Source organism: Acomys minous (genome assembly GCF_964271855.1).
Source record: "Acomys minous genome assembly, chromosome: 7".
Classification (NCBI taxonomy): Eukaryota; Metazoa; Chordata; class Mammalia; order Rodentia; family Muridae; genus Acomys; species Acomys minous.
The window spans coordinates 36,207,717-36,279,805 of NC_140488.1; positions in this window are offsets into that span (position 1 = coordinate 36,207,717).

Consider the following 72,089-nt stretch of genomic DNA (forward strand, 5'->3'; position numbering starts at 1 on the left):
CTTATTTTAGTGCAGGAAGCCATGAAAACTTTTTAATCTAGAAGGAATAATGTGTTGAAAATAAAGGCTGTAACAATTTAAATATGAGGTCCACCCTTTGATGTGAAGATAATTCCTTGCTGGAATGATAGAATCTCAATGTCTGAGTAAAGAAAGCCAAGCATCATGCCTTGTACAGTCAGCATACAACTTCTGAGAAATTTCAGCTTGTACCATCCCTCCGTTTCCTTCTTTAGTCACAACAAAATATTTTTCTCTAGCCTCCAGAAGTATCTGCTTAATTGATCTAGTTTTTTTCATAAGCTTTCCTAGCAAGTAGCGCAGAGAGCAGTTACCAGGGCACTGAAGCAGTAGGCACTAACTCGATCATTTTATACAACTTCTCTGCTGGCTATTTTATGTCAACTTGACACTAGCTAGAGTCCTTTAGGAAGAGGGACTCTTAATTGAGGAAATGCCTCCATAAAAGTAGCCTGCAGGCAAGTCTTTGGTGCACTGTTTTGGTTAGTGTTTGATGGGGGGAGGGCTCAACCCACTATAGGTGGTACTCTCACTGAGTTGATGGTCCTGGGTTGTATAAGAAAACAGGCCAGCATCTGTTTTGAGGTGCTGCTAAGTGAAGTCTCTCAAAGGACAACTCTTTTATGCTTCTGTCTGCAATCACAGAAGGGTATTATTAATCGTGTCAGAGGTTGGCTGTCTTCCATGGGGTGGGCCTTGGTTTGGGGCAGGCATTGGTTGTCATTCCCTCCATCTCTGCGCTATCTGCTCTATCTTTATCCCTGCACATCTTGTAGGCAGGGTGAATTTTGAGTCAAAGATTTTGTGGGTGGGTTGGTTCTCCCTCCCTCCGTGGGTGTCTTTTCTAGTTAGAGGGTGTCCTCTTCAGTCTCTATGGCCCCTGATACTAGGAGTCTCTGCTAGAGTCCTCTTCATATCCCCTTCTGGAGCCTACACTGACTTAGGTCTCCAGATTGTCACGGTGATGCCCCCACCCACAGTTCTCTCCAGGCCTTTTGTCCTCTTGCCCTTGCTCTCCCCAAGTTTGATCTCTACCCTCATATATCTTTGTGTTTCCTCTCCTACTTTGTTTACTTTCTTAAACCACTACCTCTGTCTATTCTATTTCCCTTTCTGAGTGAGATTTAAGCATGTTTGTTATTTATTTTCTCTGGTTCTGTGTACTGTAGCATGTTTATCCTGTATTATGTGACTGAGACTAAGAGCCAAATAGTGGGTGATGCACAGGGAACCTTGTGGAAAAGTGAGAGAAAGGAAGAAAGGCCCTGGAGGTGACAGGAGCTTCATAAGAAGACCAGCAGAGACAACTAACCAGTGCCCAGAGGGGCCTGCTGAGAATGAAACACCAACCAAGGACCTTATACGCACTGGACCTAGGCCCCTTACAAAATGTAGCCTAAAGACAGATGAGGCTTCATGTGGGTCCTCTAGTAAAAGGAGCAGGGACTGTCTGACGTGAACTTTCTTTCCAGCTTTTCCATCACTTCCCCCTGGTGGGACTGCCTTCCCAGGCCACAGGTGAATAGGACACTCAGTCCTAATGTGATTTGATGAGCTGGGGTGGATAGACAGTAGGCTTCCCTTTTCTGAGGATTAGGAGAGTGGGGAGGGAGGAAAGGGAATGAAGTTTGGATTGGGAACTGAGGAGGGATGGAGCTGTGACCACGATACCGTGATGTAAAATAAATTTTAAAAAAACAGGAGAGACTGAGAGAGAGAGACAGAGACAGAGAGAGAGAGACAGAGAGACAGAGACAGGGAGACAGAGAGAGACACAGAGAGAGAGAGATGCAGCACTCCACCATGGCCTCTGCTATCAGCTCCTACTTCCAAGATCCTGCCCTGTTTGAGTTCCTGTCCTGACTTCCTCTGGTGGTAAACAGCAATGGGGAAGTGTATACGGAATAAAAACTTTCCTCTCTAAGTTGCTTTTGGTCATGGTGCCTATCATAGCAAAAGAAACACCTAAAAATGTTCCAAAAGAGGGCATGAATTATTATCAATAGCATAATAATATTTTTCCTTTATGCATAGCTCAGTCTGTACTCAAAATTGCCAGACACACATAAAAAAGATATTGTAAAAATACATTAAATAGATTTTAAACAAATACTCTTGTTTCTCACCTTATTCCAATATTTATAGCTCTTCAAATGTTTGTAAAATAATGGGTGCATCTATGGATTTAGTTTCCCCACAAAGAAATGTTAGCTCAATTCCAGCAATATTTATCCCTTTTAAATGATGTTTACTTCTTGTGTGTTACTTTTATATACAGAATACTACAAAAATAATCTACATCAATTTAATATACTCAGTAACAGGAACAATATAGAAGGAGAAATCGCACCTTTCAACCCCTACCAAGACATTGTTATATAGATTGAAAAAAAAAAGAAAGAAAAGGAGACAAGTTACAAACCTGTCTTTTAAGTAAAGCAAAAATTTGGGAGGAGAGATGGGAGGAACTGGCAAGAGTGAAGGAATGGAAAACCATAAAACGGATATATTATGTCAGAGAAAAAAGTTATTTTAATAAAAGGAAAGAACAAAGCAAACAAGAAACCGCAACAACAAAACAGAAAAAGAGCTTCTCCTCTCATCTGGATTTCTCTCTCATTAAAAAACAGTCTTTGAAGGGATAATAAAATAAAATATAACAAATTTCTTTAATTAAAGAGAATACCCTATTCATATATTTAGGAATATGTGTAACAGTAATTAAAGCAAAAGAAGCCAGAAGCCGTGAATTTGAGAGAATGACCTGGGGCATATTGGAAAAGTTAGAAAGAAGAAAGGGAAATGGGAAATGCAGTAATTATATTTTAATTTTAAAAGGTAAAAATATATAACAACTACATTAAATAAGTCAATTCATCTCGTTTTTAAGAGATGAGGCAAATAGGGGAAGGAAGATAAAACCATTTCCATACAGAACAGTGAGTGCAAGCAAAAGGCTTTAAAACGCTGGAGGCTCTAAGTAGAGAGAAGTTAGCAGACTAGGAATCAGTAAAAGACTAAAAGGTCGGCTGGCAGAGTGTAGACAACTCAGGACCTATCCATGACCAGGAGAAGAAAGTATTTTAAGAGAGAGGAAAAAGAAATGGTGACTCCTCTTAATCGGACCGGTGTCAGCCTAAATAGCACATTCATTGATGATGTACGTGCATGGATACATCAGCCAACTGCATTTTCTTTGGTACCAATTAGTCTGAAAGGTCACTTCCATTTTATTTTCCATCTCCAACTGTGCTCAGTTAAATTAGCCAATCAAGCTCACCAGACAAAGTGTTAAGAAAATGTTGAAAAACTAAAATCACAAGCCACTGTAAAAACCACAAAATGAACAAGCACTTAGCTCTCTAGGAAACGGAGCACTACAGAGTCTAATGGATTTCCATCTTTTTTCCAAGAGCTACATGACATTTCAGATTAGGCACATATTTATCCCATTGCTTCCAGCATGTTAGGAAAATGTCTTGCTTTATGTAAAAAAAAAAAAATCTCTCCCATCCTTTTTTTCTTATTCATCTCAGACCCAGGAGGAAAAATATCTGGTTAGAATATGTGGCCCTCAGCTCTTCAGCATTGCCATGACAGCTGCTGTAAACTACAACCCAGACTACCATTTAGAACAATAACAGAGGACTGTCAGCATTTTCCAGAATGTGGGAAAAATAAACATTCTCATAATGCACTATTTTTGAAAATGAAAGTGGATACTCTGCCTTGTTGGGGATTGAGTAACAGCTATAAAAATTATGAATGCTTTGACCTTTGACCCAAGAATCCAATTTCATGGAACTTATCTCACAGATGAACCTGTACATATAAGAAATGTTTTATGCATAGGGTTATGTAATGAAATAATCAAACATCATAATCAAAAATAAACATTGTTCTGGAAACAATTGGTTTGGATCAATACAAAGGCACCAGTGAAATATTTTTGCAGGGTAGTGAGAAAGATTGTTTTAGTCATGTAGAAGGATCCCAATTACCAATGAAAAGAGACAACAAAGAATAGCTTAGATCATATAGAAAGTGTTGTATGTAAGAAATGGTGGAAATAATATACTTGTGTGAGTGTATTTAGATGAAGAATAATGAAGAATTTACAAACTTCAAATATGGATGTCTAACTGTAGGGAAGGAAGGAATACTCAGAGACAGTGTGAAAACTAGACTTCATTGAAAGATAATATTTTAATTCTTTGAGGGTTTCCTTTTATTTTAATTGGTGCTTAAATTTAAAGTTTATTTCCTATATGATTTTGTTTCCAGAATAAATGAACAAACGGGGTGCACTGTAACCCCTATTTAAGAATACATCTATGACACAATTTCTAAAACCCAATTAGTTTTCACATATAAATGTATAAAATTTCTGTTTTCTGGGTTGATCTCCAATCATGGGGGCAGAGGGGGTGTGGTGGTGGAAACAAACTACTTTGTAACTCAGAAGTTTACAATGACTTTGATAAAACACTCAGTCAGGCCAGGCAGGATTCATTCTCCATCACCCTTAAGAGCACAAGGTAGGAGCTGATCTTCAATAAGTGCCCCTGGATGTCAGGCACTACATAACTAACTGAAGAAGCAGTAGTGTTGGTCTATAGGAAGCTTCACATACAAAGGGAACAGAGACATCCTGTTTATGTTTCGCTTGTGCAGCTAAAACTGCCCTGACCCCCCCCCCTTAATGTTTCTCTTTTTTTTTTTCCTTTTGAGCTGATCTTTCAAAATACAATAAACTCGCATGTCCCAGTATGTCTTAAGATTTTATTTTTAGGTATAAAAATCTTCCTATGTAAAAATCATTTTGTTAATGACAGTGCATATGGGTCATCTCCCACTCCTGAGGACCTATGGCTTTTCTTGTCCTTCTTTCTTTCTTCCTTCCTTCCTTTCTTTCTTTATTTACTTTTGGTTTTTCAAGACAGGGTCTCTCTGTGTAGCCTTGGCTGTACTGGACTCACTTTGTAGACAAGGGTGGCCTCGAACTCACAGCATTCTACCTACCTCTGTCTCCTGAACGCTGTGATTAAAGACATGTGCTTTTCAATGAGAGCCTTTCCGCAGCCCAGCTCTGTGAAAGTGCAAGATCTGTTAACTGAGACTATTTTTTTTTAACCAATGGGAGATGCAGTTTATTTATACCAGCAGCCATGGGGCCAGAGGGGATTACACAGCCAGCATTTATAAAGTTAGCTACCTGTATAGGATGGATTCCATATGCAAAAATAAAAATCTCAAGACCACAGGACAGCGTGAACCCCACCCTCCTTCCCCGATGACCCCAGACTGAGGAGACTTTTACTACAAAGGACATCAATAGCAGAATGACAGGCAAGAGTTAACTGCTAACCTGGCCAATGCTGAAAATCCATCCTTAGTTCCCAGGACAAAACAAAAAAACACAACGTGTTTTCAGCTCACCTAGAGACAGTGACATCAGTCCATTCAGTTCAAATACCAGCTGCTCAATTTTAAATTTTTAAATTCTTCATGACTTTTTAACTTTTTTCATTAAAATATTATTTATTTATTCATTCATTCACTTTCTATCCCAGTCTTAGCCCCTCCGTCTTCTCCTCCTCGTCTCCCCTCCCTCCCCCTTCCCTATTCCTCAGAAAATGGGGTCCTTCCTACCCACCTACCCCAGCTCATCAAGTCTCATCAAGACTGATTATGTCCTCTTCTCCTATGGCCTGGCAAGACAGTCCTGTCAGAGGGAAGTAATCAAAAAGCAGGCAACAGAGTCCATGTCAGAGGCAGCACCCATTCCCCTTACTAGTGGACCCACAGGAAGCCTGAGCTGGCCCTCAGCTACATCTGTGTTGTGGGCCCAGGTCCAGCCTATGTATGATCCATTTTTGATGCTTCCGCCTCGGCAGGCTCCTCTGGGCACTGGATAGTGGACTCTCTTGGTCTTCTTGTGAAGCTCCTGTCACCTCCTAGTACTTTTCTCCTTCCTCCCACTTTCCTACATGGCTCTCTACACTTGGCCCAGTGTTTGGCTGGGAGTCTCAGCATCTGTTTCAATCCACTGCTTGGGTGGAACCTCTCAGAAGACAGCTATGCTGGGTTCCTGTCTGCAAGTATAGCAGAGTGTCCTTAATAGTGTCTGGGGTTAGCTCTCTCCATACGGGGTGGGTCTCAAGTTGGGCCAGTCAGTGGTTAGCCATCTCCTCTGTCTCTGTTCTATCTGTTCCATCTTTTCTGTTTTGATTATAGTCTTGCCCCTCTTCCCCTAACTCCTCCAACATACACTACCACCTCCACACCCATCCAAGTTTCTTTTTGTCTTTTACTTTATTACGCATAGAATCTAATTTGTGCTACCCAAAATATTCTTGTGTGTGTGTGTGGCCATCCGATGGAACAGTGGACCTACCATGTGTTGCAGTCTTAAAAAACAATAAACAAAACAAAGCAAAACAAAACAAAACCCAACTTTCTCACTCCTACAAGCTATTAGTTACCAATAACGCCTTTATAAGGGTGGGACTTCACTCCCACCCTATTTCATTTTGCCTGACTTGAGCTTGCACAGGTGTTTGTATGGTTAATAACCACTGTGACTTCCTAAGTGCGGCTTACCTGTTATGTCCAGAAAACAGCTTCATTTACTGCTTCTGACTTTTTTTTCTCCTTGATTAATTTTATTAATTTATTCAGATTACAACTCAATTGTTATCCTGTCCCTCGTATCCTCCCATTCCTCTCTCCCTCCCACTTTGAGCCTTTTCCCCTCCCCTAGGTCTATGACTGAGGAAGACCTCCTCCCCCTCTCAATAAAATATTTGCAAAACGAATACAAGAACATATCAAAGATATCATTCACCATGGCCAGGTAGGCTTCATTCCAGGCATGCAGGGATGGTTTAATGTACAGAAACCCGTCAATGTAATCCACCATATAAACAAAGGGTTGGATCAGGGCCCAGGAGGGGTCTGCTCAAACTATTGCACTAACCAAGGACAATACAAGTAGTAAATATCGAACCCCTACTCTGATCTAGCCAATGGACAGGACATTCTCCACATAACTGCGGAGAGCAAGGACTGACTCTGACATGAACACGGGTGCCCCATATGACCACCTGCTTCTGACTTTTACACTCTTTCCACCCTCTCTTCTATGATAATACCTGAGCCTTAAGTGGATGGCAGTGTGGTGCAGATGTTTCCTTTGGGAGTGAGCATTCCACAGTCACTTAGTCTCTGTACCTGGAGCAGGTTGGGGCCTGTGTTGTCATCTATTGCAAAAAGAACCTTTTCCCATAAGGGTAAAGGCACTTGGTACCAAGCCTGAAAACCTACGTTTGAGTTCCAGAACCCACACTGGAATAAGAAAACTGAGTCCTTGAAAGTTATCTTCTGAGCTCCATGGTGTGCAGTCCTCTCACACTGCACACCGCATTACATCTCCACTCACACCCCTATTCAGTAATAAGCAATTTTTTTCAAGACAGGGTTTCTCTGTGTAGCCTTGGCTGTCCTGGACTTTCTCTGTAGATCAGGCTGGCCTCAAACTCACAGTTATCTGCCTGCCTCTGCCTCCCCCGAGTGCTGGGATTAAAGGTGTGCACCACCACACCCGGTATAAGTAAAATGTTTGAAAATCTGAATATTCTGTCGCTGAAACTCTTTCCAGGGTGAGGAAGAAGTATCTACCCCTCCTCCTAGGATGCTGAAACAAGCTCAGGTAAAATTCCACTGAAGTTCTGTCTGGGGAACCAATTAGTTCCTTTGGCTTCCTTACAGAGCAAAAGTTAGGGGTCACATACTGGAATGTGAGTACTTTCCCAACAAAAGCCACACTGGAAAGTCTTTACCCAGTAGGAATGATAGCTTTCCCACAGTCAAACAGATGAAGTCCCCTCCCATAGTTCTTTCCCATCTACACCCTCTAGCCCCACCCCCAATCCAAGAAGTCCTGTATAATTAGGGCAGAATTGCATAAAGCTAGTTGGGAGGGGTAGGTGGATACTCAGGTCCCGTGACTCCATCTGTATGCCCTCCTATGAAGATAAGGAAACAGTCAGCAGGCTATGATAAAAAATAAATTGTCAGTCAGGCTATGACTTTTTGTGTGCAGGCCCAGCAAAACTAAAAATGGTGGCAGTTTCACTCAGAGCATAGTTCTGTACAACACATTACTTTTTCTTTTCTTTTTTTTTTAAACTTTTTAAACATTTATATATTCACTTTACACTCATATCATAGCCCCCTCCCTCCTCTTCTCCCAGTCCCTTGCTCTCTCCCACTCTCTTCCCAAATAACCCCTCCCCTTGTCCTCAGAAAATGGGAGCCCCCATCACCAACCCACCCCAGGACATCAAGTCGCATCAGGACTGAGCTCCTTCTCATCCACTGAGGCCAGGCAAGGGAGCCCCCTTAGAGTGAAGTGATCAAAAGCTAGCAACAGTGTCTATGTCATAGGCAGCACCCACTCAACTTACCAGGGGACCCACAAACATCAAACTAACCATCAGTTACATATGTGTAGAGGACCTATGTCCAGTCCATGCACACTCTTTGATTGGTCTGTCTGTCTCTTTAAGAGCCAATGATTCTGTTGGTCCTCTAGTTGTATCCTTGTCCCCTCCAGGTCCTTCTAGCCTCCACTCCAACTGTTCCACAGGGCTTCCTAAGCTCCTCCTAATGCTGGGCTGTCTCTGCATATGATTGGGTAAGCTGCTGGGTTGCACATGGCGATAGCAAATAGGACGCATGATGCAATGTGACTTCATTGTTTATTTTGTTTATTTATGCTAGTTTTGATCACCCAGTTACAAGAACACCACAAAAGAACATTGTAGTCACCCAAGCAGTCCACTTTCAATATACAGAAATAATAGTGGAAACAATGCCTTCTTTGTTGTAGTTCCATAGATTTTCTATGACTATAAAATTCTGTTAGCTCCATAAATTTGTAACAGTTTTCTCTGCACAACAGAAAATATATTTGAAAGCCATAACAAACACTCTAATCCAATACATCTCAAATTTCAAGTCATTACATTTTTTCCCCGGGAGTATTTCTTTTACAGGTAGCTTTATGTCTTTTCATATTCAATATCTTACAAAAACATCACCCCTGCCTTCCTTCCAATTTTTTCTCTCTCCTACTTTAAACTAATATCTTCTTTTATGTTGGTCCACCCTGAAGTTCCTATGTCTATTTGTGTCAATTTCAGTAATGGCAAAAGAGCTGAATATAGGAGTAACATAAATTGGGTCAGACAATATATATCATTTTAATAAAAACATTAGAAATACTGGTGTGTATTACATGCACCCTGTAGCATGCTTTATATCACACTATTGTAGCATGATGGGCACATTTTAGTAGACTTCAGTATTGGCAATGGCTATAATCATTGCTCATTAGCATGCCCCATTTCCACTCTTTGCCCAGTAAGTGTGAGCCTCATAAATGCTCAGTCTGTTGCTTTTGCTCTAAGACAGTCTTTTTAAAGCCCATCTGTCCTTTGCAGCATCAGTTGGCACTCTCACTTTCTGTAAGTGGCAAGATGTCCCAGACTCATCTTACCTTCTCTAGCCCCAAGACTTGGTACCAGCTACCCTCCAAGGAGCCCTGGTTCCTATTCACGAGAGAATAGCTTAAGGAGCCAACACTTAGGCGCCAGGTAGAGTACAGATTTTTTTTCTTCACAGTGCAACTGGTTTTGGGTCAAGTGACTATAGAGACCACTTAGGCTATTTCAGCAACAGAGCAAGAAATTCCAGGGCAAAAGCCTACCTTTTTCCAAATTGTATTTTACCAACTGTAATATTCTACATTATATTATATATTATCAATCCCCAATTCAGGAACTCAGATTTCAGTTTTGATAGTTGCTTAGAAGTTTCTATTTTGTTCTTCATTTTGGGCCTTCATCCATGAATCCCAAATCGTGTTGTAAATTGTAAAAGTTCAAAATGTGCCAGGCCCAGAATGTCCATGTATATGTGTAACCTTAAATAGCCAAACACACAGAAATAGAGTATAGTGGTGCTTGCCGCAAACTAGGGGTGAAAGAAAAGGGGAAATTTTGGTCAAAAAGCAAATAGCAGTTCCCTTAGAAAACAGAAATGGAGCTTTAGGATTCATCTCAAGGCACTAGGGTTAAAATTATGTGATCGTACAATCCTTTAATCTCAGCATTCACAAGGCAGGGGCAGGTGGACCTCTGTGAATGAAGGCCAGTGAGTTTCAGGATATCCAGGGGATACATAAAGAGACACTGTCTCAAAACAACAGCAAAAATTATATATTATATGTTGCAAAAGATTGATGGTCTTAACAGAATTAAAATCAAATGTAAGTATTTAAATATATGGAAACAATCACATTGGACAAATAATAATGGAGGCTTGAGAGATGGATCAGCACTTAAGTGTACTTGCTTCTCTTCTAGTGGAACAGGGTTGCCAATATCCACTCCATAAGGTTCATGAAGGCACGTAACTCTAGCTTCATGGGATATAGCATCATCTTCTAGCCTCTGTAGGCACTGCAGCCACATGAACAAACCCATACATAAGCATGTGTGTGTGTGTGTGTGTGTGTGTGTGAGTGTCACACACACACACACACACACACACACACACACACACACTTAAAATTTTTAATTAAAAAGCCAAAATTCAAATGTTCTTTGGTTACAAAATTATCTGCTTTTACTTGGATTTTGAAAGGAGAATTAGTGTGATTATGTATTTAAATAATTTTCCAATAAACTTAAAATAATACAAGATTTAGAATATATTCATAACACACACACATGCACACACACAAAGGGGGTAGGGAGAAAGAGACAAGGAAAAAAGTTCACAGCTTACTTCAAAATTCAGATTTAAATAATATACCTTGGACCACATCAGGAAATCTTTATCTCCAGAGAAATAATGAAAAATCTACAAGCAGGCCACACAATACCACCAATACAGCACTGCTTAACAGATATGAATTGAAAGCAAAATATGAAAAACACTGGTTTCTAAGGCTTTTTCAAATGGTCTTAATTTGCATTTTCATAGGTCCAAATAGAGTCTTCTATTACTTCACGTAAGCTCTTGCACAGAGGTATTTTTCTATCATAACTGCTTTACTGGTGCTATTGATTTATTTCACCCCTGGGCAGCATTGAGCAGTGAACATCCATTTTTTGCAGACTCTTAGATACATACAGACCAGCTCTGTTGCCAGGGTGTTCTACTATTTCAAAAATCCATCAAAGCAGTAAAAAAAAGAAGAGAAAACTAATAAAACTTGTATCAAGAATCAACATGAGGTAAGGCATGGTGGCGCAGGCCTGTAATTCCAGCATGCAGGAGGCAGAAGCAGGTGGATCGCTTTGAACTTGAGGCCAACCCTCTACAAACCGAGTCCAGGAGATCCAAGGCTACAGAGTAAAACCCTGTCTCAAAAAAGTAAATAAATAAAATAAAGGAAAAACAAACAAATGAACTGGGTATAGTGGTGCACGCCTTTAATCCCAGCACTTGGGAGGCAGAGGCAGGTGGGTCTCTGTGAGTTCAAGGCCAGCCTGGTCTACATACCGAGTCCAGGACAGCCAGGGCTGCACAGAGAAACCTTGTTTCAAATAAATAAATAAATAAATAAATAAATATGCAACATATTATTGTGAATTCTACCTGTTCATATTCATTGTCTTATATTACACGGTCCACAAAACCATATAATTGAAATTATTTGCATATCACACAAATATTTTCCTGAAAAAAATAAATACAAAATATCCAGACATGCATCAGCAAAAAATTCTATGGCAACTGCCCAGATCTTTGCCTAGATTAAAATATACCATGCCTGACCCCCAAATTTTCCATTCTCTGTTAGCTGCACAGCTGCCCTCATCACAGCATAATTGTGCTTCAAAATGTAACTCAAAGTATAGTTTAAAGTTTTAACCAAGAAAGCCCTCGCCAAATTAGTAGCATCTTAGTTTAGAATTCCAGATAAAAATCCAATCCGTGAGTGGAGAAAATCATATTTGTATGGGTTAAAGAAAAGACACACTTGTGTTAGAGAGATGGTTAAGCCAGTAAAGGCTAGGCTCACAACCAAAAGAAAAAAGCATGGAAAACTCTCCCCTTTCAGCATCACACACAGACATGCACAAAGTGAATGCCATGTAAAAGGAGTAACTTTGAATACAAAATTATAGTAATAAAGCAAATCCTCAGAGGACACAGAATGGGAAACAAATGGGTAAATTTAAAACTACAATAAGCGATAACAATGTCAAAGAAAAGCAGGTGTTAGGGATAATAACAAAAGCAAAATAAAATCTCTGAAAAAAACAAACAAAAATAAATAAACAGGCTCAGGGCTAATTTCAATAGTAGAATACTTAGCATGTACTGGGCCTTGTGTTCAATGCCTGAATCACAAAAGTAAATACATAAATAAAAGAATTATGGCTAGATAATGAAATCAGCACATGATATCAATGAAAGATTTGGAAGAAAATAGCTGTATGGTGTAAATATATATTTTATAAAATATAGATATAAGTGAGGGGAAAATAATGGAGATATAATCTGAATAAATTATAATAAACTAAGTCAAGAAACATTCTCAGTCTCTTCAGTTAAAAAAAAAAAAAACCAGAGCATAAATTCCTTAAATCATAGAGTTTCTCCAACGGTGTAAAAAGTCTTCAATTACCTTTGTTTCCTTGAACTGCTTACATTTGAAACATACATTTCTCCAGGAGAAATTCATCACATTACACTTATCACAGTACCAATCCCCAGTCATGCAAGTGATGCTACGCTTTTTGTTCTCACCACCGGTGTTCTCCCTTGGCTTGACTTTCTCAGGATGGATCTTCCTGGGCGGGGACTGCCTACCTCTCTTGCTAGGTCTACAACGGGTGTGAGGAGGAACTACGTGCATTCGTTTGACTGCTGCTGCTTCTGCTGCTGCTGCTGCTGCTGCTGCTACTGTCGCTGCTGCCGCCACTTGGGAACCAAAGTGAGGTGGGACTGAGCTAGAGGACGAAAACGCACAAGGCTGAGCCCAAGCCCTTTGGATTTCGCGGTGAGAATAACTGTGTGCCTCGTTTCTGTTTGCTCTTCCAGAAAACCTGGTTTCCTGTACACAAGGAACTGCAGCAGCAGCAGCAGCCCCGTGGCCACCCCTCACAGGCTGTCTCACAGTCCAGTCATAGAACTCTTCTGCACGGAACACACTACCTAATCCATACGTCCCAGTTCCCAGGCCCTCACCTCTCCTTCCTTCCTGATTTTGATACTGAGTCCTCATCACACTAAGGGGCATATTTGTGGCAAACCTCAGCCCCCCTTCTACTCTACCAAGGCCCGTGAGTCCCTGTTGGAACTGGGACTCGGCGATGGCCCTTTCATCTTGAGGTTTATCCCTCTGTCTTTGTACCATCCCCAACAAGGCGTTAATGAACATCCTCTGCTCGGTCAGCTGATCCTGCAGCAGCCTTACCTTTTCTCTGAACTCCTGCCTCTGCATCTCACCTATGCCAACTGCCAGGGCCAGGGCGCTCCACGCGCATGATTTCTTCAGGGTCCTTGGTATCGCCGAGTCCGTCAAGATGGCCTGTAGCTCCTCTTCCAGATCGCTCCAAGAGTTACACAACTGCAACCTACTGAATAATCTACTGTGCCCATTTTTAACTATTTGTTCATTTAGGAAAGCTACCACTTCCCTGCGGCTGAAACCCCAGGTGGGATCAGTTAAATTTATAGCCATCCTAAAACTCTGGCGCCCGGCTTATGACGGCTTCCGGCCTCAGAGCACGAACCATAGAGTATGAACTTTGAACTCTTCAGGGCCTCTCTCTACCCTAACAGTAGTCACGCCCCTCCTATTGCTCTGACCGTTTAGCCCAGAACACGCCCCTCCTATTGGTCCGACCGTTTAGCTGAGAACACGCCCCTCCTATTGGTCCGACCGTTTAACCGAGAACACGCCCCTCCTATTGGTCCGACCGTTTAACCGAGAACACGCCCCTCCTATTGGTCCGACCGTTTAACTGAGAACACGCCCCTCCTATTGGTCCGACCGTTTAACCGAGAACACGCCCCTCCTATTGGTCCGACCGTTTAACCGAGAACACGCCCCTCCTATTGGTCCGACCGTTTAACTGAGAACACGCCCCTCCTATTGGTCCGACCGTTTAACCCAGAACACGCCCCTCCTATTGGTCCGACCGTTTAACCGAGAACACGCCCCTCCTATTGGTCCGACCGTTTAACTGAGAACACGCCCCTCCTATTGGTCCGACCGTTTAACCGAGAACACGCCCCTCCTATTGGTCCGACCGTTTAACTGAGAACACGCCCCTCCTATTGGTCCGACCGTTTAACCCAGAACACGCCCCTCCTATTGGTCCGACCGTTTAACTGAGAACACGCCCCTCCTATTGGTCCGACCGTTTAACCCAGAACACGCCCCTCCTATTGGTCCGACCGTTTAACCGAGAACACGCCCCTCCTATTGGTCCGACCGTTTAACCGAGAACACGCCCCTCCTATTGGTCCGACCGTTTAACCGAGAACACGCCCCTCCTATTGGTCCGACCGTTTAACCGAGAACACGCCCCTCCTATTGGTCCGACCGTTTAACCGAGAACACGCCCCTCCTATTGGTCCGACCGTTTAACCGAGAACACGCCCCTCCTATTGGTCCGACCGTTTAACCGAGAACACGCCCCTCCTATTGGTCCTACCGTTTAACTGAGAACACGCCCCTCCTATTGGTCCGACCGTTTAACCGAGAACACGCCCCTCCTATTGGTCCTACCGTTTAACTGAGAACACGCCCCTCCTATTGGTCCGACCGTTTAACCGAGAACACGCCCCTCCTATTGGTGTGACGGGTTAACTGACAATCCCATCTTAGCTACTTACAGCTTTTGTGTTTGTTTTGTTTTGTTTTGTTTTTAACCCTAAACTTTAAGGTCAATTAGCTCAGCCAATAGAGGGCACACAACACAGAATTTAAAGCTAAAACAAGCCAATATAGAGCTGAGCGCAGTGGCGCACACCTATAATACCAGTCCTCTGTGAGGGAGAGGCCTGCCAGTCACTCTGAGTTCACAGCTAACCTCGTCTGCAAACCAAGTCCAGGACAGCCAGAACTACACAGAGCAACCTTGTCTCTAAAGAAAACAAAAAACCGAATGGAGACCCTTATGTTACCTAATACTCACCCTAGTAATAAATATAGATGATATACATTTAGTAAATATTTATTAAATTGAACTAGGCAACATTTCTTTGCTACTATTAATCATATAACTTAATATTAATTTGGTAAATAGTCTTTATGATGGCTAAAAATAGTTTATACTTTGTATAAGCATACTTGGATTAAAACACCTATATTTTATGACTAAGGTTTAACTGTGGGATCCTGGTGTCAGGCGGCCAGTATTGTGCCAGACCAACAGGGGGCAGTAGCTGGCTTAACACAAGAAGTACAAGAGGTAGTCTAGGCACCATTAAGCACTCAGTAGCTGCTTGGAATTTCTGCCTAGACCCTGGCTGAGAACATTCTAGAAACGACAGGGGGGAGTGAACACAAAAGTATGTTAACTCCCATAGAGTTAGCCTGCTGACTGCCTAGAGCCCTCATCCAAATGCTTGAAGGCTTCCATGGCTGTGTGAGTGCGTGAGTGCCACAGTGGCACCTACAGGACAGTAATTAGGGAGAGCTATCTAATGATAATGCTAGTTTTTGCCAGTAAAGCCATGGCACCAGTGAAGCATAGTGATGCAGAATTTCTTATAAATTGTGGTGGCATGAAACATATGTCCACAAAAGTCCAAAATATATTGTTATAAATAATTATTATAAATACATTAGTATATATAATAAAATTTTGTATTTATATTATCATAATATATTTTATCTTTTATAATAGTATTTATATATAATTATCAGACATATAATATATAATATAAATTAATAATATAAAATATATGTGCATAACAACAATAAAAGGAGCCACAAATTTGAGAGACAGCAAAGTAGATTACATGGGAGGGGCTGAAGGAGGGAAACAATAGGGAAAATTATGTAATTATAATTTCAAAAAATGTTCTAAAATAAAAACAAAGAGGAGGAGAAGGAATCGACAGAAAACCTCTTAGCTAGTTGTTTTAGCTATCCCTTTTATTATATGTCATTGCACTGTAACTGAAGGTATTGTGTGTGTGTTTGTGTGTGTGAATGCATTTCCATAATGTTTTTTCATAATGTTTTTTTTTAGAAACTATTTATTTATTTCTGGTTTCTTTTCCACACCCTGCCCCACTTCTTCTGTCCCTCTTTATTTGCCCTACCTTTTGGTTATGTTGAATATCTTTAAAGTCAAACTTGGAGGAGGAAAAGGAGGAAGAAATGATGTAGTTATGTTAGAATCTCAAAATTCAAAATAAATACCTTTTAAAAGTTCAACATAAACATATAGACAGCTACTAGAGTAAACATGACAAAAGAAGCGTGCATGTTTTTATACTTAAAGTTTGATTTAAAAAATACCTTTTCATGGGCCAATGGGTCTGCTGATTAGCTATGTTTATTCCAATATGTTTTTATTAAAATAGCAACTTTTTTGTTTTGTTTTGTTTTTCTGTTTTGTTTTGTTTTGCTTTTTTGTTTTTGTTTTTGTTTTTTTAAGACAAGGTCTCTCTGGGTAGCCTCATCTGCCCTGGACTCTCTTTGTAGACCAGGCTGGCCTCAAACTCACAGCAATCTGCCTGCCTCTGCCTCCCGAGTGCTGGGATTAAAGGCGTGCGCCATCACGCCCAGCTCTAAAATGGCAACTTTTAATCTGTTTGTGATATATTGACATTATTTTGCTTAGACACTGAAATATTTTAAAACTTTAAATTCTCATGTTATTCAGAATAACCACAACTGTATATCTGCATATCTTTTTCCCGAATGCTGTGTTTAAAGACATGGACACTACACCAGGCCAGATGTAACCTTATCTTTAAGTATGATAGTTGCTATTATTTTTTTAAATAAATTGTTACCAAAAAAAAAGACAAACATGTATGGTAATGCTTATGGCAGTCATATTGACTATATTGAGTTCTGGGATTTAAGGTGTCCACCACTATGCCCTGCTAAAACTATAACCTCATTAAAATTCATATTGTTATATTGGCTATTAATTTATAGTAATATACCATTATTTTATCACATATCCATAAGCAAAATAAACTAGCAGTGAATGCCATTTTCTAGAAAATACAGTTCCATGCCAAATATGTTATAATACAGACAAATGTGCACTTCCTTTTTTTTTTTTTTTTTTTTTGCTATGTGCCAGGCCTGTGATAATTGTTTTACTAATCAACATATTTTACCCCTACTTAAAAATTATTTTAATATCATTTTAAAATTTCTGTGTGTATGAATGTGAGTGCCCCCAGAAGACATAAGAAGGTATTTGATCCCCTAGGTTATACATTACCATATAGGTGTTCCAAACTGCTGGGCAATCTCTCTAGCCTTTTACCCCCACTTTATAGAAGCAGTGTCTGAGGGTTACACAAAAACTTAAATTCTCTGCAAACAGCATGAAGCTAATGGACAGCACAAGCACACAGCAAAGTTAAGGAACAAACCTAGACCCCACTGAATCTGACCCTGCAACTCTACTTAGAATTGCTGTTTTATTTATCAGCCTTTCTTGCTTTGGTCATAAGACTCCCACTTCTTATGGTTTTTTATTGTTAGAATAACATGCAACAATTTGAACAATCTTCTGCAGATGATTTCTCTTTGTCATTTTCTAAGTAATTTGTAACATCTAAATTAATGTCCTAGTTAATAGTCCATCTGAAAATTGTTTTTCTTGCTTCTTAGAAGTCTTCATGGAAGAAGGAAAATTTTTTGAGGTTTTATAATATAATACCATCAAAACATAACTCACATTAACAGTGGTAATTTACAATGCAAATTTTCAATACAGAGTATTTGTATACAATATACTAGTATGACACAGCCTTATATACCCATCTTTCACCTTGAACACCTCCAACAGCTGTCTTATGATTAGTAAATACTTTACCTGTGTCTCCATATACTTTCCCTTGAGTGCATTAAAGGCATAATAGTTTATGATTGCATAATTCAAATATACAAACGATGGGGTACTTTTAAGGCCAGAAGCATGATACTCTTGTCTTTTTTAAATAGATGTTTTCATTTTATCTTCTGAACATGATTACTTGACCTGCCTATCTAGAAGTGCACCATGTATATGTCTCATGCTCATAGAGGTCGGAAGAAGGTGTAATTGTAATTATGAATTGTAATTATGGATGGTTGTGAACCATCTCTCCAGGCTTGATACCATTGTCTTCTAAGACAGGTGGAAAGTTTCTTTGTGTCAAATACCTGTCAGCATTCACATTTTATTTTCTCAAAAGTTTTGTATAATTCGATTGTTTGAATTATGTCCCAAATAGAACTGATATTTTGTTGGCATTTCGAGTCTTGTTTTAATCTGAGTCTCTCTTTTATATTTTTTCATGTAATTTTTATTTTGAAGACAGTGAGTTGTTTGTTCAGCCGGCTTGTTGCTCATTAAGGATCTGGCTGCATGAAGCCTATGGTGGATTGAAAAAGAATGCCCCTCACATATATATTTAAATGCTTAGTCACCAGGAAGCAGCACTCTTTGAAAGCATTAAAAGAATTAGGAACTTGAAGGAATTGTATCACTGGGGGGGGGGACAGCTTTGAGCTTTCAAAAGCCCATGGTAAGCCCACAGTCTCTCTCTTGGCCTATGGATTAGGATGTAGCTCGTAGCTCGTAGCTCTTTCTCCAGCAGCACACCTGGCTGCTAAGAGCCAAGCTTGCTGTCCACCATCCTCTCTGCCATTATGATAATGGATGACACCTCTGAGAGTGTAAGCCAGGCCCAGTGAAATGTTTTCTAAGACTTGCTTTGATTGCTGTGTCTCTTCACAGCAATAGAACAGCAACTAAGGCAGAAGTTGGTGCCAGGGACTTGGGTATTGCTATGATAGGCATGTGACCATGTTTCTCTTTGGAGGAATAGGGGACATTTTGGAACTTTGGACTAGAAAATTGCCTGGACACTTTAAGTGGGGTTTAATGGGCCATCCTAGTAGGAGCATGGAAGACAGTGGTACAGAGAACAATGTAGATTCAAAGAAGACCATGAGTAAATTGCCTAGAGACTGCTCTTGGGATATTTTGGCAAAGAATGTGGCAGGGTTTTGCCCTTGTTCTAAAAATCTACCCGGGGCTAAACTGAAGTGTTGGACTAATAACATTGACAGAGCAGATTTTTAAGACAGCTTAGTATTGACTGGGTCACTTGGTTATTAGTGGCCACTCTTATGATGCAGTTTTGTAATGAAAAGGAGCAAGCCAGTAAGCAGCATCCCCTTCGTGGCCTCTGCATCAGCTCCTATTTTCAAGTTCCTGCATTCAGTGCTTTTAATGATGAACTGATATATGCAACAGTGAGTGGAAGAAAATCTTCCCCCCCCACCCCCAAGTTGCTTTTGGTTACAATGTTTCATCACAGCAATGATAACCCTAGTTATGACAAAGCCTAGAGGTACTATGTCTTTTATTAACTGCCAGTGGGACTGAGAAGGCCTTTGATCTGTTAAGATTGATGGTGAGAGGTGGCTCCTGTGGGGCTAGCACATTCAGTCAATTCATAAATAATATTGAACTCTGAGTTATGATTTTCACTCAGAGGTTATAAGACTTGTCTAAAAAGCCTAGTGCATTAGTTCATGCCACTAATCACAGCACAGCGTTCAGGATGTTGAGGAGGATGACAAGATTGAAGCCAGGCTGGGCTTCACAGCAAGATCGTTACATTGTCTGTTAATTATTCTCTTAACGGTGGCATGTCAATCTTTCTATCTGCTGGATCAAGCTGGAGAAAGAAGTTTTGAATATTGATTTATAAGGCAGATCAAATAGAAATTAGACATTTTTGTGTAATTCTGTGGGCACACATTTTGAAGTTTCTCTTTTGAGAGTCAGGTTTCCATTTTTTTGGTGTGAGGTTTTAAATTTTTTAGCAATAAAACTAGCAATAGAAAGCAGAGTGAACTCAGATTTCTCTTTGGCTTAATCACATGCATGAGAACATTTTCGATTTTCTTTTTAAATTTGTTTACTATGACATTTTTATCATATTATTTCTCTTCCTCCAACTGCTCTTAGATTTTCTCCACTTCCATACCTATAAAGTTTCAGGCCCCAAACTCAGACCTCCCCAAACAAAACAAAACAAAATTAATAAGAATACAAAACAAAATAAAAGAAGGTGGAGTCTGTTTTGTGTCAGCTAACTACTCCTGGGCCTGGGATGTGCCCCGGAATGTAGTTGATATAATTAGAGATACTCCACTGAAGAAAACCGACTTTCCCCCTCCCAACAGATGAACAATATTTAACTAGAGTTTTTTTTTTCTTTTCTCTTTTTACTATTTCTTTTAAATACTTTTATTGTGGTCATACAGTTATTGCGTCCCAAGGGATGTGTCGTTTGTTGGCTTGATGTTTACAGTGCTGGGTATTGAACTTAAGGCTTTTTGCATGTTAAATAAGTACTCTAGCACCAAGGTGTATCCCTGGCACTTAAAAAGAAAACATTATTTTAAATTCTGAGACAGGTCTTGCTGAGTTGCTCTGGCTGCTCTTCAGCTTCTTCTGTAGCCCAAGGCAGGCCTTGAACTTGACATCCTTCCTCATACCGCAGCTTCCTGAGAAGCTGAGATGATGATGGGGGGGCATTACCAGACCCAGCTGTTTGTTTTGATTTCTAATAGAAAGCATAACGTGGAGGTAGAATGAAGGGCTAGAGATGTACCTCAGCGGCATAATAGTTGCCTGAAATGCATGAGGCCTGGGTTAAACCCTTAGCACCACAAAAAAAAGTGGAGTGTTTAGGCCTTCCATGGACTCTGTGGTAGCCATACTTCACACCTTTCTTCCACCAAATCATTTAAAAAATATTCCCAACTATCATGACATGTCATGTATAACAATACACATATCCAAGGGACAGATTTTGGTTTTGGACACACATTAGTACCAGCAGAGTGTTTTTGTTTTGTTTTGTTTTGTTTTGTTTTTTCAGAAGCAGAAAGCAGAACTTGAAATAGCTAAGAAAAGGGGTTGCTTTGGGAAAGAATCCTTTAGCAAAATAACATAAATCAGGCCGTGGATATGAGAAATAGGTAAAGTATTTGCTTTGTAGGCCTAAGGTTGGGAGTTTGGATCCCAACAACTGCACAAAAGACAGGCATAGTGGAACATGCTTTTTTTAATTTAAAATATATTTACATACTTTCCCTCCTTCCCTTTCCTCCTTCAAACAACCCCCATGCCCCTCCTTGCTTCTTCTTGAATCCATTGCCCCTTTTTCTTTAATTGATACTGTTATACGCAATATATGTAAAAGTGCATAAATCTATAAATATAAATGTGTAAACACAACTGCTCCTATTTAGTGTCTCTTAGATGTATGTGTTTTCAGGGCTGAGCAATGGGCACTGGATAGCCACCTGGGGGCTCGTTTCTGGGGGAGACTTTCCTCATTTTTCAGTCAGCATTACTTACTTGCCTGAAGTTCTTTGTCTTGGAATGGGACCTTGTGAGGTTTCCTCCTTCCATGTTAGCAAGTCTGTTGGTATTGTCTTTGTTAGAGTCTTGTTTAGGCAGCCATATTGTTGAAGTAAAGTGGATGAAGCATCTCTGTCATTTCTAGGATACATAATCTCACAGCAGATTTTCTGACCCAATGCCAAATGTTGTCTTTCTGCCCCCTCTTACACAATGTTCCCTGAGCCTTAAGTGCTGGAATTGTCTTGCAAATACAGCACTTGAGGCTGGGAAGCCCATGGTCAGATGTGCTCTGCATTTCATTCAATTGTGGGGTTTGGGGTTTTTTTATTTTATTTTATTTTTTGTAGTGGTCTCCAATGGTTGCAAAGACAAGTTTCTTTGATGATGGGTGAGAGTTACACTTACCTGTCAATAAATGGATAAATATTTAGAAAACAATTAGAAATGTGCTGGTTTAATAAAGTAGTTACAGTACATTTTCTTCGAAGATACATGACTTCATTAGTACTGGGTAGATGGCTAGGTTTCCAGTAACAGGTATGATTTCCCTACTATGCAGTGGGCCTCAAATCCAATTAGAGAGTTGTTGTTTACCGTTAAGATATAAATGCCATTATTGTACCCTTAGAGATATCATGGAATGCTAATTATTATTTAGGTTAATATCAATCACAACTGGGCTACTTCCCTCCCTTGGAAGCTTATGTAGCACCTTCTAGTAATGTGAAAGCTAGTCCTCAAGGAGAATGATTTCAGGTCAGACACAGCCTGGATCCTCTTGTACCCTATGTCTGAAATATATGGTATCCTCATAGAAGGAAATATTGCTTTTGTAGTTTCAAATTGTAGACCAACAATTTGAAAAGGAATTTCTTATAGCCTGATCCTGTACTTTTTCTTCTCTATTTTTAATTTATTGCTTGCCAGAGATGACCTCAATGTGCTAGCTATTTTGAAGGATCTATGATGTCATAAAATGAGTCTACTTAAACAAGTACTTAGCTGAATCAAAAAACAGGATGAATATGGGTATTTTCTATTGAAATAACTAATCTCAGGGCTGAACAATAATCTTGATGTGTTTAGCAAGAACTTTGGTTTATAATAACTTCTGGACAGTCTCATAATTTTCTGAATGCATAAGACATTTCATTGGTGTTTGGCCCTTTGGATTAAATATATTTAGCTTACCAGGTAGCTACAGTGTCGGGCTATTTCATTATCCTATGTAAAATGTTGCTTAGGGACCCCCAACCACTAGACAACTATGAATAAAGCAGAAATGGTAGTCATCCAAGTCTATATTTTTGTTTCATAAAAGAATCCTGAGTCAAGTAACATTACAAGTTCTAGATAAAAACAAAAACAAAGCAAAAAACTTCTCAAGAACCTAACTAGCATTTCTTTTTTTTTTTAATTTTGAGATTGTATTTTATTTATTATTATTATTTTAATGTGGGAGATTTTATTTTTTTATTTTTTTCCTATGTATTTTATTTTTTAATTTTATTTTATTAATTTATTCATATTACATCTCAATGGTTATTCCCTCCCTTGTATCCTCCCATTCCTCCCTCCCTCCCATTTTCCCCTTACTCCCCTCCCCTATGACTGTGACTGAGGGGGACTTCCTCCCCCTTTATATGCTCATAGGGTATCAAGTCTCTACTAACTAGCATTTCTAAAACCACAAATACTTGGTGCTAATTGCTGTTTTAATGAAGTCTAGTTGAATTACTAGAAATGTCTGGACACTGGGCATAGGGCAAGGTACTTCAGATTATTTGCTGAAGTGAGAGAGCATTTCCTTAGAAGGTATGAGTGTATGAGAAATAACCCAATCATAAATGGTAGTCAGGAGTGTAACTCCCATTCCTCCCTCCCCCCCCCCCTCTCTCTATCTCTTTCCCCTATCACAATTGTAAGTGTATTGTTACATTATATGGTAAAGGGCACTCTAAATGTGTTGCTGTTCTAAATGATCTAGGTAGACCCAACATAAATGTGAAGCCTATAAAGCAGAAGAGGAAACAGGAGTCAAATTGAGAGAAAACTGGAGGTGCTATACTGTATGCTGAAGAAAATGATGCCTGCTGCCAACCACTGGAGACCACCACCTCCGCTAATACCATCAACCTAGAATCAGCTGTGAGGTGTCAGGTTTCTAACAGTGTTCTGCCTGTGTGCTAGAAGTGGGAATCAGGTCTTATTATAGATGGTTGTGGGCCACCGTGAGGTTGCTGGGAATTGAACTCAGGACCTCTGAACAACCAGTGCTGTTAACCATTAATTCACTGTTTGTGATAATCTGTTATACAACCAATAGAAAACAAGAAGAAGAATACCTTTAGGGATTCATGGCTTCAGACCCATGAAGATTTGGAACTGTGATTCCCTACAGATAGGGAGAGGACCAAAGATATTAGAGCCATGTAACATCTGGCATGGAGTGCTACATATAGGAAGTCCAGACCAAAAGAAGGATGTGTGTTATAATCAACAAAGTTGTGGGAACAGAGCCATGTAAGACCTTTGAAATTAAAGTCTCAGACATTGGACATGTAGCTATAGTATTAAGTACTTGCCTGGTTGGTTTTAAGTCTTGATTTGTTCCAACATTTCCTCACTTTTGGAATGGGAATGTATGTTCTGTACTGTTATATATTCAAAGTGTGTAATTTACTATTTGCTTTAACAAGGGGAAATCTTTAAGGGAGTGACTTGAGTCCCAAAAACTTTTTGGAAGTTTAAACAATGTGGAGCAAGGGATACACTCCTCCATTCCTGGTGGGAGTACAAACATGTACAACCACTGTGGAAATCAGTCTAGAGGTGTCTCAGAAACTTGAGAATATACTATATCACAAGGACATTTGCTCAACTGTGTTCATAGCAGCTTTATTCATAATAGCTAGAGTCTGGAAACAACCTAAATGTCTCTAAACCTAAGGATTGATGAAGAAAATGTGGTATACATACATACAATAAACTACATGCCGCAAGAAGAACCACGAATCAATTAGGAACTATATAAATGCTACATTCACAGTGTTTTGCCTATTTGTATTTGGCATCCTTGGAGAAAACATCTTTCTTATCATGATGAGTCTACAATTCTGAATGTAAATGAATATCTATCATATATCATCTCTATCAACCTAAAAACATCTATCTAGACAAAAAAATTAAAAAATGAATTCCAAAGATATTTGCAATCATATTCACTACAAGTTAATTTAATCTTTAGTAAGGCAATTTGACACTATCTTTAAAATTCAAAGTATGTATATGTTTTGCTAAAAATATGATTAGAAATTTATCATGAAATTAAAATTTAAAACTATAAAAAAAGAAAATGTGGTACATTTATACAATGAAACATTACTCAGCTTTAAAAAAAAAAAGAAATCATGTAATTTTCAGGCAAGTGGATGGAACTAGAAAAGATCATCCTGAGTGAGGTAACCCAGACCCAGAAAGACAGGCATGGTATATATTCACTTATAAGTGGATGTTAGCCATAAAGTATAGGATAACCAAACTACAATCTACAGACAAAAAGAAGCCAAGGGAGGCCAAAATAAAGATGTTGAATCTCACAGAAAAACAGGTTTCTGGCAATTAGATTTGTCTATTTATCTCATTCCCCAGCTACAAGGACCCAAGATTTGAATGATGTTCTGAGAAAACTGTAAATTGTTACTCATGCAGTGAAAGTATGAACCAAGAATATGAATTCATGCACCTAACATAGCAGTGTTGTGCTGTGGGACACATACAAAATAAAATATTTTTAAAATATTAAAAAAATTAAAAAGGAATGAAGGAAGACATGGTAGAGCAGAGCAAATAGGGTAATAGGATGCCTCTAAACATTATGCTGAATGAAAGAAGCGAGGCCCCCCAAAAGCATTGATAATGAATGCATGATCCTATGTATATAAAATTCTAAAAGAGTAAAGCCAATCTTTAGTAACAGAAGGCAAAATAGTAGTTTCCTAGGGAGAGAAACTAGTGAGAAATCAAAGAGAGTTATTACAAAAGTGTTATAAGGAGCCTTTTATGATGCTGAATGTCAATAATCTTGAGTGTAGTTATTATTTCAGGGTATAAACATACGCTGTATGTTTGACTAAATGAATAATACTTAGGGACACATACGTTGGCAATCATACTGCAAAGATGAAATTATCATTACAAAAGTTTAAGATGGCTGGTGAGAAGACTCAGTGAGTAAGAGGCACCTGTTGCCAAAGCCTGATGAACCACATTCATTACCTTGGACCAAAATGATGGGCAGAGAGAGATAATTACCGCATATTTCCATAAATACACCATGGGGTACAAACACATCCCCTTCTCTTACACACACACACACACACACACACACACACACACACACACACACACACACCAAGTCAAAAGACTTACTCTCTGATGGGTGAAAGGTGGTACAGTGATCAGGGCAAACAGCTTGTAGATGTTGGAAATACTTCATTTCTGGACATGTAGTGATTTTCTTGGTGCTGACTTTGCAGTTACTCATTAAAATATTTACAGAATTTGCTTTATTTTACAATAAAGAAGGAAAATAATAAACAGTTACTAATGAAAACATGTGTGCAATAATCCAAATAAATATCATAAGTATAAAGTTAATATATGTAGGTTTAAAAACAAAGTAAGATAAGCATAGTAAGGGTCAAATGTGGTGGCAAACACTTTTAATTTCAACACTCATGAGACAGAGGCAAGCAGATCTCATTGAGTTGAAGGCAAGCCAGGGCTACATAGTGAGACCTTGTCTGAAAAAAAAAGAAGAAGAAGAAAAAGAAAAAGAAAAAAAAAAAAAAAGCCTGGAAGCAGGCAGAGTCGACAGTCAAACTCTGCCAATACAGGGTACGCAAGTCCTCAATAGCTCCTGCCTCACAAATACGTATGTCAGGTATACTGAGCCAGAAAGCTGAAGATGATGCTCCAACATAGGGAGTTTTGGGTGACTATTCAGGTAGAAATCTGTCTCTGTCATTTTCTCTTTTGCAAAGCTGCTAACCTGCACTCCCAGCATACTCAGGTAATTAATTTTATTCCTTCTCAAGTCTCTGATGTAGTTGAAGAACAGGTAGCTTAGTTTTACAATGAAGCTTAGTTGTTTAGGGGCTAAGATGTTTTTAGGTCTAGATAGATGCTTTAAGTTGATGAGATATGATAGCTATTGATATCATTCAAAATTTTAGATGCACCAAGATAGGAAAGATGTTTTCTTCAAGGCTGCCAAATACAAATAGCCAAAACACTATGGATATAACATTTATATATTTCTTGATTGTTTTGTGGTTCTTCTTGCTGTATGTAGTTTATTATATACATGTGTAATAATATAAATGTATATGCAAAAAATTAAAAAAATACTTTAAAAAGATGTCTATGTGATATGAAGGAGAGGGACGCAGAGACAGGGGCACGATGGGATGGAGGAAAGAGAGAGAGAGAGGGGAGAGAGAGAGAGAGAGAGAGAGAGAGAGAGAGAGAGAGAGAGAGAGAGAGAATGAGATAAGGAGCCAGAGCATAAAAGGACAGAAGAAAAATTTCAGGTTATATTAGAATGATAAACAGTTAACAAAAAGATATTTTAAAAAATCTAAAATTGATTAGACCCAATAAAAAATGTTGCAGGTTATTAGACTGATTTAGTAAACCAAAATTTAATATTGTTGCCATCCACCAAATCTCATCAATCTAATACTGTGAACAACAATGTTAATTTAGAGTAGTTACAAAAGATTACATATTTTCACACAAAACTAAAGATACAATTACATAGTATTATTAAATAGCACAAAAGATGGGTGGAATTGAGATGCACGTCATTGTTATGAAAGTAAAATCCAAGCTTACAAAAAATAGGACAGTACCCTTCAAAATAATTTACAAACAAAAGATAATTCTGATAAAATTCACAATGAAATTATTTATGATTCTAAACCAATTCTAAAATTCACTAAGAACAATTAGTATCTGAATAGTCAAGAAAATAAAAACAGAGCAATATGGAACACTTTGCCAATAACATTTCAAGAACATAATAGACTATAATAATTTCTCCAGAAATAGATGAAGTGGATGAATGAAATTAAAAAATCTATAAAGTTATGCTATATTGTATAGCAAGTTCTGTGTAAAATGCAGTTGAACACATTGCAGATAGATAGCAAATTTTTCAATAAAATTGTTATTATATATATTTTCTCTCTGTATTGAATACTTTAAAATTGTACTACATACATCTGCAAATATTAATGTAATATAAAATTAATGAGAGTATAAAATAAATGCTTCAGTAATTATCATATAAGTTATAAGAGCATATTTTTATTACTAAAGAATAAATTATTCTTTAAAATGATAGTAAAACTCATGAAGTGAGATATTAATAATCTGGCTGAAAGATTAATTACTACAAAATATAAACAAATCTCTATGAATGTATGAAAAAATAGAGAAGATACATTACATTATAACTCTTCACACTTATAAACTAACAATTTTATCAATGCATTCTGAGACTAACAACCTATTTTTGTTTTTGTTTTTGTTTTTGGGTTTTTGAAACAGGGTTTCTCTGTTTAGTCCTGGCTGTCCTGAAACTCACTCTGTAGACCAGATTGACCTGGAACTCACAGAGTTCTGTCTGCCTATTGCCTCCCTGAGTGCTAGGATTAAAGTCATACCCTTCCAAAGGAAAAATTAGTTTTCTTTCTTTTTTTTGTTTTGTTTTTTTGAGACAGGGTTTCCTTGTGTAGTCTTGGCTGTCCTAGACTCACATTATAGACCAGGCTGGCCTCTAGGATTCTCTAATGGAGTGTCACTGTGTATAGAAAACATACTTAAGAGTCGACACTATGCTTACTAGGAAATGGCCAACACAAAACAAACTCATAACATAGTACTTCTGGAGGTAATTTTTCTCAAGATGCTTTGTCTGCCCCCCCTGCCACCATGTATAAATCTTTTGCATATATGTGTACATATATACATATATATTTGTTTATATTCTGATTTTGTTTTTATGGGTTTTCTGTGTGTGAGAATGTTTGTGTCTCAGGAACTATATGTGTATTTTTGTGCTTTTTATTTGGTTCTTGTTTCCCATGTTTGTTTTGTCCTACTCTATTTTATTTTATTTCTTATTTTATTATTTTTAGAACCTGAGTTATCTCTCCAACTCCTAATATATATATTTTGTAGATGTTTGTTTGTATTCTAATAAAAAAGAGAAGATTTAGGTGGGTGGGGTAATGGAAAGAATCTGAGGGGAGCTAGAGATTGGGAAATAATCAGAATGTATTGTATGAAAAGTCTATTTTTAATAAGAATAAATAAATAAGTGGAGCAGAAATGTGGGAAAGGGGAAAGAAAGATTTAAATATATTGTAAGAAATTCTCAAAGAATAAATTAAAGTATTATAACAATGAAAATATATGCATAAACAGTAAAGATGACCTATTTTTCAGACACATTTTAAAAGTTTCCATTCCTGTATTGAACTCACTCTGTTTTCCAGTCATCTTTGAACTGGTAATCCTCCAGCCCAAGCCCTCTCATTGTCTCATACTAAAGGCTTATGCCATCAGGCCCTGCTCTGAGGTCTGATCATAATGGCACTAATCGAGTTCAAAAGGACACTGCCCACTGGTGTAGGTCTTCTGACACATGGCATATTGATAAGGATTACTCTATATTGGATCCAAATGTGCAAAATGTGTAACATACTATTTTAGTGTGTACCTTTGACTTGTATACTATAGTTTTAAAACAACCGTTTCTTCGGCATTTCTTTTGCTTGTTCTAAGAGCATCATTGCCTCAACCAAGAACCAAGAAAAACATGTCAGTTGAGTCATTTTATAGCTGAACATTTTAACATCTTTTGTTTTTACATTAAAGCTTTAACTTATGTTTGACAACATTATATCATTTGTTTGTCTAAAACATTATATATATATATATATATATATATATATATATAGCATAGAGTGATAAAAAGTAAGGTAATTAACACATCAATGATACCTCATATTGTGTGAACATCTAAATATCTAGTTTTAGCTATGTGCAAGTATACATTATAGTTTACTAATCATAGTCATGATAATGCAAAATAAATGCCTAAAATGTTTCCATCTGTCTAAGTTATCTATGTTCCATTTGTCAAATACCTCCTCATTGCTCTAGTAAGCAAGGCCCTGACTACTGTCCCTCTAATTTTTGTTTCTATGCATTTGATTTCTTAGATTCCAAATAATATATGAGATTAGGTAGTATTAGCTCATTTAGTACAAGTCTTCAAGTTCATTGTTCTTCAAATGGCAGCATTTCAGATTGGCTACCTTTTTAAAGTTTTGGTATCCTTTTCAATGTTAAGGGTTAATTAATTTGTTTTGTATGCACCATATTTTCTCTACCGGTTTTTCTCTTTAGGGACACTTAGGTTCATTCCATATCTTCAAAATTATAAACGATCCTACAGTAGACACAGGAATAAGGCATCTCTTTGGCATGCTGACTTCATTTCCTTTGGAAATGTTTTTGAGGAACATTTACACCGATTTCCATAATGGCTGTACTGATTTATAGTCCTCTCAGTAGCACACAATGATTCCCATTTTTTAGTTTCTTTGTCAAACCCATGTTAGCCTTTGTCGATTTGAGGAAAGTCATTTTAACAGTTGTGACTTGATATTACATTTTAGTTTTCTTTCTTTCTTTTTAGAAACAAGGTGTCACTGCACAGCCTTGTATGAGATTTTCTAGGTAAACCAGGCTGGCCTTGAGCTCAGGGTTCTGCCTCAGGAGTCCTGACATTAACAACATGCACCATCCTATTGCTGCGAAGAAACACCACGGCCAAATCAAGTTATAGAAGAAAGAATTTACTTTGATGCTTACAGTTTGAGAATGAGTTCATGAATGCCTTAGTGAGGAACATGGTAGTAAGCAGGCAGCCAGGCATGGGTTTGGAGCAGTAGCTGAGAACTTATATTTTATTCTCTAATAGAAGGCAGAGCTGAGAACTAACTGAGAATGACATGGGCTTTTGAAAGCTCTCAGACCATTGCCCGTTATGCATATTTAGTAAGGTCATATCTCCAAATCATTCCTAAAAATTCTACCATGTGGGGGACAAGCATTCAAACATATGATCCTGTGGAAGCTATTCTCCTTTAAGCCACCACAAACACCCAAAAGTGTAAAGGACTATGTTTAAAGAGTATGACTTTGTCATGTGATTTGCAACCTTCTGTGAGCGTTGTGTTTCATTTTTTAAAAATTTACACTACAGAGTGATTTCCCCCCCCCCATGACATTTTTGCCCTCCATGTACTGGAATACTTATTTCATCGATTAAATTGTTATGTTTATCATATATATAATTAGAGGACAAGTATCTTCAACAAGAAATTATGTGTTCCAAACACTTATCTCAAATATGAAGGAAATAATGACATTCTCTAAAGCAAAGGTACTCTATTTTCTTTCTTGGTTGGTTACTGGGGACAGTGTAGGATGTGAATTCAGCATGATGCTTGAGCATGTTAATAGCCAGAGAATATGAATATGATGGACCCCCCACTGAGTCTTTTTTTTTAACCTTACTATGGAATTTGCTCAACTTCTTTGCCGTTAGTAAGTATTGAGAGGAAGTTGGAATGAAGTAGACCAAACATATATAAACTAGTGGTTGGACTAAAGGCAGGCTATGAGTGGAATATGAGCTAGACAGCAAAATAGAGAGACAGCACAGCAAATGTCAATGGAAATGGAAGGCAAAACTTCATGTTTTTCATTTTCTTCAAAAAGTGAATGTATTAGTTACATCTTGTTGCTGCGATAAAACACCACAACAAAAGGCAACTTAAGGGAGAGAAAATGTATTTGGGCTTATGGTTCCAGAGTGGCAGGAGTCCCTTATGGAAGGGCCGTATGACAGCAGGTGGCTGGAACAGAAGGTTGACCAGTCCCAGCTTCAACTACAAGCACAACGTAGAGAGAGCCAATTGAAAGTGGAACAAGGCTACGGCACTCTCAAAACCCCAAGTGATGCGCTTCCTTCAGCAAACCTATATCTCCCCCAAATTTCCCCAAATAGCACCAACCACTGGAGACAAAGGATTCAAATACACGACCCTAGGGTGGACATTTCTCATTCACACCACCACAGTGCATAACTGAACCTTGTCATCAAACAAAGTTCTATTTGAGGGGCATTCTAACAATCAGTTATCCCATACTTCAACAGTGATTGGACATGAAAGGAAATATTACATTGTTTGTTCTTTTCTCAGTAAATCAAATGGGGGGTTACATTGTAATCATCACCATTATTATTATAGCGGGAATGGAGGCTTTACAGGAAAAGTAAAATATTATAGACGCTCAAAGTGTTAGGGAAACCATCCTTAGAAAAAGAGGCAGAAGAGAAAAGTTCTGCTTTTCTTAGTAATTCAGAAAACAGAATGGCTTATGGAGCTGCGTAGTTGCAGCTTGGTAAACTGCTGCCAGGGGATATCCTATTTCTATGAGTTTTAGATTCAGTGACACTAAAGTAGATGGTTCTGTTCATAGTACTGGACAATTTTCTCCACAGTATTTGTTTTTTATTATTCCCTTTGCCCTTAGTAAATACTCTCTAGAATATTTATATAATTTGCCATTGTACAAACATGCCTTTTCTGTGCAAGTAGTTGCCAAAAGAGTGAGTTTTCCTGTGAGGGTTTTGTCAGTGATAACTATTTGGTATTCTAATGATGATATGTTACTATGCTTTGCGTCTACATTTGTTACCATATTTAAGAGTCCAACTTGCAGAAGTGTTGAATCCTAGAGCAGAAAAAAATACAAAATGAAACTGGAACATCCTGTATCACAAAGTAGAAAAATGCTCATTTATGTTTTTCAAAAGAAACACATGATCAAAGCTATCACCTACAACCCACACAGACGATTACATATTGTCAAAGTTTAATATTTAGTAATCATGTTCATGTACTTATCTTCATATTCTTTAATGATAATTCTCCAGGAATTTAAAATAGTAATACTGTGTTATACAGCCAAGGAAATGTACCAGATCTTTTCATTGCATGGAGTATATTAACAATTGGTTTTATACAACATTAGGAATTTGCTGTGTTTTCCTGTATCTTTCCAGATAGTATAATAAGTTGATCCTTAATGGACAGGTCAGACATGCTCTTCAGTAAGTTGCTTGTACACTAATTGTCATTTAACCTGTTACAGGCTCCTCAAGCAATATGATACAACAGAAGACAGAAGTGCAAGCATTCCTACTCCAACAACATATTTGAAACTTTCTAATAAAATTGACTACACAAAACAGACTTAGACACAAACCATAAGCTATTAGGTTCTGAAAGGAAACCATATAGTCTTATTACAGAATTAAACAAACTATCCTTGGCTTTTGCTTTGTCCTTGTTTTATCTGGAGCTTCTAATGACTGATAAGTTGACCTCAAATTGGAATTCCATCTACAGGAGGGAATCTATAAAATAAATGGACAAAAGTATATTACAAGAAGTGACTATTATGCAATGAATATAACCTAAAACATTATCTTTTTGTTTGGATGATAGGAATGTAGGCATTTTTATGTTTAACAAGCTTTAGTAATAAGTATTATGTGATTTAAAAGCACTAGAAAATACTTGTATATATAAAATAAGTTATTGCATTTAATCAGTCACACTTTTGCTTAACCATTATACTATAGTATTTTTCAAAATATATTCCTTCGCTATTTATCTCTCCTTTTGTATCTCTCTTTCTCATTCACTTATTTTTCTTTCTCTATTTTTTAGATGGAGATCTCAGAATGTTTCCTAAGCTGGACTCAGATCCCTGGGTTCAAGTGATACTTTTGCCTCAGTCTCTTGAGTGGCACGGACAGCCTGCACATGAGAACACGCCTTCTTCTTCTTCTTCTTCTTCTTCTTCTTCTTCTTCTTCTTCTTCTTCTTCTTCTTCTTCTTCTTCTTTTAGCTCCTCTTAAAATGAAAAAGCTTTAGAGTAAACTTAAAGGCCACATAAGAAAAATAGCATCACTATTTTAACAGTAATAACCTACTTCTTTAAATCAAAATAATATTTCCACAGTTACTTGAGCACTTTAATAGGACCATTGTGAGATTTTTAGAACAATAAATTAAAAAATTTAAAACATTGCCCTTATCTGGTTTATAAAAAGAATAAGGAAACAAGGTATGCACCACAGACTATCACATGTGTTGTTCAACTATCCAGATTATTTTGGGCTGATAACTTTCTTATCATGTATAACTCTCAGTACTGAGACTAGAATAAACTAGAGTTGGTTATTTGGCAGTGATGAAACATGTATAAGTCCAGAAATAAGATGCTTCCAAAACATTAACAGAGAAAATTAACAGAAAAATGGGCAAGTACTCTCTTCTTTTCTTAAACCAGATTTCAAATAACTTGAAGGCCATAAGCACATGTTATAAGTCTACTTAAATGCTTACTCAGCAAGTAGAAGCACTCAACAGTTTTAGAGAATAAACTACCTTCTGTCATTTAAAAGATGGAATCTAAGACAGGAGTGGTGGTGCACACCTGTAATCCCAGTACTCTGGGAGTCAGGCAGGTGGAGCTCTGTGAGTTCAAGGCCAGCCTAGTCTACAAAGCAAGTCCAGGACAGTAAAGGACACACAGAGAAACCCTGTCTTGAACCCCTCCCAAAGGAGTCTAAGTGATTGATTAGGATTGAAGTTATGTGGCAGCATATTTGGCTCCTTCTTTTCTTCTTAAAAACCAATGATATACTATCATGTACATAGTTAGTTGCATATATATTATCAGTTTCCTTATTTGTGGATTAATGGACTATTTGGTTTATTATATATATTGACTCCTGTGAATAATTCTGCAATAAATATAATACTGAAGATAGCTATTTGAGATAGTTACTCTCTGGGAGATATATACTCCAAAATAGGTTCCCATGTCACATAGTAGTTCTGAGTTTTATCTCTTATTTTTAAAAGATACTCCCTATACTTTGCATAATGTACGTGCTAACATACATATCTTACAAGGCATGACTACCATCTGTGTGTTTCTGAAATTCTTCCTTGTTATAGTGATGAGATTCAGTGTGGACAACACAGGACAGATATTGTTATATACTGAGTTTCTGATATCTAAAGAGGTCCCTATTCTACAAAAAACTTGTAACACATCATGGAAAATATCAAGTGACCATTATACAATCCAATGTGATAAATAAAGCAAAAGAAATATGCACATGCCAGTGACAGTATGAAGGTTGGTAAAAATGCCAAAAACAAGGAAAAAGTAGGAATTATTCAGGAAGAATTGTATAGAGATGATATTCTAGAAAATAAAAAAATTGTAAAAAATGTAGGACTGTGTCATTAATGGTTATGAAAATTATAAGCTTTTGAAGAAAGACCTAATGATTTTTTGCACAGGGGAAGAGGGAGGAAGGGTGAGACCAGGAGGAGAGGAGAGAGTGAGCTACAATCAGGATGTAAAGTGAATACATAAATTAATTTTATGAATTAAAAAAGAAAAGTATAAGCATGATTGCAGTGGCATGGAATAAATAGACAGAGTTTTAAAGGGTGATTTACAAAGTATTTGTTAATATGCAGAGGTAATAAAAAGTCAGGGATAGGTCTTTTTTCAGAAGCTGAAGAAAATTTTTCTTCGGGGAGGGGTGAAGAAACACATGCATCCAGCTGGCACCCAGAGAGAAAGTCTCAGCACATATCAGAGCGGGACTCAAGATGATGAAGTCTCCAGTGCAGAAAGATCTGGATGGAGGAGAGAAATGATTAAAGTAAGATATATCATGAGAATCAGGAGAGTGCCACCTTAATGGAGGGAAAATACTGCTTAATATTTTTCATATTATAACATCAACTATTACCATTACTGTGGCTGAGGATTTATCTCAGTGGTGCAGTGTTTTACCCAATGTGTGTAATTCCCTCTACTGCAAAAATCGGTTATTACTCTTTCATCCAAAATAAGCTGAGTCTCAGTCTCAGTTTTCACTTCTACTTTTGCTCCTTGTTAAAAAAAATACATGCACTTCGGAATAAATTACAGCTTTCCATTTGTCATTCCCAGGAATTTGCCTTGTCGTGTACTCTGGAGTGTATGGCATTATATTAGCTGGATTCCCATTCATCTCTTGAGCCCCATAGGTGGAATCCAAGCATGCCATGACTCCATTTGGCTAGTGAAAGTAATAACATGATGCCTTCAATACAGAAGTGCTATTTTACCCCACTCACTACACTGGCTCTTTTACATTGTCTTCATTTGGAAAAGGCTTTAGAGGCTTACTTTATTTCCTGGCAGGTTTCCTTGCACAGTGGCAATCTAACAATAGGATGCTTGCTAGTAGCTTGTAGATGGGAACAGGCACAGCTAGGGTCTACAAATGCAGCCATTCCTTGAAAAGCTTGCTGAGCCTTAGCATTTCTTGGGGGGACCAAAATAAACTCTGTATTAATAACACCTGCAGGTGTCCTCGGTTCCATGGCTACTCTAACTCTCACCTTGAAATTTCCAGGTCTAAAGTGGCTTTGGTACCTAGCCAGAGTTGGCAACTTCCATCCACCTTTGCACACACCCAACTGCCAACTCACCACCAGATTTAAATGGCAACACTAATTATTTTATGGAAACAGACTTCACTGCTACATTCATGAGAGTTAGCAAAGAGGACTGTTTATTTTATTTTATTTTTATGTTGTTTGTTACTAAAACTCTGTCAGAGATATGTTGGCCTGTGTTATGCATCTTTTTTTCCACATCTATCACCTAACTGATTCACTTGTCTTCTTTTTTCTCACTTTCTCTTATCTCTCCTCATCTGCTATTATAGTATCTTCTGAGTTCTGATCATGCAACAAAAAGGAAAATCAATTCAGTCTCCACTTCTGTCTAATCTTCCTGGGACAACTCCATCAATTTCATTTTTTCTTTAAAAATATTTTTAAATGTAATATATTCTGACTTATAGCTTCACCTCCCCCAACTCCTCTCATGTGTCCCCCACTTTATCCCTCACTCAAATCCAAAGCTTTTCTTTTTCTCTCTCATTAGGATACAAATAGGCATCTGAAAATAATAATGATAAATTAAAATTAGATTCAATTAAAAGAAAACCAGAGTAGGACACCCCCAAAGAAAAAACAGAAGAAAAAGAGGCAAATAAAAACCTAAAGAAACACATGCAGGCACAAAGACATTTTCATACACAGAAATATCATTAAAAACATACAACAGGAAATGACAATCTATACACAAAGGCTGTGTAAGCTTAAAAACACAAGGGGAAAAACATAGTCTGGTAAAGAATTATCAGACACAAACATTTCAAAATTTCTACTGTGTTATTTTGTGTTGGCCATCTAATGCTGGGCATGGGGCCTAGCCTCAAATGTGGTTTGTATACCCAATGAGATTCCAAATGAATTTTTTATTTGTGAACAATTATCAATTGGAGATGGTGTCTGCTTACCCTCTCGGTGCTGGGACCCCATCTGGCCAGGACATGTGTAGGCGCTTTCCATAGTGCCACAGTCTCTGAGTTCATATATGCACTGGTTCTTCTGTGTTTAGAAAGCCTTGCTTCCTTGATGTCTTCTACCCCTTCTGTCTCTGACAATCTTCCCATCTACTCTTCAGCAAGGTTCCTTGACCCACAAGGGAATGGATGGACTGATGAAAACATTCATTTAAGATTGGGTATTCCAAGGTCTCTTATCCCATCCACAGTGTTCAACTATGGGTTTCTGTATCTCCATTATTGCAAGAGGAAGGTGAGGGCTGAGCAAAACACTAATCTATGAGCATAGTAGAATGTCATTAGGATTCATTTTATTGCTATGTCCTTTAGCAGAACAGTTGCATTTGGTGTTCCCCTAGATCCCTGGCCTATCTGGTCTGGGTGTTGGCCCCCTGAGAAATGTCAGGGATGGCTCCCATCTCATGGAGTGGCCCTTAAATCCAATCAGATATCAGTTGGTTACTTCCACAGCTTTATGTCACTATTATACTAGCACAACTTGCAGGCAGGTCACTGTATATTAAAGAGTTTGTAGTTAGTTTGGTTTACCTTTCTCTTAACATACCTATGGAGTTTATTCTATTCAATATATATATAAATCAACTAGTATATTATTGTATGTGCCCAATAATAATTCCACTGGCTAGAAGGAAATTGACACCTGTTATTGGGGGAAAACATAGATAATTCATGGTTGCTGTGGTGAAGAGGGTTATTTCACTTTGCGATTCAATCTGCAGAACAAGGAAAAGTGAATGTTGTAGCTAGGTTAATGTGAAATCAGTTATTCCCAGATACCAAGTCACATAGTATGTGTAACCTAATTTTAGGTGTCTTCTCTTAGCCGTTTTAATACCACATAGAAATCTTACTCTAATCAGAGTGGCACTTTTATTTATGTTGCACTGAAGAAAAAGGAAATAGAAGTCAACGTGCATTAGAAGTTCATAGTAGTTAAACTAATTAGAAATAAATATATCTTCACTCTTACTTCACAAACTAAAAAAGCTTTCATATATAGACAAAAAAAGTTTAACAAGTTGCACAAGACAATAAAGTAGTACATCTTGAGCTTGTCTGTTTGTTAAAATGAAACAAAAATGTGTTTTTCAGATACACAATGCTGACTACATACAGTGGACACATTGTTGGTAAAAAAAAAAAAAAGCAAAATAACCCCCACCCCCAAAACCAGGCTAGATTTGACACAGTGTTTTGATACAAAAAGACCAGCAGGAGGGAAAAAAGTTATCAAAAATATGGGTTATTTTTCATTGTCTCTTTTTATAATGTCTTTTTTATGGGCCTTGCATGAAGGGAAAGGCTTGGAAAGCCTTTTTGTCTGTTCATTAACTTATTAGCATCAATTACCATTGATGTCATTTCGACCATGACTAGCCAGTCTGTTTCTTCACGCCCTCCTGTGTCAAAAGCAGCATGATACTGAAAGTCATAAAAGAGAAAGAAGCACAAAAGGAGACAGATTTTTCTCATAGAAATGCCGGTCTTGTCATTTTCCCTCACTGATCATATTGCTAACATCTCTCCTCTCTCTCTCTTTCTCTCTCTCTCTCTCTCTCTCTCTCTCTCTCTCTCTCTCTCTCTCTCTCTCTCTCTCTCATACACACACACACACACACACACACACACACACACACACACACACACAGAGAGAGAGAGAGAGAGAGAGAGAGAGAGAGAGAGAGAGAGAGAGAGAGAGAGAGAGAGAGTAGACTGAGGTAAGCATATAATAAACTGCGGTTTTAGAATCATATCAATTCTTCATAATGTCAGACCTGGTTCCACACTGCTGCCCATAATTTCCATACACATTAACAAATCATCAAATATGCCTCAAAATCATACTAAAAGATCCGATTAACTGATAGTAGCTAAGTTATAGGCAATTTTATTCCCTTATAACACTTTTAAAATATACTAGTAATTTGAATCACTGAGTACAACATAACTTTCTGAAAATTAAATCAGATGTTTTTTTCAAATCACTATTTTGTCTGATAACTATGTGTAGCGATACACACTTAGTATTCCTCTTGAAGGGATGGAATATGCTATTTTTCCAAGCCACTGTGATTATATATAACACCACATTTTTTTGCAGAGACCTATTTGTCTTGCCTTCTTTTGCTTAATATATCAAATATTTACAAATCAAATTGAAGCTAGAATTTCATATGCCCGTTATCTGAAGTCTAAAGTCACTAAATTCTGAGTTTTATAGGTCATAGTAATCCCTAAAGGACCAGAATAAATTACATGTTTATTTCAGCCAAATATAAAGCAGCATGATAATAGCTTTCAAAGAAGAAATAAACCTAATATATTTACAAAAGCTAAAGAACATGCTTTGTTTTAAAATGAAGAATGCTGGTAGAAATTCCTATTCCCCAGCTAATATGCAACCACAGAGTGGAGAGAAAACACTATTTTGTTTTGCAAATATGTCTAGAATTGTGCTATATATTTTTTTATTTTTATTTTTATTTGTTTTTTTAAATTTATTTTATTTTATTTTTTTTCCTCCTTTATTAATTTATTCTTGTTACATCTCAATATTTTTTTAATAAATAACCAACAACATGGGGACTCTGTTCTAGCAACTTCGATACTCCTCTAACAAGTAATATACCGAGCATTAACCTTCCACCAAATCATATCAATGACTCCAAATAAAAGCTCTCATTCTGTTTCTTAAGGTGGATAATCTGGTGTATTTTTAGAAACTATTTTTCACGAGAAAGGGAATGTGCACCTCTTTATTTGCTGAATTTAATTATATATTAAAATATACAGTGTTCTCTTCTATTATGAGTAATCAGGGCATGCAAATTGCAGGCTTCATCCTTACATTTTAATATGCTTCACTGGAAGATGAGCAATGATTTTTTTTAATCTCACACATATCTGCCTAAGGGAAAACCGTTTGATCTTTGACAATAAAAGGCCTTGGGACTTATCTATTATGCTATTATATAAGGATAATTTTATTAACTTATCCCCAAAATCAAGGAAATTTGAGATCATAGCAGTTTATTTAACATGTCAATCTAGAACATATACTGCATTTGCATAATTTTTAACTCTAGTCCTTTCAGAATCAAACTCTTCAGGTATTAACTCATGGAATGCTTTAAAGTATAAATATACCTCTTTCACTCTAAACCAAACTAGAGACATAATTTTGCTTCAAAACTACTATAAGCAATTAGTATTAATCATTTACATAGGTGCTAAGATATCAATAATCATTGCATTATTTAATGTAAACAGCATGCTGAGCAATTATAAGGCCTGTAACTTAACATCATCCTGTAATTTTCCTAACCAAGCAAATATATTTCTCTCATTTTGTTTGTTCCTGATTTTATTCAGCCGGCATTTATTTTTAGTCATTGCTTAAGCTTGAAACACTGAAACTCAACATAAAAGGTCCAGATCATCATGAACAACTATAGACATTGCTCAACTTTTTTATTGAAAAATAAAATCATTCATATTATATCTCAATTGTTATCCCATCCCGTGCATCCTCCCATTCCTCCCTCTCTCCTGCTTTCACTCCATTCCCCTTCCCTATGACTGTGACCGAAGGGGACCTCCTCCCCCTGAACATGATCCTAGGGTATCAAGTCTCTTCTTGGTAGCTGGCTGTCCTTCCTCTGAGTGCCATCGGACCTTCTCATCAAGGGGACATGGCCAAATATGCAGCACCAGAGTTCATGTGAAAGTCAGTCCCCACCCTCCACTTAACTGTGGAGAATGCCCTGTCCCTTGGCTACATGTGGGTAGGAGTTTGATGATGACTTCATGTATTGTCCTTGGTTGGTGCCATAGTTCGTATATTGCTCAACTTTTTAGATATCATTGGACCAGAAGCAAATAATACAGCAAGCTTTTGTCATCCTTACATAGTGTAAAATGCTAGGAAATAGTTTTAGTGGAGAAAAAGCATGAGAAAAGTTAAAATACTATAGATAACTAGTAGATAGTATTTTAAAAGGTAATTTTATAGCATACATATCAGAAGATAACTGGATGACAAGGTTTTTTATTAATTTATTTAATCATTCATTTTACATTCCAATCATAGCCCCTCTCTCCTTTCCTCCCAGTCTCACACTCCCTCCCCCTTTCCCCAGCCCTATTCCTCAGAAAAAGGGATCCTTCTACCCATCTACCCCAGTTCATCAAGTTTTGCATCAGGACTGAGTTGGTCCTCTTCCTATGTTGCCTGAAAAGGCAGTACTTTCAGAGGGTAGTAATTGAAAAACAAGCAACAGAGTCCATGTCAGAGACAGCTCCCCAACATCACTTATTAGTGGACCCACATGAAGTCCAATCTGTCCATCAGCTACATATGTGTAGAGGACCTAGGTCCAGTCCATGCATGGCCCTTGGTTGGTGCTTCTGACTCCACAGACCACTCTGTGCGCTGGATCTCTTGTCACCTCTAGGTCCATTTGTCCTTCCCCCTACTTTTCCACTATACTCCCTATGCTTTGCCCAATGTTTTGCTGTGTGTCTTAGCATCTGTTTCAAGTTGCTGTTGGGTAGAGCCTCTCAGAGCACAACTCTGTTATGCTCCTGTGTGCAAACATAGCAGAATAATATCATGGGCTGACTCTCTCTGATGGGGTGGGTCTCAAGTTGGGTCAGGCATTGGTTACACATTCCCTCAATCTCTGATCTATCTGTTTTATCTTTAATCCATGCACATCTTGTACGCAGGGTAAGTTTTTGATCAAAGTTTTGTGGGTGGATTGGTGTTCTCCCTAATGACTAAGGAAGTGTGCTTCTTGGCCATTCAAGTTTCTAAAAAGAATCCTAACACAGGTGGATATTTGTGACTGGCAAGAGTCACTGAAATATGGAAGAAGACCATGGCAATAAAAATAGTGAAGTGTTCAAGATGAACTTGCCAAAACTGTCTTTGGCCATTGCTGCTGCCTCATCTGATTGGATCAGGAAGAATGGTGCCTTCCCCATGAAAATGTCTGGTAGAGTCATTGAAGTGGAAATACGACTGGTTTTTGGAGTTCCTTAAACTGGGATGTGCTTCTTCCATGCATCAAGTAAATTTGCTTACTTATCTACGTTCTGTCATTGTGTTTCCTTGGCTATTGAGGAGTTGATAACACCTAAATAACAGATTGCATAGAGACTATATCAAACAGTGTAAGTACAGTCTTTACCACAATGTATGAAACAAAGTCCTTCTCTCCACACACTCACAAACACCAGCTTCTCTTTGCAGCTCATAGGCTTGTCTTATTATATGAGAGTATCATCATCCATTCACTGCTGGATCTTGAGTAAGTGGTTATATCTTAATGAAGTCTGATGTTACATAGAAAGAGGCAGACTCATGTTGTTTCTTAGATTCTTCTCCTAATGTATGCTATTTTCTCTAAAACCAAGAAATTCCCAGGATGGCAACATGAATGAGCAGGTAAAAGTGCTTGCCTCCAAGCCCAATGATCCAAGTTTGATTCCTGGAACCCACATGGTAAGAGAGAACGGAATCATTCAGTTTGTCCTTTAACCTCCACATGTACATTGTGGCTTGCATTCACATATTTGCATGAGAGTGTGCATATGTGTGTGTGAGAGCATACACATACATGTGCACACACACATAAATAAATAAGTAAATAAATAAATAAATAAATAAAATTTTAATTTCTTGAACTGGAAACTATAACAAACTTTTGCTCAAACATAGTTCATTTGTATAGAAAGAAATTATGATGCAAAGTGAATTACATGAAAGAATTTGAGAATTTTTAATAGACAAAACTATTACAATACGTAGCTACTCTCCAGAAATTACAGCTGTATTTTTTTCACATAATCTTCATTTAAAAGACTAACTTCTCCATTTAGTTAGAAAGTAACAGTCATTGTCAATATAGTTTTTAAAGAAACTAATTTTCAATTCACTTTTTATGATAGGATCTGTACATTTGCAAATATCATAAATGTATAAGCATAGTTACTATTTACTCAACTTACAGGTGACTAAAATGGAATACATAAATGTTAAGGAAAATATCCAATAACTTGCAAGATGCACAAAATTGGAATAGAGTACAATTAATCTGATGTGAAATTTTCCATTTTCCATGTTGTTAGCATTATTAACTCCCAGAATCCTAAAGAATTAGTTCATGTGTGACAAGCTCAAATATGTAATTTTCTCTATTCAAAGTGCTGTTTTGATGTTTTGAAAGAAAGGGAGATCTATAGTTCAAATCCAGCTTAAATAATACCATCTCAACCAAAGGATCACCTATATCCACTCAACATGTACACTACTTTCTAGTTTGGTACTTGGACAAGAAAATTGAACTTTTACAGCCATTTAGTAGCTTATCTCAAAATCCTACTACAATATTCAGATAAATGGCATCTAGCTCATCTGAGTGTTGAGTTTCCAGATCATAAACTCCTAAAGGGCAGAGTCTACAATTATTTGGCTAACTTTCTATTGCTTGTGACTGTAGAAGCTTAATAAATACTATTTCATGGCAATGGTGATGATGACAAGTTAATGCTCCTCAAAGCTCCATCCAACCAGTCAATTTAGTGAAAGTCAAACTGGTCATTGGATGCCATAAAAAATCAGTCACTTGATTGAATGAATTATTCAAATAGCAGCTGGTTGCTTTTACGCTTGTGTAGACATAACATTAAAGTTGCCTTCCATATTGAGAAGCATTAAGAGAATGGTGCAGTATAGCTACTTATTAGTAGTCACTGTTAACACATCAGTCAAAAACTTCAAAACAGTAAGCTGCAATCATTATTAAAACTAATAAAAATATAATATGTTAAAGAATGTAACAGCAGATGAATTATCTGGCTTAACTTCTTTTTAATTTCTTTTCATATATGTTCTAATCATATTCTCTCCCATCCCCCAACTTTCCACAGCTCTTCCCCACCTCTCTACCCACCTAGTTCTGTAATCTTTTCTCATCTCCCTTTCTTTCTATCTCAAAAACAAACACATGAAAATCAATACAAACTAAAGAAAAAGAAAACCAATAACACAAAAAATACCAACATAAAAAATGCAAACATGGGGGAGTCCAAGATGGTGGCACCTAACACACACCTTGTTTGATCCATAGGACAGCAGTGACTATTCAGCAACCCAAGGACTAATCTGAGAATCAGAAAACACCAGTTCTGGAGACCCACAGGTGAGAGGGTTAAAAATTGTGTGGCGCACGGTTGGTCTGGACTCCAGCCATCCAGCAAAACCACAAATTTCCTGGTATCCACACTAACAAGTATACAGCCTCCAAAGTCTAGTGCCATAAACTTGGCTGTCAAGCAGCTCTTGAACTCCCTGGGGCATAGAGCTAGCCAGGGACTTCAAAAATACCAGAGTTTGTAGATTCTAGTCTCTAGCAGACATTACAGTCAGGAACACTAGTGGATCTGACCTCATGTAACCCAACAAATCCACAGAAAATTCCAAGGTCCAAGCAGGCACTGGGTACATTCTCCAACTGGAGAAATCACAATGGGGAGAGGTCAGCATAAGAACACAAGCAACAATCCCTACGACCATTTGATACCACCACAAACCAGCAGTCCCACCACAACAACAAGCCCTGGATATACAATCACAACAATCACAGCCAACACACAAGAGAAGGACTTCAAATCTGAGGTTATAAAAATGATAGAGGCCTTAAAGGAAGAAAATAAATCCCTCAAACTTGAACAATAATATACAAAGAAAGAGATGAAAGAATTAAGCAAATTGCTTAAAGAAATACAAAGAGGAGAAGGAAACCAATAAAAGGTTTCAAGGCCTAAAAATGGAGATAGAGGTTATGAAGAAAGCACAATGTGAGCTAATCTTGGAAATGGAAACCCTAGAGAAGAGGACAGGATCTACAGACACAAGCATTACTAACAGAATTCAAGAGATGGAAGAAAGAATATCAGAGATAGAAGATATGACTGAAAAAATGGACATAGCAGTCAAAGAAAATGCTAAGTCTAAAAAGCTCCTGACACAGAATATCCAAGAAATCTGGGACACTATGAAAAGACCAAACCTGAGAATCATAGGGATGGAAGAAAAATAAGATTCCCAACCTCAAGGCTCAGAAAATATTTTCAACAAAAATCATGGAGAAAATTTCCCTACCCTAAAAAAAGAAATGAACGTAAATATATAAGAAGCCTACAGAACTCCAAATAGATTGGACAAGAAAAGAAAATTCCTTCTCCCACATAATAATCAAAACACTAAACATACAGTACAAAAAAAGAATATTAAAAGCTGCAAGAAAAAAAGGCCAAGTTACATTTAGTTGCAAACCTATCAGAAATACACCTGACTTCTCTATGGAGACTATGAAAGCCACAAGGGTCTTGATGGATGCCATACAGATACTGAGAGACCACAGATGCAAACCCAGACTACTATACCCAGCAAAAGTTTCAATCACCATAGATGGAGAAAACAAGACATTCCATAACAAAGCCAAGTTCAAAGAGTACCTAAACACAAATCCAGCTTTACAGAAGATACTAGAAGGAAAACTCTAACCCAAATAGAGTACATTTACATTGGAAAGCAAAGGAAATAACCCCACATCTACAACAACAACAAAAAAGGAAACTCAAAAGACACACATTCTCTCTCTCTCTCTCTCTCTCTCTCTCTCTCTCTCTCTCTCTCTCTCTCTCTCTCTCTCTCTCTCTCTTTCTCCCTCTCTCCCTCTCTCTCTCCCACTACCAACATCAAAATAAGAACCAATGACAACTAGTCATTAGTATCTCTTAACATCAATGGCCTCAACTCCTCAATGAAGAGACACAGGCTAACAGAATGGATGTGAAAACAGGACCCACCATTTTGTTGCATACAAGAAGGAGTAGCCATTCTATTATCTAATAAAATAGACTTTCAATCAAAACTAAGCAAAAGAGATGGTGAAAGACACTTCATACTCATCAAAGGAAAAATACACCCAGATGACATCTCACTTCTGAACATCTATGCCCCAAATACAGGAGTACCCACATTCATAAAAGAAACATTATTAAAGCTAAAATCACATATCAAACCCCACTCTTTAATAGTAGGAGACATCAAAACCCCATTCTCACCAATGATCATTGTGACAGAAACTAAATGGGGAAACAGCAAAGCTAATAGATGTCATGAATCAAATGGACCTAACTGATATATACAGAAATTTTCATCCAAACACAAAAGAATTCATCTCCTTCTCAGCACCTCATGAAACCTTCTCCAAAATTGACCATATACTTGGTCACAAAGCAAACCTCAACAGATACAAAAAGATCAAAATAATCTCTTGATTCTATCAGACCACCATGGATTAAAGCTGGAACTCAATAACAACAGAAACAAGAGAAAGCTTACAAACTCAAGGAAATTGAATGAATCCCCACTCAATGATATCTGGGTAAGTAATGAAATAAAAAGGAAAAAGAAATTAAAAACTTCCTAGAAAGCAATTAATCCAAAAGCACAACATTATCTAAAATTATGGTACACAATGAAAGCAGTGCCAAGAGGAAGGTTCATAGCACTAACTGCCTTTATAAAGAAATTGAAGAGATTTCATGCTAGTAACTTAACAACACACCTGAAAGATCTAGAATAAAAAGAGGTAGACTCACCAAAGAAGAGTACATGGTTGAAAGTCATCAAACTTAGAGCTGAAATCAATACATTAGAAACAAAGAGAACAATTCAAAGAATCAACAAAACCTAGATGAGAGAAGTATGGGAGAATGGCAAAGCAGAAGGATCCAGAGGGTCCTAGAAACCTAGAAGTAGAACATTATGATAGGCTGATTTGGGTCCAGGGGTCCCTCTCAAACTAAGGCACCAGCCAAGGACAATACAGGCCATAAACTTTAAACCCCTACCCAGATCTAGTCAAGGGTCAGAACATTCTCCACAGTAAAGTGGAGAGTGGGATATGACTTTCTCACATACTCTGGTGCCTCACCTTTGACCATGTCCCCTGGAGGGGGAGACCTGGTGGCACTCAGAGGAAGGACAGCAGGTTACCAAGAAGAGACTTGATACCCTATGAGCATATACAGGGTGAGGAAATCTCCCTCAGGAACAGTCATAGAGGAGGGGAATAAGGGGAAAATAGGAGGGAGGGAAGAATGGGAGGATACAAAGGATGGGGTAACCATTGACATGTAATAAGAATAAATTAATAAAAAATTTAAAAAAAAACAAAAGGTGGTTCTTTGAGAAAATCAACAAGATAGACAAACCCTTAGTCAAGTTAACTAAAAGGCAAAGGAGAGTAATCAAATCAATAAATCAGAAATGAAAAAGGAAACATAACAACAGACATTGAGGAAATAAAAAAATTATTAGATCGTACTTCAAAAGCCTTTATGCCATATAACTTGAAATCCTAAGTGAAATGGACAGTTTTCTTGATACCAACATTGAATCAAGATCAGGTAAACAAATTAAATAGTCTCATATCTCTTTAGGAAACTGAGGCAGTCATCAAAAGTTTCCCAACCAAAAAAAGCCCAGAGCCTCATGAATTCAGCACAGAATTCTACCAGACCTTCAAAGAAGAGCTAATATCAATATCTTTCAAGCTACTCCACAAAATAAAAATGACTGGAACATTATCAAATTCATTCTATGAGGCCACAGTCACTTTGATATCTAAACCTCACAATGACCCAACAAAGAAAGAGAGTTTCAGACCAATTTCTCTTATGAACACTGTTGCAAAAATACTCAATAGAATACTCACAAACTGAGTTCAAGAACACATCCAAAATATCACTCACCATGACCAAGTAAGCTTCTTTCCAGGCATGCAGGGGTGGTTCAATATAGGGATCCACCAATGTAATCCATCATATAAGTAAACTGAAAGGAAAAATCCCACATGATCATCTCTGTAGATGCATAAAAAACATTTGACAAAATCCAATACCCATTCATGTTTAAAGCCTTAGAGAGAGCAGGGATACAAGGCATATACTTCAACAAAATAAAGGCAACATACAGCAAGCATATAGCCAACATCAACTAAATGGAGAAAAACTTAAATCAATTCCACTGAAATCAGGGACAAGTCAAGGTTGTCCACTCTATATCTCTTCAATATAATACTTGAAGTTCTAGATAGAGCAATAAGACAACTAAAGGACATCAAGGGGATAGAAATAGGAAAGGAAGAAGTCAAACTACCACTATTGTGGATGACATTGTAGTATATATAAGTGACCCTAAAACTTCTACCAAGGAACTCTTGCAGCTGATAAAAACCTTCAGTAAAGTGTCTGAATACAAAATCAACCCAAAAAATCAGCAACCCTGCTTTATACAAATAGATATGGTCTTCAAAAACCTCAGAGACCTACAGAATATGGCATTTAAAGATGCTTGTATTATTTTAAAGATTCTTTCACAACAAGGCAGATTAACCCCTGGTAACATCCAACCTGTCTCAAAGAAGATGATGAGCATCAAAGCACCTCCTTATGGACATGGCTTCAAACGTGGCAAACAAGCCACTGGGAAAAATGTCTTCTTTGTTTTGACCACTGACAGAATTCTGCCTAAAAATGGGCAAGTTTAAATGCAGGCAGAGTCGATGGCCAAACTCTGCCAAGACAGGGTAAGCAAGTCCTCAATAGTTCCCTCCCCACAAATCTGTCTGTCAGATATATTGGGCCAGAAGGCTGAAGATGATGCTCCAACATTATAGAGAGTTTTGAGTAACTGCTCAGGCAGCAAACTGTTTCTGTCATCTTCTCATTTGGGAAGCTGTTAACCTACATTTGTGGTTTACTCAGGTAATTGAGTTTTATTCCTTTTCAAGTCTCTGATGGGCTTGAAGACCAGATAGTTTAGTCTTACAATTAAGCTTAGCTGTTTAGGGGTTAAGATGTTTTTAGGTCTAGATAGATGTTTTAAGTTGATAGAGATGAGATATGATAGATAATGATTTTCATTCAGAAATTTAGACCCAACAATATAGAAAAGATGTTTACTTCAAGTTTGCCAAATACAAGTAACCAAATAACCAGGAATACAACATTTATTTAATTCCTGATTGTTTTGTGCTTCTTCTTGTTGAATGTAGTTTATTTTATTTATGTGTTGTAATATAAATGTATATGTAAAAAATATAGTAAAAAAATAAAAATGCAAACATGCAGCCCACATTTTGTTGGCTGACTTCTCCATTGGAGAAAACTGACTATCCCTTTCCCATCAGGTACCAATTGCAAGTAGCGTCTTAGTAACCATGAATTAAGTATCCTAGACAGGAGGATACTATCCATTACCTTGATCCTACAAACTATCCATATTTGTCTTTTCAATAAGAAAATTATTAAGCAATGGTTCTTAGAAGAAACCAAATAATGAAGATCTACACCAGAATTATCTTGCTACTTACTTTAGTGTATCCTTTACTCTTATATTAATTATATATACAACTTTGAAACAAAAACAAAGATACTACTGGATTTCCAGACTTTCTCTAAAGATATTATAATCAAAATAGAACAGATTCTAATAAAAAACCTCAATGAGATATAATTAACTTATTTTTGAAAAAGTTGTTAATGTAACTCATATGAGAGGGGTATTCTTATGAAAAATGTGCTAATAATTGGGTAGACATGCAAAATATAAAGAACAAACCTTCGCCTTTTCTCTATTTTGTTACCAACCTCACTGGCCAAAATATAAGAATAAAAGTTACTTTAAAAATTTAGAAGTCAGACATAGTTGTGCTTACCTTTAATCTCTGTACTCATCAGATACGGGGAGAACTCTGTGACTTTAAAGCCAGCCTGGTCTATATAGTGAGTTCTAAGACAGCCAAAGCTATGTAGAAACACCCTGTCTCAAAAAAAAAAAAAAAAATAGAAATCTTGACTTTTATAAAGATTTCTTAAATACAATAAAAACAATTTAATGAATAAACCAATAAATCAATCAGAGTTCATCAGATTTAAGGATTTTGTACTACTGTCTAATGTCTGTGTGTGGCCATAGGCTTGTATGTAGGTTAGCACATTTGTTGAAGCCAGAGGGCAACACTGGATGGCTTCTCAGTCTTTTTCTACCACATTTTTCCAGATAAGAGACTCTCACAATTTAGAGCTCATGGGTTCAGCTACACTGGATGGTCAACAAGTCCTTTTTAAAACTAATTTATTTATATTACATCTCAATGGTTATCCCCTCCCTTGTATCCTCCAATTCCTCCCTCCCTCCAATTTTCCCATTACTCCCCTCCCCTACGACTGTGACTAAGGGGGACTTCCTCCCCCTGTATATGCTCATAGGGTATCAAGTCTCTTCTTGGTAGCCTGCTATCCTTCCTCTGAGTGCCACCAGGCCTCCCCATCCAGGGGTCTTGGTCAAATATGGGGCACCAGAGTACGTGTGAAAGTCAGTCCCCACTCTCCACTCAACTGTGGAGAATGTCCTGTCCTTTGGCTAGATCTGGGTACGGGTTTGAAGTTTATGGCCTGTATTGTCCTTGGCTGGTGCCATAGTTTGAGCAGGACCCCTGGGCCCAAATCTGCCTATCATAATTTTCTTCTTGTAGGTTTCTAGGATCCTCTGGATCCTTCAACTTTGCCATGCTCCCATGTTTCTCTAATCTAGAGCTCCAATAGGATGTCCTCCCCTCTGTCCCAGTTTCTTGGTTAGTGAAGACTTTCATGGGACATGCCCCTTGGGCTAGTATGCAGATATAAGTGAGTATATACCATTTGACTCTTTCTACTTCTGGGTTAACTTACTCATTATGATCATTTCTAGTTCAATTCATTATTGTCATTGCCTGTCCAGCAGTGAGACAACAGGAACACGACTCTAGATATTGTTTTCTCATGTTTGCTAGGGATTAAAACTCAGGTCCTTATGTTTGTATGAAAAGCTCTTTACTAATTAAGCTATCTCCCTGGCCCCAAATCTGTTTTGCTTGGGTAGGTTGGTTGGCTGGGTTTGGTTTTTTTGTATTTTTTTTTTGTCTTACTTTGTTTTGTTTTGGTGAGGGTGCTTTCTTTGGCTTTGGTTTTAATTTTTGTTTTGTTTTGTTTTGTTTTTGTTTTACCATATCTATATAGATGGGGAAAATGAACCATGAGTAACAAGAAAATATTTGTTAAGCAGTTCTTTTGGGATATATACTCACATCTAAATATTTGGAGCTAGAACCTTTCAATGAGAGAGAACATGTGCCATTTGTCTTCCTGAGCCTAAGTTACCTCATTCAATAAGATCTTTGCTAGTTTTATCTCTATACCTGCAAACTTCATGATTCCATTTTTCTTTATAGCTGCATAGTATTTTATGGTGTACAATTACATTTTCATTACTCATTTATCAGTTGAAGGACCTTTAGGTTGTTTCCATTACGTACCTATTGTAAGCACAGCAGTAATGAACATGGCTGAGTAATGAAGATGTCTGTGCAGTAGGCTATTGAGTGCTTTGGGCATATGCCAAGAAGTAGGATAGCTAGGTCACATAGTAGATTTATTTTTAGCTTTTAGCTCTTTTAACACTTATCCACACATCTTTTCAGAAAAGCTATATGTGTTTGCAACCTGACCTGATATTTATGTATCAAAAGAGAAATTTTATACTAGGAAAATTTGCTTGATGTGAAAGGAGATCTCATGCTAACATTACAGAGGAACTGTATTATATACAAGGCCTTTCTTTTTCTTAGCCCCCAAGGGCAGAGATATAGTTCAATTTCATGTGGTTCTGTAAGTGAGAAACATAAGAGCCATTTTAAATTGTTCATATTTTTGCTCTATGGCTTTCCTGTCTTGTGTCTTCCTGACCTTTTATCTGTTCCACTCTTTTCATTTCTCAATATTTATACTGGCTCTCACTCTCTGTACACATAGCAAAACAGGAAAAATAATTGTGTAACAGAACAAATTTGATTAAAATACTACCTCAAGTATAACATAATCACAAGTCCTTACTAATATGCATAAGCCTTTCAATATACAAATAAATGTCAAGAGAAGATACCTTATACAGTGTGTTCAAGGCAATGAAGCAATTTCTCAGTCTTTACATGTGAGCCATATAGAATAAGGTCAGAGGAAGAAGAAGTTTATAGAAGAAAATGCTCATTAAGTTCATCATTAACATCATTAGTGATAAATCCTATGAGGGATCTATATTTTTGATATTGAGTGATGAAAGTGGCATTTTCCCTCAGTGAACATCTTCCTCTAAACTCCTAGTATAATTCTAAAAATTCCAACTGGGGGTATTTTGTAAAATATCTAACCTAGATACAATTTGTCTTCTAAAGGGTTACTTGTCCCCACAGTAGCACATTGTGATAGTGTTTTTTAGGATTCAACTTTCATGAATGGATTCATGCTGCCCTGCAGGAGCAGGTCAGACCTTTTAGAGGTGGATATTTCCTGAGAGAACAGCAACTGTAAAAGCCAACCCTGACCCCTAATTAATCTCTTTCCATATCTCTTTCTGCACACACATCAGTTTTATATCATCTATCCTGAGGCCTTCTTCACTGCTAAGCAAGTGCCAGACTATGTTTCTGAATGTCCAGCACTGCAAAATAAATAATCCTTTCTTTATAAAGTACCCTACCCTGGATATTGGAAGGAAATGATGCTCTTACTAACAGTGGGATGAGCAGTAGATATCATATGTTAATACTAATATGTTTTGAAGTTACCACATAGAAATATGTGTAATCATCACCTTTAACTTGGAAAAGAAGTTCTTCCTTAGAAGTGGCTTATTGGTTTTTTTACAACCTTAATTTAAAATACAACTTTGTAGATGGCAGAGGTTGAAGATCATTATGAACACATAGTTTTGCCAGGCATTATAGGTCATACTTTGGTAATCCCAACCATGAGGAAGATGAGTCAGGGGGATCTGAGTTTCAAGATTACCCTCAATTTAACAAATTGAAACCATCCTGGACTATATTAGACACTGTCTCAAAAATGAAGTAAAATAATACAATTAAAGCCAACCTCAGCTACATGGTAAGGTTCAAGCCATCCTATGTTATATAGTGAAACTATCTTAGCAAACAAAAGAAGGGCCATTTTATTTTCTTACTAATGGTATGTCCTACTATGCAATTACTTCTGTGATGCTGGAAATTAAACCCATGGTCTCGTGCATGCAAGGCAAGCACTATATCAACTTTGATATAACTCCAGCTGTGCTCTCATGTTTAAATGGAAGATGGTATTAGACAAAGAAAGCTAAAGGCTATGTGAAGAGGCTGTTAAACTGCTAAAGCTCCACCTTTAATATTATAGAACAAAGATGTTTCCAAGGATCCCCAGTTTATGCAGGGAAGCCACTCTGCAGTCCCTTGCTTCCATTCCATATTTAGCTAATGATGTCTATTGTCAGGCTCTTCAGCAGAAGTCACTAAGCTCCTGCCTGATTTTTTACTTAACACAAGTATAGGATCCAACCTCAAAGATCAGAAGGTGTGACATTAAGAATCAAGTCAGAGATACTACCAGACATTGATCAACTCTCTGTTAGCAATAATTACTAGGACAGTCACTTTACCACTAATCTTCACTGTTGAGCCTGAACTATAGTTCATAAAATACAATGATAATATTATATGCTAATCAACTAACAAGGCAATCACAAGGCAAAGTTTTAAAATGCTAGGAAGTGCATGGATTCTTATGGAAGAGCTGGGTAATAGAAAGACCTGAAGTGGTCAAGAACTTCACAAGGAGACCAATGGAACCAACAAATCCAGGTGGAAGAGGGTGGTGCTGCAGAGACTGATGCACCAACCAAGGACCATGCATGGTTAGGCCTTAGAAGCTCAGATGTAGTTTACTGGCAGTACAGTCTCCTTTTAGGTCCCATAATATGGGGAGTAGGGACTACTTCTGACATGGACTCTAGTCCTCACATGTTAATCACTCCCCCGGGATACAGGCTGTCCAGATGAGATTTGATAATCTGAAGTCAGATGTTAGGGGAAGAAGACTCCTCCTTTCTGAGGACTACGAGAGGGAGGGGGCTATGAGGGAGCAAAGGTGGCACCTGGAGACTATAAGAGATGGGGGTTACAATTGAGATGTAAAGTGAAAAAATTTAAAAAACAACGTTAGGAAATGCAAGTTCCAGAAAGAATGTTCTGTTTTAGTGTTTTTTAAAAATCTAATTGTAAGGCCAGACCATACATATTTGATATATTTTATTTAAATATTTTGAACAATATTTGATGCTATTCTTTCCTTTTCCCCAACTATTCACAGAGCCCCCCCATGTCGCAACCCAATCAATTTCATGATCTTTTTCCCCTCCCCACTACCAACAACAATAATGAAAACAAAAATAAAAACAAACAAAAAGCCCAAGAAGACCAAAAGAAACAAAACAAAATGAGAAAAATGTCTGTGAGCATGCGCGCACGCGCACACACACACACACACACACACACACGTTCCATTCTGTGTTTATCCACTACTTGTGGGCAACACTCCTATTCTGCAGTGTGGCTGCTATACCCAATGATACCGCACTGCAAAACAGTGACAATCCCCTCCCCAGCAGGTATCAATTGCACATAACTTCTTGGTTATTGGTGGGGCTCTCACCTGATGTTTATTAGCTGGACTAGACTAGATGGCCAGTGAGTCCCAGAGATATTATTGTATTTGTCCTCCAGAAAAATGAGCACTGTCGTGTCCAGAATTAAAAAAATTTAAATACTAAAATATGCATTCTGAAGCTCGAACTCTTGTCTTTATGTTTGCACAGCAACCTTTTCACTGACTGAGCTATCTCCTAATTCTCCTTTAGAGGGTTTCTACGGGACAAATAAATCAATGTAGTTGAGTTGTACGTGAATCAGATTACAGGGTACTGTTCTAAATTGAATTCAACGAACATCGTTATCTATATGCAAAAATTACCCCTTCTAAAACTATGCGAATTCTTCGGAGGCTTATACAATTTTAATGAGTTTATTAAATTAGATCATTTTCTCTGAGAATCAATTATACTAAATACCAAATATATCAGACTGGTTTTTAATGAATTACCTCCAAAAGACTAAGCCCATGAATGAAATGAGGCAATTAATTTAAAAATCAAATGTTAGAAAAAAAGATCATTTGCCAAGCTGTCCAGCACTTTCTATACTTACTATAAAAAAAGGGCAGTGGCATGCCATACCACCTATTATGTGTTTTTTCTAAGAATAAATTTTTATTTCTACATTGGAACCACTTGGATGCCTGTCTTCATATCACCTTGCCTTAACATTTGGAAGCTCATGATAATGGAGGCTCAGTTTCTACTCAGTCTATTGTTACATACTGGATGCTTTAGAGACAGGATGCATAGAGAGAACACTATTAAAGACTTAGTAGGAAGGGGAAATCTGTATAAAATCATCTTGATTGTGTTAAAAGATAATTTTACCATTTCTTTTTGTGAAAGTTGGTTGACTTATGAAATGATGTTTTGATATTTTTTGGGTTGCAAAACAAATAGATCTCTAAGTATTCAAAATTTAGCAGATGCTACAGTTATATAACAATATCTATTATACACATATATAGATATAAATGTATCTTATCACAAAAAAAAGCTTTCATCATTTTTTAGGGCAGAAAACATCGATTGATGGTCAAAGTAAAAGCTAAAGGAAGCTTAAGGTTACCTTAGCATTATGGGATGTCAGTCCATCTCTCTGAACATTATTCTTCATATGTTGACAGATACAGAAGTATGGGTAACAAATTTTATAAACAACATATAAGTTTGGCATAGGTGTTTTCCAAATATGTAGAGAATCTATCTATAAAAAAGAGATTATTCATTTCTGATGAATAAATTTAACCTGATTTGAAATTTAACTAGAGGCTCACTAAGAACTGTATTTCTTTCATTTGTTAAATTACCAACTTTCTGGAAATATAAATTCAAAGGAGCTTAACCCAGATAACTTGAAAGGATCATTTCAGAAGAAAAATCCATATTTTTGTTGCACGTGATATGCATGTGTAGTATGACTATGAGTCTGCTTATAAGAAAGGGATTCTCAAAACTGAATCACTTTAAGAATCATTAGGGAAAATTTTAGAAATATGGACTATAATAAGGAATCTGATTAATCAGTTCTAGAGTAAGGCCAATAAACCGAAACTTTTACCAGATAATTCAGGTAAAATAGATAAAGACATCAAACGTCACGCTTTTAAAAAAGAATGTTTGAGAAAATGACAGAGATAGTTTGCTGCCTGAATAGTCATCTAAAACTCTCCATAATGTTGTAACATCATCTTCAGTCTTCTGGCCCAATATATCCAACAGACATATTTGTGAGGCAGGAACTATTGTGGACTTGCTTACCCTGTCTTGGCAGCATTTGGTCGTTGACTCTGCCTGCATCTAAGCTTGCCTATTTTTAGGCAGAATTCTGTCTGTGGTAGAAATGAGGACATTTTTCCCAGTGGCTTGTTTACCACATTTGAAGCCACTTCCATAAGGAGATTTTTGATGCTCATTATCTTCTTTGAGGTAGGCTGGGTGTTGCCAGGAGTTAACCTGTCTCCTTGTCAGTAAATCTTTAGAATAATAAAAACATCTTCAAGGTTGCCAAATGCAAATAGCCAAAACACCATGAATTTAATATTTATACAATTACTGGATGTTTCATGGTTCTTCTTGCTCTAGGTGATTAATTATATATGTGTGTAATAATATAAATGTATATGTAAAAAATTAATAGAAACAGCTAAAAAAGAATATGTGAGCTAGAGATGTAATTCAGTTGGCAAAGTGTTGGTATATCAGGCACAAAGCTCTGGGTTCAATCACTAGCACCACACAAGCCAGTCTTGGTGATGCAAACCTTTAATCCCACTCTTTAGGAGGTAGAGGCAGAGGAATCAAGAGTTCAAAGTAATCCTTATCGATATGACAAGTTTCTGGCTAGCCTTGGCTACATGAGACACTGTCTTTTTTTTAAAGACTATCTTGAGTCTGGAGCGATGGCTCAGTGGTTAAGAGCACCAACTGTTCTTCCAGACGATCCAGGTTCAATTCCCAGCACCCACATAGTGCCTCAAAACTGTCTGTAACTCCAGTTCCAGAAGATCTGACAGCCTCACACACACATACATGCAGGCAGAAACAAAACAAAACAATTTTGGTAAATGGAATCGGTCGAGAAATTTGTCCATTTCCCAAAATTCCACCAGAGAACTCCTACAGCTGATAAACACCTTCAGCAAATTGGCAGGATACAAAATAAACTCAAAAAAGTCAGTAGCTTTCCTATATACAAATGACAAACAGGCAGAGGAAGAAATTAGAAAAATTACTCCCTTCACGATAGCCACAAGCAATATAAAATATCTAGGAATAACCCTAACCAAGCAAGTGAAGGATTTATTTGAAAAAAACTTTAAACCTCTGAAGAAAGAGATTGAAAATGACATCAGAAGATGGCGGGATCTACCTTGTTCGTGGATTGGAAGAATCAACATAGTAAAAATGGCCATCTTACCAAAAGCAATTTACAGATTCAATGCAATCCCTATCAGAATACCTACTAAATATTTTGAAGATATTGAAAGAACAATTCTCAACTTCATATGGAGAAACAAAAAGCCCAGAATAGCAAAATCAATCCTATACAATAAAAGATCCGCTGGAGGAATCTCCATACCTGATCTCAAGTTGTACTATAGAGCAACAGTAATTAAAACAGCATGGTACTGGCACAGCAATAGGCTAGTGGATCAATGGAATTGAATTGAAGACCCAGAGATGAATCTACACACATTTGCTCACCTGATTTTCGACAAAGAAGCCAAATCCATTCAATGGAAAAATGACAGCATCTTCAACAAATGGTGCTGGTCTAACTGGATGTCTACATGTAGAAAAATGAAATTAGACCCATATTTGTCACCATGCACAAAACTCAAGTCCAAGTGGATTAAAGACCTCAACCTAAAACCACAGACATTAACCCAATTAGAGGAAAAAGTGGGGAAGAGTCTGGAACTCATAGGCACAGGAGACAACTTCCTGAACAGAACACCAACAGCCCAGGCCTTAACATCAACAATTAATAAATGGGACCTCATGAGGCTGAGAAGCTTCTGTAAGGCAGGTGACACTGTCAAGAGAACAAAGCGACAGCCTACAGACTGGGAAAAGATCTTCACCGACTCTTCATCTGACAAAGGTCTAATATCCAAAATATATAAAGAACTTAAGAAATTAAACACCACCAAACCAAATAACCCAATAGAGAAATGGGGCGCAGAGCTAAACAGAGAATTCTCAACAGAGGAATATCAAATGGCTGAGAAACACTTAAAGAAATGCTCAACCTCCTTAGTCATCAGAGAAATGCAAATCAAAACGACACTGAGATTCCATCTTACACCCATCAGAATGGCTAAGATCAATAACTCAACTGACACCTCATGCTGGCGAGGGTGTGGAGAAAGAGGAACACTCCTGCATTGCTGGTGGGAATGCAAACTAGTACAACCACTTCGGAAAGCTATCTGGTGCTTTCTCAGAAAAATGGGAATAGGGCTTCCTCAAGACCCAGCTATTCCACTCCTTGGAATATACCCAGAGGATGTACTACTACACAACAGGGACATATGCTCAACCATGTTCATAGCTGCCTTATTCATAATAGCCAGAACTTGGAAACAACCTACGTGTCCCTCTATAGAAGAATGGATAAAGAAACTGTGGTACATTTACACTATGGAATACTACTCAGCTATTAAAAACAAGGAATTTCCAAAATTTGTGGACAAATGGATTGAACTAGAAATTGTCATAATGAGTGAGTTCACACAGAAGCAAAAAGAGCTAAATGGTATATACTCACTTATATCGAGACACTAGTCCAAGGTGTACGTCCCCATGAAAAACTGTACCTACCAGAATAGTGGGTAAGAGGGGAGGACATCCTATTGAAACTTTAGGTGTGAGAAGCCTGGGAGAAAGAGGAAATGGAAGGATCCAGTGGGTCCTGGAAAACTACAGGCGAGTCTGGGCCCTGGGGCCCTCCGCAAACTGTGGCAACAGCCAAGGGAAAAAATAGGCAGTAAAAACCTTGAACCCCTACCCGGACTAGCCGATGGACATTCTCCACTGTTGAGTGGAGAAGGAGATCTAACTTTCACACAAACTCTGGTGCCCCATATTTGAACATGTCCCTTGGACGGAGATGCCTGGTGGCACTCAGAGGAAAGATAATAGGTCACCAAGGAGAGACTTGATACCGTATGAGCATATTCAGGGGGAGGAGGTCCCCCTCAGACACAGACTTAGGGGAGGGGAAGGGAGTAGGGGGGAAGTGGGAGGAAGGGAGGAATGGGAGGATACATGGGATGGGCTAACAACTGAGATGTAATATGTATAAATTAATAAAAATGTATTTTAAAAAAAAGAGATGTAATATGAACGATTTTATTTTTTAATTAAAAAAAAGTAAAAAACAAAACAAAACAAAACAAAACAGTGCACTTAAAATAAAAATAAATTTTCTCTAAAAAAAATCTAAAATAGAATATCTCACAGAGGGTACTGAGATAGCTCAGTGTGTGAAAGTGCTTTCTGCTCAAGGAAAAAAGTCTCCAATACTCAATGACCTGAATTTGAGACAAAGAACGCACATAAAGATGAACAGAGATAAGCTCCTCCTTAAAGTTGTCTTTTGACCTCCATGCCCACACAGACCTCATGCACACACACACAGGCACATATATATAAAATTGTTTTAAAACTTTTTAAACACAGTGAGTATAATATAGTATATATGAATACTGATGAAGGAAATCCATAACTATATATGTTAACATAAAGACAATTTTCAGAAGCAAACCTGTAACATTTTCCTGTAAATGCAAAAATCGTTACTCGGATGACAGCCATGCTCTTCCCATTATTCATTTCTGGACATACTGAAAATTTGACACTGGCAGTATAACTTCATAAAAGACCCACTATGAACCATTGTGTTAGGAACTCTTTACATACCACACAATTAATGTTAAACTGGTCATCAAATTGGGTTTCATTAATGTTGTAAAATTGGGAGCAGTTCCCTACAGTGATATTCACATTTGAAAGAAAACAGTTTAGAAAAAGAAAAAACAGTTTCTCTCTATGATGGAGAAATTTTTTATTGGATATTAGGTATGGAAATAGAGGCAATGTTGGTGTTTGTGAAAATATGTGCAATGTTCTGAAAAGAGAAATCTAATTATTATTTTTGAAAGCAATTATCTTAATCAAAATCAACCTGCTATTAGTCTAAAGCTCAAAAATATCAAAGATTACTATGTAAACTCTCTGAACAAATGTCTCAAATGAGGAGTGAATATTCTGCAATTGTCCTTTCCCAATGAATATTTAAATATTTTCTTGTAGTAGCAATTTAAAAAGAGAAGTGTGTCTAAAAGTCAGTGTTTAATCAGCACCATCACCGTAAGTAATTGTTATAAGCATAGTCAGTTTTACTTTAGTTGTTTCATTCACACCAAAAGTCTAAGAGTTGTACTGACTCTTGATGAGGGCCAGAAAGTGAGTTTTTATTGACCTGACCACTAAGGATTTAATAAGCAAGCATTGTATGAAGATACGTTTACAAATTCATAGAAAGTTATGAGAGAAGAAAGCACCTCAATTTTACATAAAAACAAGCTATCAATATGGATTTGAATGGAACTGGTTAGAATTGCAGTTGTGTGGAGAGCATGGACTGCCTCTGACATGAACTCTGGAGCCCCCAATTTGATTACTTCCCTTTGGTGGGGAGGCCCAGCAGCACACAGAGGATGGAGAAGCTGGCTATCTGGCTGTGGTCAGATGGGGTAGGAGGTCCTCTTCTGTCAGAGGTCTAGGGGAGGGAAATGGGGCAGAAGAGGGAGGGAGGTTAGGAACTGAAAAATACAAGCAAGGGGATAACAATTGGGATGTAATCTGAATAAATTATAATTTTAGAATGCCAAAAAATACCCTCTTCCCATTCTCTGTTCTATGTAGATCTCTGAAGCTTGAGAGGTGGAGTATAACAAAGATGTTTCATTTATTCTTAAGATGTTCGTATTTCAACTTTGCCAAAGAGGAATAAGGTGACTTCATTATATAATGGTGTGATATACTTTCTTTAGTAAGCTATTTGTACTATATGGGAGTGAAAATGGTGAATGTAGTTATAAGTTGGATTGTAGAGCTGCAATTTTTGGATTTAATCTCCCAATACACAATCTTTAGCTATGTGTGACAATACATTATTATAAAAATCTTTTACTTTTTAAGAGACTGAAATGTTTCTCTGGACCTTACAGCCAAGTTAAAACAAACAAACAAAAAAAAAAACAAAAATACCCTGAAGTCAGTTGAGTCTTAAGACTCTACTTTGTACTCAGCCTGTTTGTTTAGCTTGCCTTTAAAACAAAATATAACAATCAATATTACTTGCCTTGGATTTTCCGTGTAATCAGCTTTTACAACATTAGCAAATGCATAGCTATAACCTTAAATTACATATACTTCCTGGCCACCTGACCTGTGAGTAATGCATATGTGTATGGTTATTATGATAATCATTTGCTGAAAACAAAAATAGGCTGAAAAGTAGCCTCAAAAAATGAATATCTACCATAAATACTGGACATAACATACGGATGTTACTTAATAATGTGTTCATTTTCTGGGTCATCTAGGTCACCTGCAGTCAGCGCTAGATCCCTTTAAAACTGTTGAAGATTTCTGTAATGTATCCCATACTTCTCCTTGTGATGCTTTCTGTGATGTTCAATAAAACAGAGAGAAATGCTATTTGTTTGTTAGGGACACAGACAAGACAGACAGTAAGACTGACACAAACACAAGGCAAAGACAGACAAGGAATGATGAAAGACACAGGCAGGGAGAAGTAAAAGTAAGGAATTCAAGTGTCATGTAATTCTTTGTCAAATTCCAACAAGGTGAAGTGCTTTTTTTTTTTATTGTGACACTGACACATTATTGGTGACTCTTTATTAGTATATGTATTTGAAGTGACTATGTGATTTTGGAAATGTGACTAGCTCTCTCCTGGAAGATAGACTCAGGACTTACCTCATCAACTCTTCTAAGGATGCAGTGTGATTAGGTGGTGATATAATTGGAATACTACCTTGTACTTAAGAGTTACACAGAAGAAAGGAGATTGGCAAAGTTGTTATCTTTGCAATCTTGGTAGATGGCTTTTTCATATTCTTGTATTTGGTGACAACTGCCTCTCAATATTTTCTTCAGAGTTCATCCTAGAATATTAGATAATCTCTGATTAACATGTTGAATTCTCAAAGTGGCCAATGCCTTGTTTCCTGTTATATTCTCTGTGATTTAAAGGTAACCCCAAGGCAGGTGATCTTACAAGGCTGATGTCAGGATAGATACACAAGACAGAAGCACTTCCTTCCATTTCTGTGCTATGCTATCTGTTTAAGTTCACCTTACTGGGACCAAATATGTGACTTAAGCATCTAAAGGAAGCAAGGTTTTAATTTGGATCAGCTTTATGTTACAGAAAGCCATGGTGGGACACTTGCTAGCTAAAGTGTGAAGAAGCCCGGCTCCTGTTTTAACTCACGTTCCAGAGCTTCAAGTTGGACCGGGTTCTTGCCCAAGCTCAGTTACTTTTCTTTCCTTCCATTAGTCAGTCTTCACCTGTGAGATACATACCCTGAAAGAAGCTTCTACTCGATGTTTTCTGAAGTTTTGCATGCACGTTCACTCCCACCAATGTTTCACCCTGAAGGGGGATGTTTAAGAGGTGGTCCTATTCATGATCATGTTCCTAAAATCATAAAGAGACAGAATGTTTGCTAAACCAATACAGAGAGATAAGTTCCTTCCATTAGCATGTTTATGCTTTTCTCCCGTTGCCTAACTTTGTGCTTATGCTTGTTCCCTTAACTGCAGCTCCTTAGTCTCATTCCCTCCACTGATACTGGTTTGTTTAACGGTTTCCAGTTCACTCTTTTCCAGTGGACATTACTAGGAAAAAAATAACTATCCAAATTCTCCTTTTTAATTAATGATATCTCATATACATTTTCATAACCTGGTTCATCATTGAAGGTGGTTAATATCTTCAGAAACTACAAATCAATGTCCTAGATTTTTAATTCTAGCTCAAATCCTGTACTTCCAGTAAGGCAAAATTTCATGTATTAAATAGATTTTGAACCTGACAATAGTTCACCCTGACCCTTAAGGAAAATCTAACGTAAAATTTATCTTTTCCTGTAACTCATAATGGAAAGCCACACTATCAGGTTTGCACTTTATTAATAATCTCATATAATAGTGGATAGGCTAATGCAAAAACTATAGAAGATGGACAACGCTAATTTAGGATACAGTGGTTGCCTCATTTAAAGAGAACTTAGCTGGAACCCAGAAGTTCATGTTTCTCTTTTCCCCTCAAAGTTTTATTGATTCTTTAAAAAAAATTCATGTGTCTTTGTGAGTTTATGTATACTACAGGTGTACAAGTAAGTACCCAAGGAGGACATAGAGTGTCAGACTACATGGAATTGGATTTACAGCAGTTTAGAACAGAGGTTCTCAATTTGTGGGCCACAGCCCACTCAGGAGTCAAATGACCTTTTCCCAGGAGTTGCATACCAGATATTTACATTATGATTCATAAAAGAATCAAAATTACAGTTATGAAGTATCAATGAAAATATATTTATGGTTGGGGGTCAGGGCTAAGCACTGTATTAAAAAGTCACGGCATTAGGAAGGTTGAAAACCCCTGCTCTAGGAGAAGAGCCCGCGGTCTTTACTACTTAGCCCTCTCCCCAGAACATTAGTAATATATTTCAAATTTCCAGATGAAGCCTTATTTTATGCTTTGGACATGAAGAACATCTGATAAATGTCCAATGGAGTCAAAAGACTCATACTGCCTAATGTTGATCTTAGAAGACTTGGGGGAGATGACCTTCAATGGACAGAGGAAGCATGTGGCACAATCCCACCTTGACTTCCCAGAACATCCTACAGTGACCTTCTGAGAGAGGGTGTTTAGCAGAGGAGGCAGGTTTGTTGTGCAGAGAGAGAATTCCACTTGACTCTTCATAAGGCAGATTTGACCAGATTTTCTTATGCATCTAACATTTCTGTGTGCATTACCTATACTACCAACTTTTTTCTTTTAAAAACTTCTTGATTTTTATAATCTAAATAGTTTTGAACAACTTCTGTAACTGTGATGAAGTAATACATTCCTTTTTTTAGAAAGTGAAAATTGCTGTTCTCAAATGGAAACAAATTTTACATCAAAGAGCTCAAATTCAATGCCGAGGGGAAAAAAGCCAAATATGTAAAGCATTCTAGCAGCTGGCACTGATATTGGCAGAGGCTGTGCCTACATGCAAAGTGAGAAGATATGGGGTAATTTTTAAATAATTCCAGGAGTTTCATGCCTTTTGCGTAATTATCTGAGTCCTTAGACTAAAATATACCTTAACACAGATGACATGAAGAAATAAAGCCCACATCTCCATTTAACTTTACATAGACAAAGGCAGGTCTCATCTATCATACTACAGACTCAGATGCTTTGAAAAATTTGGGTAATTTACTGTGTTGTTTTTTTTCAATCTTCATCCAGATGCCTAGCAATATAGAGCCAAAACCAAGGCCAGCAAGACTATGGAACTTTTTCCAAAGGGCAGAGTAAATTTTTCTCCAAATATTCCATGACAAAAAGGTTGTTTCCATCGAATATAATTATAGTGTTACAGTTTTAATAGGCTTATGACTGACTAAATATCCAGAGCACAGTCAAATTCTCAGGGATTCAGTTTGGATCCTCTAAATCTTACCTGCAGCCACTGATGGCTCCCTTGGTCCTGATTTATAGTTCAGTTAGAAAGAAACTTTTAGAGAAAAGGTGGACAGAGAAATGGAAGAGATACATAAATGTCTCATAACTTTAATTAAATTCTCATTAAAAAGCAAGGTAGAGTGAGTCTTATTTAACATCAGAATCTAATTTAATAATTAGAAAGAATGAGAGGGATAGGAGAGGAGAGTAATGGAGGAGAAAGAAAACATCACAAGCCTGTGTATGTGTTGCTTCACTGGGCAATGGGATTCTTGAATTATTCAAAGTCAACACTCTGTATGACTAACTCTTATAGTACTGTGCCTATGTGTGATTAGAGAAAAGGCAGGGAGTAAAAATAGTATGTATGAAAGGAGTGAAGAAAGAAAAAATAGAACAGAGGCAAGGGGCAAAAGTGTGTCATATAAATGTTGGTAGAATATAAAATGCAGCAGGTATATATAAAACATACTTCCAACTTCTATGACAAAATATTTATCTGCATAATTTCCCTGTCAAGCCAACAAACTCTTCTGAAACAATAAAATTGAATGTTATGCTCCAAATAAAGTATTTTATGAAGTTAATTCATCTAATACATGTATCTCATCACACATCCAGAAATTTCTTGGCTTAAAATCTTGAAGAAATGGCTAGACAAGGAAATTATTTTGCTTAGTTCAGGTTTTTTAAAATCCTCTACCAGCATACAGATGAAGGAACCACAAGTAATTGTAACAGGAACCCGTTTGTTTAAGACTATGATCCATATCATTTCTCTCTGGTTCCAACAGTTAGTGAAAAGGATACTACTTGGTATTTGCAATACAGTTGTTGTTTTGGGAGAAATGTCTTAAATTATATACACAATTTTTATATTTAGATCTAGGAGGACTTAGGGTTGTTTAAAATATTTCAAATAAAAAGGAAATATTTTCAAATACTGTTTGTATTTGCATTTGTATTTTTACATATACATTTATATTATTACACATATATACAATAGACTACCTACAGCAAGAAGAACCATGAAACACTCAGGAATTATATAAATGTTACATTCATAATGTTTTGGCTATTTATATTTGATAGCCTTGAAAAGAATATCTTTCGTATCTTAGTGCATCTAAAATTCTGAATGTAAACCATTATCTGTCATATCTTGCCATTATCAATTTAAAACATCTATCTAAACTTAAAAACATCTTAACCACAAAACAAGTAAGCTTAATTGTAAAATTAAACTATCTGGTCTTCAACCCCATCAGAGACTTGAGAAGGAATAAAATTAATTACCTAAGTATGCCAGGAGTGCAGATTAGTAACCTTCTAAATGAGAAGGTGACAGAGACAGTTTGATGGCTGAACAGTCACTCAAATCTCTCCATAACATTGGAGCACCATTATCAGCCTTCTATCTGCCAGACATATTTGTGAGGCAGGAGCTATTGAGGACTTTCTTAGCCTATTTTGGCAGAGTTTGGCCATTGACTCTGTCTGCATCTAAGCTTGCCCATTTTTAGGAAGAATTCTGTCTATGGCAAAAACAAGGACATTTTCCCCAGTGGCTTGTTTGCCACATTCGAAGCCATCTCCATAAGGAGGTTCTTTCATGCTCATCATCATCTTTGAGGTAGGCTGGGTGTTGCCAGGAGTTAACCTGTCTTATTGTCAAAGAATCTTTAAAATAGTAAAAACAAGGCCTGGTGGCACTCAAAGAAAGAATAAGCAGGCTACCAAGGTGAGACTTGATAGCCTATGACCATATAGTGGGGGAGGAGGTCCCCCTTGGTCATAGACCTAGGGGAGGGGAATAGGGTGAAAGTGGGAGGGAGGGAGGAATGGAAGGATACAAGTGATGAGACGACAATTGAGTTGTAATCTGAATAAATTAATAAAATTAAATTAAAATTTTTAATGCCTTATTCTGTAGGTCTCTGAGGTTTTTGAAAGACCTTATCTAACTATTTTACCTCATCTATCTATAGAATCATATTTATCTGTTAAACCTAGGATGTTTATTCTTGTGATAGAAATAGATTAGTCATTGACATAACTATGATTTGGACAACAAACAATTAACTTGTATTAATTATCTTAAGCAGCCTGCAATAGCTCTTTCAAAGTATTAGGAGTAAGCCTTGTATTATAGTTGAGTTGTATGGGGACAATACTTCATATTAGAGTATATATGTATATATATAGAGTATATATATATATATATATATATATATAGAGAGAGAGAGAGAGAGAGAGAGAGAGAGAATATATATGTATGTATATATGTATGTATGTGTGTGTGCATATATATATATATGTATATATATATATATATATGAATAATCTTTAAGTGATTATATACCATTTAACTCTTCCTGCTTCTGGGTTAACTCACTCATTATGATCATTTCTAGTTCAACCCATTTGTCCACAAATTTCTGGAATTCCTTGTTTTTAATAGCTGAGTAGTATTCCATAGTGTGAATGTACCACAGTCTCTTTATCTATTCTTCTACTGAGGGACACTTAGGCTGTTTCCAGGTTCTGGCTATTATGAATAAGGCTGTGATGAACATGGTTGAGTATATGTCTTTGTTGTGAGGTGGAGCATTTTCTGGGTATATCCCAAGGAGTGGAATAGCTGGGTCTTGAGGAAGCCCTATTCCCAATTTTCTGAGAAAGCATCAGATAGATTTCCAAAGTGACTGTACTAGTTTGCATGTCCCAAGAAAGTCTTCACGTACCAGGAAAGTGGGACAGAGGGGAAGACTTCCTATTGGGACTCAAGGTGAGAGTATTAAGGGAGAATGGGGAAATAGAAACCTACAAGTAGATCATTATGATGGGCAGATCTGGGCCCAGGGGTCCTGCTCAAACTATGGGACCATCCAAGGACAATACATGCAGAAAACTTCAAACCCTTACTCAGATCTAGCCAATAGACAGGACATTTTTCACAGTTGAGTGGAGAGTGGGGTCTGACTTTCACACGAACTCTGGTGCCCCATATTTGACCACGTCTCCTGGATGGGGAGACCTGGTGGCACTCAGAGGAAGGGTAGCAGGCTACCAAGAAAAAACTTGATACCCTATGAGCATATACAGGGGGAGGAGGTCCCCCTCAGTCACAGTCATAGAGGAGGAGAGTAAAGGGGAAATGGGAGGGAGGGAGGAATTGGAGGATACAAGAGAGGGGATAACCATTGAGATGTAATATGTATAAATTAATAAAATAAAATTAGAAATATATTATAAACATATATTTTATAACAATGAGTCTACAGAACATGATCAAACTAGAAAGAAGTATAAAATGCATTTGCATCTGTATATTCAACTATACTTACTCAAATAAACAAATTGCAGTAAATGATAAGTGCTAGCAAGTCCTATGTAAAACCACTCATCTTCCATTCTGAAAACACAAAACAGTAAGAGGTTGATGATATATGATATGATTGATTTGCTTATGCACAAATGATCAATCCTCAGAAATAATTCATCATTAGAACACATACAAGTTTAACATAGTGAAGTCCTTTGAAAAAGACATTTAAAGAAAGGAAATATTTATCACTTATTGGTGATATAAAAACATAACATATGGTTTAGTTTAAGAACATCACTTTACTTACTCAAGACAATTATATGTCATAAGTATATCTGTGCAAATCCTATAAGTGTAAGAAATTATATGCCCACTGGCATTCTTTTTCTCAAAGTCTTGGGTGTGTAAAATAGCCTTGAAACTCATGGGTTCTGTCATTAAGCACCAATACTTGACAAATGTCTTTGATTTCATAGATTGTAAGTCCATGTAACACTGCAATAAGCTATTCACTAAACTGAGCTATTGATTCTGCTCATCTGTATAGTGATTACTTGCACCTGCAGCCTAGACAATGCACTCAAGAAATACCACATAGGCATAAAGTAAAATAAAAAAGTTAATTTCTTCATGTCTTAGCTTTATACTCTCTCTGAGTTCCTTATTAAATTAGCACTATTCTTGTGTACATATCCTCCATACATTATTATTGTTAACTCATTTATGCTTTTGCAGTGCAGTATCAAGGAGATGCCAAATAAGTATAACCTAGTGCCAACTTTGAAGAACTTGCAATTACCTTACTAACCTGGTGCCAACTTTGAAGAACTTCCATTACCTTAGGGGAAGACATACTCATACAAATAAAGAATCCCTTGAGGATATTCAGCTACAAATGTAATGAGAACATCAGGCTCAGGACTCATATTTCAAGTGCTTTTTAAATTTTTTTCTCTAATTATCTGAAGAAACAAAAACAAAAAGAAAATATATATGACTAATGCATGTAACTGCAAGAACGAAAAATCAGACCTATGTCCAAATAATGAGTTGATAATTAGGTGTCTAGCTAAAAGTACATTGAGAATATACTGTTCTCTATTACTCTCTTAACTGGACATTCCATACTGTAAGTGCTATTTAAAATATAAAAAAATGACAGTATTCCAAGAATTTGGCCTTGAATTTGAATATATGCCTGCCTCTGTCTCCCAAGTGCTGGTATTAAATGCTAGCACTGCAACACACAAAAGAACATCCTAGTTGTACATATATGTAAGTTGAAATATATATGTATATATATATATATATATATATATATATATATATATGCAATATGTAAACATAAGATCAGGGTAAATAGTATTATTTTTTCACTGCAGATATTTATCAGCTGGGTTGGATTTTATCATGGTTCTGTCATGAGTTGCAGGCAGACTGTGCATGGAACTTTGAGGACATTATGGAGAAAAGTGTGGCTGGAATGTAGTGAAAGAAGATAAAGGGTAGATGTAGTCAAATGAAGAAACACATTCTGTAGAACATTGTATGCATTTATAATGATCATCAGCACTGAAGAACACTCTAGAGGGTATTCAACAAAAGAGTGACTTATTTTGACATTCTTCTTTAAATTATTCAGTTTTTAACATTATTAGTAGCTATACCCACAAATTCTCACCAACATGACTGCATAAGCATGAGCTAAACAAGAAAAATAGACATGCTACATGGATAAAGGAAAGCCCACAAAGCCCTAACATTAGACAAAGAATTTTAGGTAACTAAGGAATCCTGAGAGGAAGAAATTGTCTTTCCCAGAAAAGAATCTGGTAATTAGTTATCTAATACCAAAAGGTAATCTCTGAGAACACACACACACACGCGCGCGCGCGTGCACACACACATACATACACCACATGCACATGCACATGAATGTATCACTATACAGGCTGAACAGGTTGTACTTATATATTTAGAAATATACATGTAATATATATATGTATATATATGTAATGCAATGAAAAAGAAAGGCACTAATTTAATAAAGAACAAGTGGCTATATGAGAGGTTTTGGGGGAGGGAAAGGGGGAAATGTAATTATAAATTCAAAAATACTCATTTTTGAGAACTGAATAATGAAATATAAATGCAAGCAGGCATTTAATGCACAGGAGTTATATGACTGGGCAAGACAGTAAAAGCTAAAAACTCCTTCAGAACAATTGTTCCCAAATTGGCTTTGGTGTTTATCAGATTAGCATATTTGAAACTTCTTGGATACACATGGGATAACCACACAGTCATCCATTAAAGAGTACTGGGATATTATGATGTTTTGTGTAATTAGGAAATCAATTACATAATATTGCATATTATAAAATTTTGATTTACATAATAATTAACGTATTTCTAGCTATGAAGTAATATAATTTTACATTAGAAAGACTAGAAAGCTTTAGATCCCCTTTCCCCAATCATAACATTAAACAGATATAGTTGAGTGATATATTTTAATAGGAGTCTAGACATTAATAAAAACAACCATTCTGTCAATAAACAATGAAGAAAATGTCATATTAAAAGTGGCAGAAAATATTGTGGCATTTTTACTCTATCCCCATGTCTTCTAGATGACAGACATAGAACATTCCTTTAGATTTATTTTCTTATACATGTATGAGTATCATACCTGCATATTTATTCATGTGTAATTTTATGCATACCATGTGCATGACTTGTGTCTGCAGAACTCAGAAGGAATTAACAGATTCCCTGGAACTGAGTTGTGGATGGTTGTAAGCCATCATGTGGATTCTGGGGAAAAAAACTGATGTTCTCTATAAGAGCAAAAAGTACTCCTATCTACTGAGGGATCTCTCAAGCCCTGAAAGACACAATTTAACAGAAATGATGGCATGATATCCAGTCACTACCTATGCAGAGAAAGCATAATCACCAGTTTTGCACGATTCTCACATGGGATGTATGTCACCTAATTCAAAGAACTCCAGAATCTCTGTAACTTCAAGCTAAGGAAAGACCTAGGAAGCAACAAGCATGGCTTGTGAAACGTAGAATATAAATGACTGTGGATACCTACATACCAATGGAAAGAGATTACTGATGCAGTGAAAACAACAAATGTCAATATAGCCACTAGGAAATTTTTAGAAAGAAAGGAGAGAAGAAAAAAATAATTAAGAAGATAATAGCCTTGTTTGGAGGTTCTAGCAGGGAACACAGTTATTCATACTTGACCAACAACCAGCCCTCCTTTATTTTGGGAAGGCCATCCTTTTGACTGATTGTGCAGCTTCTGGAGGGACACACATGGAGTGGTGAGGGAGGAAGAGGACACGAGCTTAACCAGCCAGGTTGGGGAGCATATGTGGGGAGACTGGGATGGTAGGACAAGAGGGCTTGCAGAGAGAAGAAAAACCATGAGTGGAGGCATCTCTGAAACAAGATGG